Below are 61,396 nucleotides of genomic sequence, written 5' to 3'. Positions count from 1 at the left end.
AATACTAAGTGACCTCAGAAAGCATATAGATTTAGCTTCCTACCACCTATCGGAAAACAGTATTGAAGTTAAATTAAATCAAATTTCGCTACTTAGATAAACTGTAAGGAATAGTGGGATTGACCGCCACATTATAACGCCCCTACGGCTGGGAGGGCGAGCATGTTTGGTGCGACCGTGCTACTTAAATACGTTACAGTTAAAATTCTTTGTTCAACATGTTGCGACCGTGCTACTTAAATACGTTACAGTTAAAATTCTTTGTTCAACATGTTTTTTTGAGATATGAACCAACGATTTTTTTATTCAACTATTTGAATCTATAAATAAAGAAAACTTTATTCACATTTTTGAAGCCCTTCAAAATCACATTACCATGGCTCTGCTGTGCAATTTTCAGTCTATCTCTAGATAATGTCTTCATCAATGAAGACTTAGTGGTTAGGACACTTGACACGCCATCTGAAAATTCCAATTGTGTTCAAAACGTGCTTGCCAATTCGGACGAGGAAGCATCGTAATTTACAATCACTTTTACTATTAAGTGGTATGGAGTATCCATGTAGTGTGCGGTGGATGGTGCTAACTAGCTTCTTTCACTCTTGTTTATTACTTCAAAATTAGGAGCGGCTAATGCAAAATTTACAATAAACAGTCAATGAACTGCGTCAGCGTCTTCTATATAAATACTGAAGATACTCTGGCTTGTAAGACAGTTTGAAATATGAAAAGCTTGTTAATGAAACAGAGGCCCATTCTGCTTGCCTAAAATAAAACGTTAAATATAAGTTTGCATGTTTATTGTTTAACTGTAAAGTATTTAAAATAGATTGAATTGGCAGTCTAAACACAGAAGCACTTATCTATAGATTTTAGTACAGCTAATTTTGTGAGGCTCTATTTTAAAGCAATCGTAAATGAAAATTATAAAGATATGTTCGTTATTATTTTTATATTTACTTATTGACATGTTACTAAGGAATTAAATGTATTATTACAACTAGGCCTATATATATATATATATATATAAATCGTTGAACTTACGTATCGGTCCAATAGTTGGTTTGGTTTGCTTTGATTTCCATGTAAAGTTACACTAGAGCTATTTGCACAAGTCGTATTTAATTTAGCAGTGAAAGACTAAATGGAAGGCATCTAATCATCACCACCCAGTGTTGGGCTAATACTTCATCAACGAATAGTGCAGAGATGCCAACCATTACGATTTGAGCATAATCATTACGATTTTGGTGTACACATTACGACTATACGCTCATACAGACAAATATTACGACTTGTTACAACTCCCAAATTATTATATATTATATAGGCTTATACAATAAGTGATAAATTGTTCCCCCAGGTCTTGAAAGGGGTGAAAAAAAATTTCTAGAAAGATACAAATACATTTTGATAATAAATAAAAGACATAGTCCAAATGGCTACTTGCGATAATCATGTTTGTGCTTGAAATAATAAAAAATATTTGTATCTCTGACATCTAGCGATAGTTTGAGTGCGGTGCTTCTCCATACTGGGTACGTGGGGGAATCCATAGTTACTTCATCAGTGCTTGTCAGCCAATCAGCACTCGCGTAGATGGGTATTTCTTGTTTTCTAAGCGGCATAGAAACACCAATGCGATCGTTCACAAGATGGAAAAAAGAGGCCTCGTTCACCAGATTGTCTTGTTTCTGGCAAATTTAAAAGAACTAAAACTGTGAAAGGGCTCTGTCTACAAACATTACGCCCAGTCATTTGAAATAGTTTGCATCTCTGATAGTGGGATTAACTACACAAATAATGCCTCAAAACTGAAAGGGCGAGTATGTTTAGTGGATAGATGATTCGAATTCATGACCCACAGATTGCGAGGCAATTGCCCTAACCACCACTTAAATACTAAGTAGGCATATTTAAAAACTGTAAAAGCAGTTCGAATAAAATAGTCAAATTTTGAATTAGTTAAGACTTTAAAACTGCGGATTCAATAAATTTTCCCGATGGTAGTGATAAGTAATAATGAATTACAGTATAAACATAGCTTTGCTTAATTAAACACATTTGAAAAGAACAAGAAACTTTGAAAGATAAATGAACTCGATTTCTCAATATGGACTACATATAATACGATAGTAAGTTATAAACAGGTTTTAACAAGGACAACCACTTTTTCCTAACAGAAGAAGAAAAAACAAACAGATTAGATGGCGCTAGCTGCATTCACGTTTCTAGGCTGAGAAGATTATCGGTAAAAGAAATAAAGACACGTCAGCTTGTTGCCATGCAACTTACATTACTTCGTGACGCATACGACCCACCTTATATTAAACTATTTTTATATTATTTGTAATAATTTTATATAATGCATAAAATCCTTAGTTACAAATTAGGTCAATTATGAACCATATTTTTATTATTTGTCTCTTCTTTAACTCTTGCTCATAATAATACTAAGTTATGTATTTGTTACTGTGTTAAAACTACTCGCTTTCAAAAACGTTTTACTTCAGATAAGCAGATACATAAAAACTACATACGTGTATTGAATTTTAGGTTGACATGAATTCAACTGAATGATCATTGTAGCAGTAGGGAGAATTCCGATGACGAATTTGAGGGACGTGTCTCCTTATTAATCTAACATTCTATTGAATATATTACTTCCTGTAAATTCTGTTTGTTTTTGAATTTCGCGCAAAGCTACATCCCCAATTTAGCAATGTATGACTAGATGGAAAGCAGCTAGTCACCACCACCCACCGCCAACTCTTGGGTTACTCTTTTACCAACGAATAGTGGGTTTGATCCTCACATTATAACGCCCCTCGGCTGAAAGGGCGAGCATGCTTGGTGTGACTTGGATTCAAACCCGCGACTCTCAGATTAGGGGTCGAGTGCTTTAACCACTCAGTCATACCGGGCCTGTAAATTCTGAAAGTCCTGAATAGTCAGTTTATCTCTGACCAGTTAAACATGTAATATTTAAAAAAGGATAGTTATCGAATGTTTGGATTTAGACAGTTTCTCTTTCTCTTTGCGGCACCTTTAGGAAAAGTCAGTAAACGATATACAATTGATTTCGTTTTAATAACAGGAAACAAAGATTTTACAATATTTTATGAATGCTTGGTTGGTCAATTTTTTGTTATATCTAATTTTATTGTAGCGATATACTTCCTCGTACTAAAATACTATAAAGAGCAAATGTCATGAAACGGAGCAAAGTATTGTGATTTGTTTTTAATTTCGCGCAAAGTTACACGAGGGCTATCTGCGTTAACCGTCCTTAATTTAGCAGTTTGACACTAGATGTAAGGCAGCTAGTCACCACCACGCACCGCCAACTCTTGGGCTACTCTTTTACCAACGAATAGCGGGTTTGATCGTCACATTATAACGCTCCCACGGCTGAAAGGGCGAGCATGTTTAGTGTGACAGGGATTCGAATCCGCGACCCTCAGTTTACGAGTCGAACGACTTAACCCACCTGGCCATGTCGGGCCAAGCAAAGTAGTTAAACTAGAATTTATACTAATCAGATACGGACGTTATAGGGCTAAACCTTCAATAAAACGATTTGTAACCAGTGTATACTACAACAAAACAAAACAAAAAATTGAGAGCTTTAAAATTTTATTGCAAGTAAAGAGAAAATTATACGCCTAACAACATTACATTTGTATTACGTTATTTTTGAACTAAGAAATATCGTATCAAGAAACAAAATAATAAGACACTGATTTTTCTTTATATTACCATCAATTTTAAAAATATCTCTCCATATTGTAAGAATAACATCAAGAAGGTTACAAACCCATCGTCATGTTTCACTGCTTTACTTAGAAGTTTTATTCAAACTTTACGTGTTCACATTTCACATAAAATCCTAGAACGTGAAAAAACACCTCAGGAGAAACATTTTGTTCATTCTCACACTTTAATGTGTTCCTTCCCAAAGGTAAATATCTTACCACGTATGTAAGTTTTCCATACAAACTACTGGAAGTGGTAAACTGAATGTAAATTGTTTCGTATTTTGAAAATATTTTAAAGTTTATAAACTATTGGAAATTATTTCGAGATTTCACGTGCTATTTCACGAGGTGAATTTTATATCAGTGAAGATAAGATACCTTTCTCCTCATCTTGTATTCAACTTCGAGGTTTAGTTATTGATGTATTGTTTAGACTACTCTAGATTAGAATCTTAATACTGGTGTAGCACCATATGCGTGCTACTCCCTAATATGAACATTTTTTTGAAATTCCTATTTTTCGCTCAGTTCAGGTCTAACTTTTCATTATTCTAGATTAGCCTCAGACCTGAATTCATTAATTGACGGTTATCTGCATTTTCTTGCAGAAAATACAACTCGTAATGTTCTGAAATAGAAGGCTGTCTTCTCCGTCGGTTAATCATTGCACTTGATTCTAAATGGATGAAGTCATGTAGTTGAGAAGTGGCGTGTGCAACTTGGCTTTGTATGTAATTATTATGTTTTGTATTAAAAGCCAAATTCTGTTGTTTAGTCAATTTTTCCAAATTACTTTCAGCAGACTTAAGATATTTTGCTAATGTTGAGATTTTTCTTTATCTAGATTATTTTTTTGCCAAGATTTAAATATTCCAGAGTTTTAATCTAGATTTCAGTAACCTTTCTTTTTTTGATTTGTTGTAGTTACAGGGAAAGAGACAAAAAATGAACTATTGAGAGGAAATTCACAGAGATGTAGTTTCCCTTCCCTCTCTGTTTATATATATAAAAACAACACATTGACTACAGATACATTTGCCTTGGTCTTGTGTCAGTAACTATCCTTGTTTATTAATAAAGATAATTGCAGTGAACCATCTGTGTTCTACTCTTTATTCGCAACAATCCCAGACAGAAATTGGAGGATTATACAAATACATACAGTTAAGTATACATAAACAAGGCTACTCCATAAACAACACCACACTGACACATAGATTCTCTTTTTACTTTGTGTGGACAGTCAGATACCTGTTTATAAGTTTCTAAAATAATCTTTGTTTTCTGCTTGTAGTTCTCTTAGTGGTAAGCAAATTCAGCGTACATTTGTTTACTGATATTTAATAATCCAGGTTGGGTGTAGCCTAGTAGCAGCATTTTCGATGGTGAATCGGATGATTCTTAGTTTACAGGTTGCAACTTAAAATATGTTTTGTACTTTGTGACTATCGATGTACTAAAAAAGAAACAGTCAATTTTCACTATTTAATGAGAGTAGCCCAGTAACTGAGAATAAGTGCTATTGGCTAGATGATTTTCCTCCAACATATGAATATAACCCTAACACCTATATGTTTACACCATACGCAAAGCAGGCGCCTGGAAGTAGTAATATTAAACTACAGTAATAGCCAAGTATGTACAGATTTTTTCACTAGTTACAGTGTGTTATAGAAATCTCATTTCTGAGTTAAGTGTTCGTGATTGTGACTCTCTTTAACTGTAGGTATGTGACAAGAGATATTCTTGAAATTTTATAGCCTTTCGATTGTTCGTATGAAGTTTAATCCAACATATCTTCAACAATTTACCCCCCCCCCTACTATCACACACCGGAAATGGTTGTTCAGCCTATTTTACCTTACCTTCTCTACTTTTTCGTGTTAAGGCACTCGACTCGTAATCTGAGGGTCACGAGTTCGAATCCCCGTCACATCAAACTTGCTCGTCCTTTCAGCCGTGGGGACATTATAATGTGTCGGTCAATCCCGCTATTCGTTGGTAAAAGAGTAACCCAAGAATTGGCGGTAGGTGGTGATGACTAGCTGCTCTCCCTCTCCTCTTACACAGTTAAATTAGGGGCGGCTAGCGCAGATAGCCCTCGCGCAGGTTTGCACCAAATTTAAACAAATAAACAAACCAACATCATGCCTTTTGCACTCTTGCTGTTGGATCTCTGGATATATGCAAGAAGCTGATTGTTTGTCTGGATGATGTACTTTTTCCTGTAGAGGTAGCTCTGACAAATATGATGGTCAACACTTTTGTTCACAGAGTAGCTGATATCACTATACAACAGCTTTCTACTGATGTAGATAACGAGAAATAGTCCATTTTCATGTTCTTGAATAAGTGCTGCTCCAATTAAACTGTCTAATTTTTCAGCTACAACAATGAATACTTTCTTGAAGTCTGGCATTCTAACGATTAGCCAGCTTCATAACATGTTATTTAACTTCCAGAATTGCATCTGCTGTAGTTGGTCTCACTTCGTTTTTCTTTAGTTTTATTAATCAGGTCAGTCAGTGATATGGTGACTTCAGCGTAATTCTGCTAACCCAAGAGAGAACCTAACTTGCTGCTTGGTCGTTTCAGCTGATGCATCTTGTAAGCATGTTAAGTCTTCCTCTTCAATGGCTATTTGAAGGTCACTCACTTTGTGTCCAATAAAGTTCAACACAGAATAATTGATGAAAAGCTCAGATGGTGTGATGGTCCTACCTTCCAAACATCTATCTGAGTTTTTTCTGGTGATTTTCCCATGTGACTGTGTCGGAATTTCATCCCCATAATGCCTGATGTTGGTAATTGTGTGCATTATTTTCATCATTATTTGGTCAAATGTCACTACTGAAATAGCTAATTAAAATGCCATCCTCTTGAAATGGTAGTACTCCTCTGAATAAGCCAACAACATTTACGGAGGTCATTCTTGTTAAAGAGCTTGGTTCCGTCTAGTTTCACCATGATAGTTTCTGAGTTGTCCACAAGTTCGAAATCGAACTTTGTTAGGAGGTCCAGCTTCCAGAAACCTATACAGAAGTAGTATGAGCCATTCCTATTCTTCATAGCTACCACTAATGAGCACAAGACTGAATTAAAAGACTCAATAACTACAGCTTCTAACATTAGCTCGACTTTCTGTTTGATCAGATTTCCACTGCATAAGGCATCTAGTAGGATTTCACTTTGATGGAATCTCTGGTCGAGATCCCAATCTTGTGTTGCACAAGATCTGTCTTGCCTGATGTATATGTGAAGACACCTGCATAGCAGCACAATAGATTTTTTTAAATCTTTCTTCTGCTTGCCAATCAGTTCTTCACTGATGTTGAAATGTCCATCTGTGCCTGAATAGTTGCAAATGTTAGGTCCTCTTTCTCAAAGTACCTTTTCAACAGACTGGCATGGCAGATCTTGATTTGGCATTCTCTTCTACTTTAACCTTACAATTCATTCTGTTGACCACTTCCTGCACTTTAAATGGTCATTTCTACCTCTAGGTGAGTTTGTTGTTGTCTCTGGGTAGAAGAACCATGAATTTCTATCCAACCTTGAAACTTTTAACTTTGACACTCTTTTCCAACTGCCTTCAGCTGTAGACAAACTTTCTCAAGTAAATTGACAGGTTTCATTTAGTCGGTTTCTGAGGTCCAACACGTATTAGTATGTGTTCCTCACTTCTGATTCATCTTCTCTGTTCTCAGTTATTTGAATATCTGCATTGAACCTCGTACTGTTCTTCTATACAGTGACTTAAGGGACGAAAATTTTGTACTCGCTTGCAGAACTTCTTGGTAAGCAAATAATACTGACTCCAGGTACCTGACTCAGCCATATTGTCTCTTCTAGCACATATTCAGTACGCTATTTAAAACTCCGTTGACTGTACACTCTTTGTGGCTAAGTTTTCAAGTACACAGTCTATCTGTATCTAATCCATTTACTCAAACTATCTTTCTGACACATATGTAAAGTATGACATTTAAAGTCTAACTGAGGTTTAGAATGTTGTACATTTTATGAGGTATTATGATGCAATAATACTCAATTAAAATAACGAGAAAACTTAGAAGGTTCTAGTAACGTGACATAATGATACAACAATGCACAATTCACAGCAACTGAACTACATAACATATGATTCTCAAAAAGTTACCGAAACAAATCTGCGATAAATTATCGTTTCTAAATCATTTAAATCATAAAACAACACTTGCATGAACTTAAACAGCCGTGTATATCTAAAATTGAATTACTTAAAAACTATATGCTAATGGTTTATTTTGAATTTCGCTCAAAGCTACACGAAGGCTATCTGCGCTAGCCGTCCCTAATTTAGCAGTGTCAGACAAGTAGGAAGGCAGCTAGACATCACCACCCACCGCCAACTCTTGGGCTACTCTTTTACCAACGAATGGTGGGATTGACCGTAACATCATAACGCCCTCACGACTGGTGTGGTTAAAGAAAATAGTTTGGTCTATAATAGAAGAGAATTAAAATGGTCTCCAAAAATGGAAGTTACGTTCAGTTAAGACAGCAATAATTTTCTAAGAAGGTTATTAGCCATTGAAATGAGTTGTCTTCAGACGTGGTGGATGCAGTTAACTTAATGAAGTTTAATGGAAAGCTTAGTAAGCACGTGAAAGATAAGGGCTAGTTTTGAAAGTTTTATTTTTATAATAAAGTCTAGTTTAGTGAATATGACTCTTTAGATCAAACATGTGCAACGTATTGTCCTTGGGCTTCATACGGTCCGTAAAATGCTTTTATCAGACCGGCGATGAGTTTTTAAATTTTATTATATTAATCATTATATTTTAAAAGCTCATCGTTGCACATGTCTGGCTTAGACTGACTAATGACTCCTTTCAGAGGCAATTTTAAGCACTTAAAAAATCTGGAATTCGCCTGTAGGCGAGGGAATTTTCGGCATTTCAGTATGATATCGGTCATAGCTTTCTATTCTGATTTTTCAAGATACAAATTGGGAAGTCGACGCACTATTAAGTTAAGGAGAATCTAGACACAAGCCCCACATAACAGTGTCTAGTAATGCCTCTTGGCCTCTTGTCTTATTTAAATAATGTCCTTCCCTGGGAGAGCAGAAGTTTACAGATTTCCAACTCCAAAATCCGATGTTCAATTCCACGTGGTGGACACAGAAGGTAACCCAGTTTGACTTTGCTTCGAAACAAACAAAAAATTTAAATTATACGTAATATGTAAATATACATATATTTGCTGAGACCAGTTACCCAGTATAAATAAAATAATTTTAATACTATTATTTCTACTACTATTACAGTATTGAAACAAACACACCTTCATTCTCAAGAAGTTTGGTCAGTGTATTATCCATATTAATCTCAACTAGCTTTTATATGAGCCTCTGCACAATTGTTGTATATCAATTATTTTTGTGATCAATGGCACGCCACCTTTCACCGACGTCTGTCAGTACAAACTGAAACGTGAACCATCCCTTATGTGCGACATTTTATTGTCCACTGTTTGACTGACAGATAAATATACCACTGTACATTGGTGTGTGTTGTCAAAACAAGTGGCCCCTTCAGGCAGCATTTTGGGGAAACAATATAACTTTTTTGTGAAGTGCAAAAGACTGATAGAGTGAATATATTTTGTATAGTCTAGCAATAATTTTTTCCAAATATTTATAACATGTATACAAGGGTTATTAAAATTATACTGGCATGCTGTATAAAACACTATTCGTTTTTTCTTTTCGATAGTTGTCGTTAATTAAATCAAAAGCGCAAAGCTACACGATACTCTGTTTATCACGGGTATCGAAACTCGGTTTCCTGTGTTGTAAGTCCACAGAGATATCACTGTGCCACTGAGGAACATTCCTTATCCTTACCAAGATAACTTTCCCAATATTTTTTTTTAATTAGGGGCCTGCGTGCCACAAAAAATAAATAATCTCTCGGGAAAAAATTGGCCCACGTATTGGTAATTGGAACATTTTGGATAAAACCATCAGGAAATTGCCTTTTTTAAAAGAAATTTTGAAATAATTTTATTTATTTATGAGAAACAAAGAAAGATAACCAGAAAATAATTAACCAAAAAAACAAAAATGTCCACTGAAAATTTCCATGGCATTATTAATAAAAATATCTGTCAAATATGGAATTTATTTTATTTCTTTGTTTACTTTTGCATCAAAATGTTTAGAAAGTTATTTTAAGAAACAATAGATTTGAGCACCCACACTATTCAAATATTGCTCACACTATAATTTAAAATATGACTTTACAAAAATATAAACAAGAAGAAATGCTAATAACAGTTGCAACTCCAGTTACACCGATTAACAAAACTGTTTTACAACATTCAGTGAATGTCTTGAGACTTTTGGATATATATTCGAAGTGTTATCGCCAATAAAGTAAAAGGGTAGTAACACGTTGTTAAGTAGTCTAGAGATGTTCACATTTTTACATGCTGTCTCTATATCTTTCCTTAAAGGCTTCTAGTGCTTAATACTGGAGTTCGATTCCTGTCGTAGGCACAATTCTGCGCTTAATAATAAACGTATATAGCTTTATTAAATGTAGCTGCTAACTCTTTCATTAGACAACACCACTTCTCCAATATAGATTTTTAATATATAAATGTTTGGACAGTCTTTTAAACTGAAGGTTAAGATTTGCAATAATTTCAGGATGACATTTTCATCTAAAGTTCTATAGTGAAAAAAGGAAACAAAAGCACCAAAAACATGCAACATAACAAATGCTGTAATTAAAAAAATGACAAAGTTGTTTAAAGAAGTTATGAGACGAAGAGGATTTAGTTTGAGTTTAAAAGAATAAAACGAAAAAGACCGTCTTCTTATTTCACGGTAAAATATTATTAAAAGTTATACCTTTACATTGGTTTGATTTGTTTGTTTTTCAATTTCGCGAAAAGCTACACGAGGGCTATTTGCACTAACCGTCGTTAACTTAGCAGTGTGAGACTAGATGTAAGGCAACTAGTCATCACCACCAACCGCCAACTCTTGGGCTACTCTTTTACCAATGGATAGTAGTATTGACCATCACATTATAATGCCCCCAAGGCTGAAAGGGCGAGCATGTTTGGTATGGCTAGGGCTCGAACATGTGATCCTCAGATTAAGAGCCAAGCGCCTTAACTACTTGGCTAAAAACGCATGAACGATAATGTAATCAGTTAATTTCGAAACGTAATTATAAGAAAAACAAACATAAGAGTTCATTAATAATTTAGAGAATTGAGTTATTTTATGGAATACATTCGTAACGACGAGAGGTTCCTTTTTATAGAATACTGGTTTTTCATAATTCGTTTAGGCAAAATCTGATAACGTTCTTACACCCTTTAAACATAACCATCAATGAGAAAAAGATAACTACAACATTTCACAAACTAATAACTTTCATAAGATGTTATAATGCAAGAATACTATAAAATATGTATTCAATTGCAATACTAAAAGTTTCAAGTATATGTGCTAATTAAAATTCAGTATATGTTAATTAAAAATGGACATATCAATATTTGTTCTTATAAAGACTTAAAACCGCTTCAACTTCTTAAATCAAACGAAGACATTTTTCGGGCCCGGCATGGCCAGGTGGTTAAGGCACTCGACTCGAAATCTGAGGGGCGAGGGTTCGAATCCCCGTTGCACCAAACATGCTTCCCCTTTCAGCCGTGGGAGCGTTATAATGTTACAGTCAATCCCACTATTCGTTGGTAAAAGAGTAGCCCAAGAGTTGTCGGTAGGTGGTGACGACTAGCTACCTTCCCTTTAGTGTTAAACTGCTCGATTAGGGACGGCTAGCGCAGATAGTCCTTGTGTAGCTTTGCGCGAAATTCAAACAGACATAATTTATATATATTTTATTTTGGATATTAAATCGTTGGTCATAATAGAGTTAATTTCAGCAACAATATCCTAGATGACTACAATAAAGTAATTTATTTAAAAACCTTAAAATCAACTGAAATTACAAAAACTACCACTTACACGGATACTTATTTAAAACCTAAAATATAAATTGAAACCACTATGTGAGTTAATATGAAAAAAATGTAAAACACAAGACGTTCTGTCAATATTTATTATGCGTAGATAACTAATTTGGTTTTAATACTTGTCCAGAATATTAACATCACTCGACGTAATTTCCTCAATTTCAAGTTTGTCGCAACTGCCAAATCACATACATCACAATTAGTTTTTTTTTATTGGGCTTTACTCTGATTAAGTAATGTTTAGTATTTATAAAATTCAAGGTTTGTTGATGTTATCAGAACTACCAGTATGTAACATTAAATTACTGGTTTCGACTTAAAACTCCTCTTAAAACATAAAAGTGGTCGTTTGATTCTTCAAGCTGTCCTTGTGTACCCACCCGCGAAAAAAAACAACAAAAATTTAAACATGACCTTGTACGAAGTTACGACCCTCACTGCAACTGATGGCAGCTCATTTAATAAGCCAACCACTCATTAAAAAATAAATAAAATCTTCACTGGAGCCAAGAATGTCATTTTCCAAATCTTAGTTGCGCAATCAGAGGCTTTTATCTACCCGAAATAAACTTAAGCTTTAATAAGATCACCTCTAAGCCTTACTTTCTCAAGAAAAATTAAAATATTTAAACTATCCCTATAACATTTCCTTCTTTGTAATCATCTTCTTAATAACTCTTTTCAATAATTCAATATTCTTCCTGAGATAAGAAGACCAAAACTGTTCACAGATTTCCAGTTGGTGCTCAACTTGTGAATAATAGAGGTAATTACTTTTTAACTTATAATAAATATATTTATAAATAATCTTGACTTGAGAAACCTATCCAGCACTATGCATGGTCCTTATCTTCAATCATGCTGTTGAGTAGGTTTCAGTCTATATTCTAGGTTTGAGTCAAAATAAGATAACCCAAACGCACTACCGTAATCACAAGTGATGTGAAAAATACTTTTCGAATCACGGAATGATCCAAGTCGTTCTTTACTACCTCAATATCTTTAGTTTAGCTAGAAATATCAAAGAGTTTAATTTCATACTTAAATTTTATTACTATCATTAGTATAAACAATAAACAAAGATCCCAGTACTGACTCTATAAAGAAACCCTACTTATTAAATGTTCCAGTAGAGTAGTTTTGCGCTTCCAAACCCAAGTTATAAAATGCATTTTGCAGTCCTGTGGCTTTTCTGCCTTTAGTGACATTCACTTAACTAGCGTCCGCAAGGAGTAATAACCACTGCAAGCGACAACGGAAAAATGGTCAGAAAATATAATGATTTCTTAAAATGGATTTTTACTTTTTTTCATTTTACGTTCCATTAAGTCACAATAAGAAAAATTAAAATGGTATACCAGTGCGATATCTATTAAAGAAAAACTAAAAGAAAAATTCCTACAAAGCACAGTCATGCACCTTCTAGAAGGATTTGTTTGTTTTTTGAATTTCGCACAAAGCTACTCAAGGGCTATCTGTGCTAGCCGTCCCTAATTTAGTAGTGTAAGACTAGAAGGAAGGCAGCTAGTCATCCCCACACACTGCCAACTCTTGGGCTATTCTTTTACCAACGAATAGTGCGATTGACCGTCACATTATAACGCCCCCACGGCTGAAAGGGCGAGCATGTTTGTCGCGACGGGAATGCGAACCCGCGACACTCAGATTACGAGTCGCACGCCTTCTAGAAGGAATTGGCTCAGTTGAGAAAAACATCAACAGAGAAAATACTGGTGAACCTTGCGATGGTCAATACAACCTCAATGATCCAAACCAAAATCAAGCTGAAAATGAAAAATATTCAAGTCCAGTTATAAACTACTCAGAGGATATTGCTTTATGGTAAGGTATAATTACCGTCAAATTTATTGAGGATATTGCTTTATGGTAAGGTATAATTACCGTCAAATTTATTGAGGATATTGCTTTATGGTAAGGTATAATTACCGTCAAAGTTATTGAGGATATTGCTTTATGGTAAGGTATAATTACCGTCAAAGTTATTGAGAATATTGCTTTATGGTAAGGTATGATTACCATCAAAGTTATTGAGGATATTGCTTTATGGTAAGGTATAATTACCATCAAAGTTATTGAGGATATTGCTTTATGGTAAGGTATAATTACCGTCAAAGTTATTGAGAATATTGCTTTATGGTAAGGTATAATTACCATCAAAGTTATTGAGGATATTGCTTTATGGTAAGGTATAATTACCGTGAAAGGTATTGAGGATATTGCTTTATGGTAAGGTATAATTACCGTCACAGTGATTGAGGATATTGCTTTATTACATACTCAATAAAACCTACAATACTGGAGACACAAGCGAATTAAAATGTATCAAGATGGCAACAGAACTTATGCTATTCCTGAAGACGAGAAACCAACTTGAACTAAAAATGTACGAGGTCTGTTCAAAAAATACGCGGACTGACGTCATAAAACAAAATGTACTTTATTTAGAAGTTACAGGTCTGAGACCCCTTCAAAGTACTCTCCTCCCCAACGCACACACTTATCCCAACGGTGTTTCCACTTGTTGAAACAGTCCTGGTACGCTTCTTTTGTAATGTCCTCCAGCTCCTTCGTTGCATTTGCCTTAATCTCGGGAATCGTCTCAAATCTTCTTCCTTTCAAGGGTCTTTTGAGTTTGGAGAACAAGAAAAAAATCGCAAGGAGCAAGGTCAGGTGAGTATGGGGGGTGGGGGTGGGTGGGGAAGAACAGTGGCCAAAGAGTGTTTGGCCAAAAACTCACGAGTTCTGAGGCACACATTTTGCAGCAACGCGGTGCATCTTCAATTTTTCGGTCAAAATCTCGTAACAAGATCCAACTGATATCCCACACTCTTCAGCAAGCTCCCTGACAGTCAGACGTCGATTTGCCCGCACCAGGGTGTTGATTTTGTCGACGTGTGGGTCGTCAGTTGACGTGGAAGGACGTCCAGGACGCTCATCATCTTTAATGGACTGTCGACCATCCTTAAAACGTTCATACCACTTGAAACATGCCGTACGCTTCATAGCAACATCACCGTAAGCCGTGTTAAGCATAACAAAAGTTTCAGTCGCAGATTTTCCAAGTTTAACACAAAATTTCACAGCAAGTCGTTGCTCCTTTAGGTCATTCATTCTGAAATCCGCCAAACGAAAAACTCGCACTTCACTCAAAACCGCGTAGCTAATACACAAATGAAGATATCTGCAATCGGGAAATGGTGTCGTAATCTGCTGATCTGTACGAACCTAGCGACACCAAGCGGATTCCCCTGGAACCAACTGGAGCCGCGCAATTCAAACAGTCCGCGTATTTTTTGAACACTCCTCGTAACTCGTAACTGAGTAATATGCCTCTGTCGGACCTAAATTTAGGTTATGCATCACAGTTCGCTGACGATGTAGCAGTCTGGAAAAGTGCCCCCACTCCGTCAATAGCAGCAACGAACCTACAACCAGTCCTAAATAACATCGAAGAATACTGCCAGAAATACAGAATCAAAATCAATATTCCAAAACCCAAGTCATATTATTCAGCAGACTGAATAAGCTGAAAAAAGATCCACCAAAACTCTATATGAATGGTTCACGTTTACTGACTGCTACTTCTGCTAAATTTCTAGGTCTAACCTATGATTCAAAATTAACGTGGTTACCACATATTAAAAATATACTGATACGAATCTGGAAAAGAGCAAACTATGTAAGAAGTCTTTCAGGTAAAATCCAAGGAACATCACCAGACAACATACTTAAAATCTACAAAACGTACATTAGACCAACAATAGAATATGCATCACCTGCCTGGATTAACATAGCACCCACACATGTACAGAAACTTCAACGTATACAAAATTCAGTACTAACTTCAGCATATAAAGTACCACGTAGCACCTCAACCACATTCATGAACAAGTATGCAAACATAGATACAATATCTGAAAGACTCTTGCATAATTCTCTAAAATATTTCAATAAGAATTGGCATAAAAATTACTTGATGTGTGATCTCGACAGATATCACGTACATGATGTAAATGGTCCTAAATACCTCTCCCCTTTTAACATATATTTAAGAAATGTAACACAAGCTGGCCACTATGCACTAGACACTTAGTCCTTGTTTCTTTTTATTATTATAATTATTATTTTCTTTTTTTAATCATTATTTTTTTCTCTCTTTTTGAATTATTATTACTTTTTTTTGTGCGTGTGTGTGTTACTACAGGTAGTAGTAGCATTCTCTCTATCGAGAAAAAGGAGAAAAATACAAAAAAAAATATATATATGAAAATACAAAAAAATAAAAAAATTAAACGAAGAAAAAAAACACAAGAGAAATAATAAAAGGAAGAAAAAAAAAACAAAAAAAAAAAACCCTAAAGACAGACGCTATAATCGTTCGGGAGGGAAGAAGAGGTCAAATGTACCTGACCCTCCTGGGTATTTAACATCAATACCCAAATACCGACACAGTGAAACAGCCCTCGTATCTCAGAACGGCTGGTGTGGGTATTAACATTAATGGGTATTCTCTGGTTATCAATAAAAGTGTTAATACTCACTACATCCGTTGTGAGATAGAGAAGTTATATTAAAAGCTCGCTAAAATATAGTTTTCATCATTTAAAGTCGAATGATAAACAGAAAATCGTGAAGGACTTGTCTAACTCACTACAACAAAATGTGTGTATTGTTGGGTTTGCAAATTATTCCCAAATAAGAAAGTAAATCTTGTAAGTAAACTGATTTGTGACTGGAAAATGTGTTTTTTTTTATAGCAAAGCCACATCACACTGTCTGCTGAGTCCACCGAAAGGAATTGAACCCCTGATTTTAGCGTTCTAAATCCGTAGACTTACCGTTGTACTAGCGGAGGACGTGACTGGAAAAAAACATACGACAACAAACTTATTAAACATGGAATGTCTTAAGACCACATAATTTCTACGTGCAAATTCTCAAGGACTTGTAGTTGTTTGTTTGTAATTAAACACAAAGTTACTCAAAGGGCTATCTGTGCTCTGCCCACCACGGATATCGAAACCCGACTTTAAACGTTATAACTCCGCAGACATGCCCTTTACCACTGGGGGTATCGAGGTCAACAAATGTCAAGTTATTTGTTACATCAAACTCATAACCATTTCATAAAATGGATGAAAAGTCAGGTCCAACTCAAATTCACAAATGAAGTTAAAATGTATTTAGTTTTCCATAATTATTCATATTTTACAACAGATGTAACTCATACTGATCAACTTACTCTTATAATAAAATATACCGGAAAAGACGGGCAAATAATATAATTTTTTTTTTCTTATTTGAATAAAATCTCACTTCTAAATTTTGGAAGTTGTGTTAAAATATTAAATATAAATATTGAAAAATGTAGAGGGCAAATCATATGATTATACTTTGAATATAGCTGTAAAATATTCAGGACATCAAGCAAGAATTTAAAAGCAAGCTGTGCATCAACCTTATGTACACCTTCTGTCAGCCATTCGTTGAGTCTAGTCGGCAATTATGCTGCAGAATTATGTTCTAAAGCGGCATGATATCTTTTAATGTTGTGCAAAAGATATTATTATCATTTTCTACTTCTACACAAATAGGGAAGAAAACAACATTACAAAAATATCCAAGACCAGATACTGTTTGTTATCTTAAAAACAAGCTTGCAATATTAAGTAGCTGCGTGTTTGGAAACTCCTGCACTAAAAGTAGAGTCAAATATGCATCTTTAATGAACGTTTAGTGGCTACGAAACAAAACTGTTGATGTCATGTTAGTCCAAAACATTACAACAAATACATGCGGGAAATCTGTCAATACGAAACCCATAGCTAAATATTTTGAAGGAAGAAACAATATTAAAACCATTGAAAGAATTCGTCTTCGATTTAATAAATGATTTTGAATTGACTGAAGATGAAGTAAATAATCCGCCATTGATAACAAAAGATTTTATGAAGAAAGAAGCAGCCATTGTAGTAACTTGCATTTGTATTATCAATTTAATGAAGAATCATATTTCAGACACTTGTTTCAGTGTTTACAGTCTACTCACCTTATTCTAATGGTCATTATTCTATTGATACAATAAACATTCAAGAACTTTATATTTTGTAAGATTACACTCGTTTTTGATCTCCAGATTTATTATTTTTAGGTTTCCCAATCTACAATTTCTCTGTACAATATTATACAATTCTATAATGCTTTGATTAATTGTTTCAAACTTAGCTTTATTTTTAATTTGTTCGTTTTTTTAGTTTCGCGCAAAGCTACACGAGTGCTATTTGCGCTAGCCGTCCCTAGTTAGTCATCACCACCCACCTCCAACTGTTGGGCTACTCTTTTACCAACGAATAGTGGGGTTGACCGTCATATTATAATGCCCCCATGGCTGAAAGAACGAGCATGTTTGGTGCGACTGGGATTCGAACCCGCAACCTTCAGATTATGAGTCGAATGCCTTAACCCACCTGGACATGCTGTGCCTATATTTAATTGATCTAACAAATGATTGTAAAGTATATCTAATCATTAGAAAAGAAACTGACATCTAATTCACTAGAATCTCTTCATATCATTAAACTGTTTGAATATACTTTCTCATAAAAGCCATACCTGTGATGTTCTGCTCCTTCATGTCTGTAATCCTTGCATCATGTTTACAGACATACTTTCAGTAACAATGTTGACTTCTTGGCTGGAACCTTATCACAACGCACAGCCAAATCTCTATTTTACCTGTAAAAGCAATCTTCATACCAAGACATCTGACTGAAACACAAGTGTCAATTCAGTGCTGTTCTTAGATTTTATAGTTTAAGAGATTTGGATCAAAATTAAGATGCAATAGAAAATTTAAAGAACATTCTTGAGGCATAGATTTTATTGTGAAAAGTACTGCTAAACACGAACAGTTATATATGATTGTAAAAATATTGTGATAACACAGTTTTGCAAAATATTCAAATTAAACAAGTTATTGTTACATTTCTACAACATCTTGTAAGTTTCCAAAGAACAATCTTAAGTAACCTGCTGGATGTAACACCTTAACCCTTTCGTCGCTGAATAACAACTTTTAATGTTTGGCATGGCGCTGAATATATAAGTTTGATACTTCAACTAATTATGGTATGAGTACTAAAACCATGATATCTCGGCAATAACTCAACAAAAGTCCCTGAAATATTCAGTGAAATATATATAGTATTGAAATACTCAATAATGTATATGTTAAGTTTAATACATAAGAGTAACAGGAATAAAGGAAGGTCACCTGTCGCGCTGAGCCTACAAGTCTACTGTGGTCGCCAACTGCGTTGAAAGGGTTAAACACATATAGATGGGTTGTGTTGAACCCAGGGTGCCAAAGGTGAGCACATCACTAGTCTACTGATAGTAACAGTTTGGGGTTCTCTTTGGTTCTATTCAATTAATATAGTAATTTGATGACTATTTTTTTACAACTCAGTATTATAAATATAAACAATGCTGCAATTTCTTTTATCCTTTACTTACTTTCTTGTATGTACAGACTTAGAATAATGAACTGTAAACACAAATGTTAAAATAGTCATGTGCCAGGCTAGTGTGGATGGTCATAGAGTTACTTATCAATAAAACAGTTACAATTTTCAGCCTCATGTAATTCAGTGCTAGTTGCCTTCTCACTGGTCAAAAGAGAAATTTATGTATTCATGTTTATTACTTAAAACATGTTAGAATGACTCTTTTGGTAAAATATACGCCTACTCATGGAAATATGCATTCGATAGGTCAAACTGGAAGCTACGCCACAGGGTCCTAACGGTACTACTTCCACAGAAACACACTTAAAAACCCAGTATTCCTGCACTTTTAGTGAAGCTTGTAATCTTATGAGTATACACCATTGGCCCTTTCTCTATGGTAACTGTTGTAATGATTCCACCAACTTCAGCATTTATTCTGAGTTGACTACCAGGAACTTTGATGGACTTAAGTTACACAGCAAGTTGAACATCTTTTCTCAAAATAATACGTAATTTGACTAATAAACTATTTCTTCAACTTAAATGACTCAACATACCAGTCACATGCCAAATTAATCCAGCTCTTTAGCCATAAATGACTAGGTCAGTTGATTAAGGTATTCCACTTCCTTAAAAAGCTTGGAAAGTTTATTTCCACTCTACTATATCTTTAATTGTGGGTTGTGACACTTCCTTCTGACGAGATCTCCCAAAACAAGTAGAAAGAACAAAAATTGTTCACCAGTAATTATTTCGATTGTTCTATAGTAATTCTTTTAATTTTTTATAAAGGCTGGTTTTTCCAACAGTCCACCAAGTCCCTTGAAACAGAATCTGAAACTGTGTCCTATAGCTCTCATGCTACTCTGTCATCATAATCATAAAGCTTTCATGTGGGTGAAAACTGGAGAAGTAATTCTATAAATGTGTGGCTCCTGAAAAGGTTAAAGTTACAAAGGATAATGTTAGATATATTAGAGATGATTGCTATTCTAGAAATCATGAACAAGGTAAATAAGGAGCTCCTGGTTAAATTTCATGGAAATCAAATGAAAAAGAGATATAAGGGTCTGAGTGATAATTTTCTAGTTAGTCCAGCAAGTTGATTACTAAATGTTTTTAGTTAATCTTTTCTAGCAAAACTAAACTGTTTGTTCATGTCTGTGGTGCAGATGTATATATATCCACATCTCTTTTCCATATACAGTAATACCTCTAATAACAAAGTAGATTTATTTCATGACTGCTGTCAGAAACTTCATTACAAGAGGTAGATACAACATGGGGTGAGTTTTAAGACTAAGGAAAAGAAGGTTAAATAGGAAAATATCATTAAATACAAACAAATTGCATTAAAATGTGCCTTAAAACACAAAATATGCAATAAAAATATATTAAATAAGATAATAAACCAATAAAATAACACTTATTACTGACTTCTCTCATAGCTGGCACTATGTCATCACTACTTACAATGTGCGTTTTAATTTCCAAACAGATGGATTTACAATGCATATGTTACCTAGTAAGATCATTAGTACTACATGATTGTTTAGATGACATAACTGGGCAAATAAAATTACTTTTTCATTACAAAAAACACTATTACATTACTAACACAAAAAGCTTTAACAATGGTGGGCAGGAGAGGATAAACTTGCAAAGCACACTGCTGACTGGGCCAGATGAAGGATACTTGCAAAGCACACTGCTGACTGGGCCAGATGAGGGATACTTGCAAAGCACACTGCTGACTGGGCCAGATGAGGGAGACTTGCAAACACACTGCTGACTGGGCCAGATGAAGGATACTTGCAAAGCACACTGCTGACTGGGCCAGATGAGGGATACTTGCAAAGCACACTGCTGACTGGGCCAGATGAGGGAGACTTGCAAACACACTGCTGACTGGGCCAGATGAGGGATACTTGCAAAGCACACTGCTGACTGGGCCAGATGAAGGATACTTGCAAAGCACACTGCTGACTGGGCCAGGTGAAGGATACTTGCAAAGCTCTTTGCTTATTGGTCGCTAATAATAAACTCCACTCTGTTACACTCACAGAGCATGTGTAATGTTTAAAATTGGACATATTTTATTGCTTTACATAATTTCTGAAGAATTTTTTTTATAAAATTAGGGGCTTGAAGGGGCCATATCCACAACCACCTTCATTAACAGAGGTATTACTGTATATGATAACTTTCTCTTGCTGCTTCAAGTTTTAAATATATATGTCATTTTCAACTGACACAATTCTAGTATCTTTATGTTTCTTCAGTAACTTTAAACCTTTTCTGTATTTAATACCAAAACAAAAGTATTTTAAATAAAAAAAATGTTTATGTTAAAAGTCTTTAAACTGTAAGCACAAAGCTGTATACGATCTTCTTTAATAAATATGTATTTCTGAAGGCTCACTAATAGAGTCACAGTGTAACACTTCATTAATATATTTACATGTGATAAATGTATTCACTATGTAGCATACCAAAAGTTCTTCCAAGCAACTAGAGGGTGAAATTCTGTATTGGATAGCTCAGAGCACAATTTTGCAACCTGATAATAAAAAGTCTAATTTGTTTAAAATAAGTAATAATTATTTTATCTGAAAAAGATGAATAAAAATCTATTATTAAAATACAAAAATGAGACTATAAAAATTTGTTAAAAACAAAACAAATATTTATTAAATCAAATGCAGGTATAGTACAGGCTGAGATACACACATACACACATTCAAACTTTTCTATAAGATAGAAAAAAAAACCAACAACAAATACCTGACAAATTAAAGATATCTTTCCACAAATCACAATGTCAGATTCTAACTATTTTAAATAAGTCACCACAGTTCACTGGTTCCAAAATTTATTATTTCCAATATGTTTCTTTGCATTGGACTCCTTTAGATAGGAAAGATCAAGTTTCTATAAAAAAATTATTACATTAACTTAAAGCAAAGTCATAACACTATAGGATGCTATGAGTGATAAGTATAACTGTGTGGTATAAAGTGTAGTTACTAAGAACCCTAGAAATATGGATAATACATTGAAAACAGATGATGTTCTTGTTAAGTATGTGTATGTGTGTTCTGCACACATGTTGAAATTATTTAAATAAGATATTACTCTGCAGGCTGGTATGAAATACATAGAGGGAAATCATAAGTACATGAAATACAACCACAAGCCTAAGGTCTGAATATTCAAGGTGGAAAAGTCAGCTGACATGCCTTAATGCATTCCTTTCTCACAACAGGGTTTTTCTGATGCAGGCAGTACAAAAACATGAGTATGAAACATTGGAATGAATTACGACTGAATACAACTCGTACAAAAAGAAAGATCTGCTACAGTAAATTTATCCCATTGCAAATGTCACTGACCAATGTTAAAGTACAAACCTGTCACCCCTGGACTGATCTTTTAAATAACTTCATTCTTAAGCCTTACAAAAAGTTGTCACCAGTTGCTTTAACCAGACTATAAAGCTTGAACACTTAATGATCCACAAATGACAAATTATAATAAAGAAGAGCTCAATCCTGAACAGCTTGAGGCTGTCAACATGTAGCTCATGAACCATAGCCCTACAATAATTATCACCCTTACTGCCTTTGAGGCCAAGAGCAATATTTCTTAGCCTTCTTTTTAACAGAGTCAGTCATTCAACCTAAATCTGTAACCTAATGGAGAGATATAAAGGCATCTGGCATATGATCCAATTTTGTGGACAATTCCCTTCAGCTTCTGGGTGCAACTACCATTCCTGCACCTAGTGACTGCATTATATAGTAACTTCAGTCATATTCATAGCAAAGAACAGACTGGATAACTAAAACCTTCAATGCTTGTTTATTAATGAATGCTGTAAGAAAAGTATGGTACTGATTACCAAGTTCTACATTGTTAGGATGTTATTCAATTGAACAAAACTTGTAGAAAAACAAATTCCATGACTAACTTGGTCATCAGGAAGTTAAATAAAGATTAATGCAGGCAATTACTTCACCAGCACAAAGTCTACTGAAGACCTAGGTCAAAAGTAAAGGACAAACTACAGTAACGAGTTGACCTGAATATTTTTACACTGTTACAGTATGAATAATTTTAAAATTCACTAAATTAACAGCTTTAATGAATAGGTAGGTATCCTTTTACTGTGTGTGTGTGTGTGTGATATACTTGTATGAAGAACAAACATAAAAACCAGAAAGCTCATCTGATATTTGAAACAAGACTTAGATAATCTTTTATTTAATTTTAGATTATTTATTTTAAATTTAATATATACTACTCAAATTAGTATTTCACATCTGAAAGGAGGTGCTCATCCACAGGAAAAAAATGAGACATCAGGATAGCTGGTAAGTAAAATATGTAAATTTGCAGAAAACAAATCTGTAGGATACTACAAAAATACAAAGTTAAGCAAAAAAAAAAGATAAATCCTGCTTAACATTATTAGTTACTTTATTTAAGAGTTAAGTATAAGAAACAAAGACAGAAGTGATGGTTTATGCCATGCAAATATTTTTTATTTTTTGCATTTACTGTAGCTACTGGGAAAATTCAGCAAACCTTAAATAGTATAGTTACGAAATCATCATTCCAAAGAATTTATTTCACACTAGTAATTTTGTATACTTTTACTTTTTTTCACACTTACAATTTCCAGGTTTTGTGAAGAGAGAAAGTGAAAGGTTTTAGTGATTTTGACTATGATGTTTATAATTTCACTTCTGCTTGAATTAAAAGTAGCAAAACACTGATATCACACATCTCTTTTAAAGTGAGACTCTGAGAAACCTCAATGTCACATTTGGTTCTAGAAAAGTTACTTAATGTCTCAGGTGTTGCTTGTATAATACACCTGACCCCATGCTGTTTTTAATATTATTATTCTGAGGTACTGGGTGATGGTGACTCAGACTCAATATTAACAATGTTTTATCTAACCAAAGAACTTATCACTCTGTTGTGGTGGTCCACTCTGACCAAGTGGTCCAATCATAGGCCGCTTCCATTTTTCTTGCTGATGAAATTCTGTCATGGGTCTCCCTCCAATTCCACATGTGCCCACTCCTACTCGACCATTGATGTTGTCTGGAGTAGCAAAAATACTCTTTTTGACCTGGCCTTTCTTGTTTTTGGAAAAAGCCTGTAAGGATAAGAGAATCAGTGTGCATCTCAATGATAAACTGTTACATAATTGATATAATTATTTTAGTTATCATAAACAATTACAACATATTTTGTAATAGTAAGTTAGTGATAATCTTGAACATGTTTGGATTCATCTCCCATATATAAAGGTCCAGCTTTAAACATGGGCTCACCCAATTTCACTGACCTTATGACCTCTTTGTACTTGTTTAGTCTTTATAGTTTTAATACTTCTACATTCAATATAGTATTATATTTAAAAAAAAAAAAAAGCAGAGAATTTTTAATAAACCAAAAAAAAAAAGATTCATCCATTATTATATTGAGTTTTGTGCAAAGTAATTTTCATGTTAAAATTAAAAATCCTTTTTCTCATCTCAAATTTCTTTTGTGTAATCCCTAAGGCCTCCTAAATACATCTCAAACGTTTTTTTCAGTAAAACTTTATATTTCATGTTACATTCTCTATGTAACTCAAAATGGAATCAGTCAATTTGATAACCTTGTAACTCTTTCTTCTTTCTAGAATAACTTTAATTTGTAACATGAAATTACTTTTCATTTACCCTAAGTAGCTCATAACACTATATATCTATTTATACTTACATTTTATTATTTTACTTCTTTTTACAACTGTGTCTACCTACTATCCACATCATTATAAGTTGTAAACAATTCAGGACACATACAGCTCCTGTTATACAATTGAATTACATTAACCACAAACTTGCCTTGTGAAACATTTTTATTATATTATTTATTTTACCTAATCTAATTTTAACTAACCTAAAATGATCCCTCTTTCTATGTTTCAGTTACTTTTATAATAATAAATAAACATGAAAAACAACGAATAAAGTACTCACCCTATCGTCGTCTTTTCTTCTTTATGTCAATTGTTGAAGACATTTAAGCCTTTTTTTTATATACAAAATGGTAATAATGCAGTAAATAATTTTTAGTTAAATAATGCACAAAAGAATATAGATTAATAACATACAGAAAGTAGACAATTTTCCCAACCTCTCACAAATTTTCTGGCTTTCTAACTTTGCAACAAGAGCCATTACAAATTCATCCAAGCTACAGTGGAACCCTTCTAAGCAGTCACCCCTTGAAAGCAGCCATTCAATCACAGTCCCTTTTATGTTTACATAATCCCTAATTACGTACAGTGGAGCCCCTCTAATCAGGCCAGTTTGTCTCAGTCCCGAAGGTGGCTGCTTTAGTAGGGTTCCACTGCAGTTGTTAGATTTTTCACTGGAATGTTGCTTGTACCCTGAGTGCAATTGACCATTATATGTTCAGAACTATGCAATATGTCATCTGATAAAAGAAAACCTTGACTGTCTATTGATTATATGTTATATGTAGTTAAATGTTGGAGAGAACAATGAATATATCATGAAAGAGAAAATATGACTGGTAGGTTTGATTATCTATTGCAACCAAACAAATCTTGAAGCCTTTAAAATTATGTCTTTTCTGGGCAAAATGATTCTATAGTGAGTCATTTGTGTTTAATGTCTTACTCTTTCAAAGAGTGGTAGAGTAAATAGAGAAGACAAGGTGCTTAGAGAAAATATGTCATGTGTATCACACTAGGAGAAATTCAGGATTTCTTTCACATTTCCCTGTAGAATTATGAACTTAAAACCATTAAAATATGGATTGTCAGCTAACATTTTATGCTACACTAATTGGTATAACACAAATAAAATGTAGTTTAATAAAATTTTGAATGTAAAACATTACAACTTTCTGTCATATGCAGAAAATGATACCAGAATTGAAAGAGTTAAAGAGCCTGAGTAATAGAATCCCACATCATTATACTGAAGGTAAGTGTAGGCTTTACTCTCATATACAAAAGTAGAAAATGATACCATTGTAGCATGAAACTTCTATAGAAACTGTTTATTTCTGAAGTGAATTACTATAATCAGTAAGATAAGATTGTCTTTTCTTTTCAATAAATAAAATGCAAAAATATTTTACAGATACTTAACTTTCTAATATTTCTAATGTTCATACAAGCAAATAAATATCTGTTAAGATCATAAGTGAGGCAATGAACAAACATTTGTTCAAAAATAGTTATATATGCTAAAACAAAGTCCTTTAAATGGCCATGTGCCCCATAAACTAAAACATTTTAATGTTAATCAGGCACATAAGAAAACTTAACACTCTTATTCATTGAAAAAAATAACAGTTATGCTTCTAGACTGAGTATTAACAAGATAACATCTATTTTCGAAAGACCTCATTGAACACACACAAAAAAAAAATCAGAAAATAAACAATAATGATAAAACATAATAATATTTTTATATTTTCAGAGTAAGAGGGTTACAGACCGGGACTATCTGTGTGTGTCTCACCTTAGAATTGAACTGCTGCCATTTGGACTTCTCTTTTTCTCTATCTTCTTCAATCTGCTTTAACCTCTGAGCTTTTTTCTGTGCTTTCTTTTTTTTATACTCTCTTTGAGCTTTAATTATCTGTTTCCTAGAAACCAAACATATATTACTGAAATTATAATACAGGAACAATTCAACAATAGTTTTATCAATAAACTTTACCAGTTACCAAAATGTAGAATGGTACAGCATACTGAACTTTTACATTACTTTATGTATGTCAAAACAACTTCCATATTAATTTAAACACTTTTAAGATTTTTTTACTGTTTGAACTAATTGCTTTCCTGATCTGCATGATAACATATTTTCAATTTTTCCAGTTTATACCAATATAAATGTCAAAATGTTATTACATAGTAAAAGCCCTCTACCAACAGGAGGGTGTTACACCTCCTTCTGTACTAACTCCCTCTATTCTTTTGCACTGATGAATCTTAATTATTTAAACAGGGAATAGTGAGGTGCACTGGAAGAGTGAGAAATGTGTAGCAAGGAAAAAGAAATGTACTCTTCTGTCTAAACACGACTTACAGACTGTAGTTGGGCAAATGGAAGCAAACAATACCAGAGGAGACAATACAGCTAGTTACAGGTCCTACATTGAGTTCTTCCTATGCAGTTGATATCGGAAAAACCAAGGAATTGTCTGAATCGATCATAATGAAATGATCCAGTAGGCAGGGTAAGAAATGGAAGGATGCCTAATGGACTCTAGAAAGTTTGAGTACATTGATATGGGTCCATGTGACACAAGTGAAAGTTCTGTTCATTGATGCTCTCCAACCAGAGAAAGAAGTACTGGTGAAAAAGGTACAGGTGTTTTGGTGATGGTAATGAAGAAATTGAGGCTAAGCTAATGGATGCACAATGTTGAAGGATATAGTTTGGGAAAGAGTGGAAACAAAGGATGAAAGCAAGGACTGATACTGATGACAGGCAATCTCAACCCATGATTCCATCAAATCAGGAATACCTCCACAACTTCAGAGTAAAGAAAATGGCCTAGATAAGGATCTTATTGAAGATGTCAACTTGGAACAAGAGGGTATCTCTACTCAAAAATTCCCAGCACCAAAGAAATAAATGAGCAGCACAGAAATGGTAGAAGTGGAACAAGACACAATTTAGAAATGGCAAGAATGAGAACTGCCCATACATTAACTCTTGGTATACAGAAGAATGTTTAAGGCTTGAGGTGTAGAGAGGAAAAGTAGAGGATTATAGTAAAAAAGATTGGGAAAGTCAGGAGTATTGGGCACTGGAGGGTAAAACTGATGCCATTCAGTTCCCCAAAAAATAAAATAAAGAAAGAAAACAGGCAAGGGAAATCCAAAAAATGGGAATAATAAAGGTGGATTCACATTGACTAACACTAAGGATATAAGAATCAGTTAGACAGGAAAGGTGAGACATGATGTTACATGAAAATAACTGGTCAAGGAAAAGGTAAACAAGATTAGTCAGGTAGGATTACAATTAAGGAGAATGAATTGTGCATACCTGTGAAATTAAGTCTGAATATTGTGAGAAAGTACAAGTTTCTCTTCAACAGGGAGAAAAGTTACCAAAAACAAGGAAAAGAAATAATGGAACCCACTTATTATGCACAAATTCTGTTGAGACTCAGCACAGCCTGGTGCTTAAGGTGCTCAGCTTGCACTCTGAGGGTCGTGGGTTTGAATCCCAGTCACACCAAACATGCCTGCCCTTTCAGCTGTCGGGGCATTATAGTTTTACAGTCAATCCCACAATTCATTGGTAAAAGAGTAGCCCAAGAGTTGACAGTGGGTGGTGATGATTAGCTGCCTTTTCCCCAGCCTTACACTGCTAAATCAGGGACAGCTGGGTGTAGATAGCCCTCATGTAGCTTTGCATGAAATTCAAAAACAAACAAACTGTTAAGTTGAAAAATGAAAAAAAAAGCACATTAGATGTGTTCAGCACCAAGGAAAAACATGAAGATTCATGAGTGCAAAAGCATGAAGGGAGTTGTTGTGAAAAGAGGTGTGTTGCACTCTTAGTAGTTGAACTTTTGCTTCATAATAGCATTACACAGTAGTGCAATTCACAAGAAATTTCATGGGATTACGTGGAAGTTGCCTAAAGTTAGTGGCATGCAAATATCTTATGCAGACACAATAAAAGAATTGTACGAAAGCATATGTAATGCTTCAGAAACAAAGAAAGATAAAAAAGGTAAAGGTAATATTTTGTTTAGTCCTAAAGCTACCAAAATAAGTGATTATTTTTTCTAAAAATAACTGAGGTAAAACATTGCCAGTTTTAGTACTTACTTGGACTTTGATAAGTGAGGTAAAATATTGCCAGTTTTAGTACTTACTTGGACTTTGATAAGTGAGGTAAAACATTGCCAGTTTTAGTACTTACTTGAACTTTGATAAGTCAGGTAAAACATTGCCAGTTTTAGTACTTACTTGGACTTTGATAAGTGAGGTAAAACATTGCCAGTTTTAGTACTTACTTGAACTTTGATAAGTCAGGTAAAACATTGCCAGTTTTAGTACTTACTTGGACTTTGAAGCAGATTCCCCACCACCTTCTCCATCAAGATTGCCAATAGTTGGCCTCAACTTTGATAACTGAAAAAGAAATACAAATATTAAGGAAGAAACTAGTTCCAAAATACTTTTATAAAACAAGATATGTTCTGTGTGTTTGTCAAATTTTTAAAACTTGATTCATATTAGTGAAATCTAAAAAATCAAAGATGTACACTTGCTGCATTAAAAAGCAAAAAGTACTTTAGGCAGACCAACAGAATAAAATGACAAATTGTGTATAAATAAATAAATGAATATAACTAATAGCCAAGTGTGAATTTTTTTATGAGAGATTTATAAGCTTTAACTTTCACACTACAGGATTAGCCTCAGAAAACAAACTCATAACCATTTTGTGCTTGTTATAATTTTCATACTAAAATACATTTAATATGATATGCATATCTTAATGCAATTTTGCAGGTTATCAGTAAATATTACAAGGCTTTCATACACAAAATATATAAAAGCTTGCAATTAAATCTTACGATCGTTTAAGCAATAATTTGCTTATGCATTTTTTTAGTTCAAATGTTTACTATTTAACATCCAAATAATAAGATTAATAATTTTATGCATCAGAAAATTTTCAAATTTCACATATGAAATCTCTATAGCCTCCAGATAAGTGTCAATCATTTTTTTTTCAGAAAAAAATGTTATATTTCATCTGTTATTTTCACAACTATATCTCTGTATAGGTTTGGTCAATTTGGCCAATCTTGTAATCACTATAAAAAAGTAGGAGACGAATATAAATTACACTCTTTCCATTGTACAATGTCTATAAATTATGATAAAAAACCACAAATGTGTAGTCAGAATAGCTCAAATTTCAAATGTTATCCATCTTTATATATATATTTATTATTTCTATACTACTGACCTTTCAGCCATGTTTTACTAACATTATAGAGGTTGCAATGATGTGGTACATATGCTTATGTTACCATATCCAGCAGTATAGATCTGGCCTTTATGAAGTGACTTGCCTTGGCTTTGTTCTAGTGGACCAGTACTTTGTAAAACAGTCACATTTAGGTAATAATACATTACATATACCTGTGTGTGTACATTATTACTACTTACATACAAGTTCTTACATTTCAGTTATTTTTACTTAAAATATAGACCAGTAAATAAGGAAATACAGAAATTGATGACCTCTTCTACTTAGTATTTGTACTTGTCTGCTGTAATTTGCTAAAAAATATTTTGTTTTTAGGTTTCACGTATGCATTTTGAGGTAATATAAAAACTTCATAAATTACTATATAATAACTGCAGAATTCCACTACAGTTTATCAGGTTTAATAACTAATGTTTTGAACACCATCATCTCTTATCTCTCTGATTTGATTCTACCATGAGAAACTAGACTATAAAATAAGAACTCCACATCTTTTTCTGTTTTCTTAGGTATTGTCATATTTAGTGAATCAAATAAGGTGTCCTTGTTCATGTCTTTCATTTTTGGAAATACTTGCTTACATACACCCACTTATCTCTATAACACGTGTATAATGAATCAAAATCTCAGAATGTCCCCTCCATGATTTTTTTCAGCCTTTCCATAGTGTTTAGGTGGGTAAATATTCCTTACACAGATAAAAACTTAAAAGAAACTATAGTCTTTGTATTTAAACATCATATAAACATCTAATTAAATCAAGGCAGCATGCAACACTGTGATTACATACAAATTTAAGTTTTTTTTTCATATTTACTTTTAAATTATGTAATTTACTAAAACATAATACTAAAGTTTGAATTATAATCTACACATTGATAGCAAACTTAATCAGTGATGTCGAGAAAACCCACTTTTGCATATATATGATAGCAAACTTGTTTACATACATTCTTAAAACAGTTCAATAAAAGTTTGAATGTAAGTTTAGAAACATGATTAATTACTCTCTGACTCCAATCCCACCCATAACAAAACCCACCAAGATAGAGTTAAGTCACTTGTATCAAGCTCATACAATTTGCTCATACAAAACTGATGAACAAGTTTTACTTGTAAAGCAATACAAGTGGTAACTCTTGAGATATTTTAACATATCTTCTTAATAACTGGTAAGATTTTGTTAAAGTCATAAATATCTTGTACACAAAGAATGTTATTATAATTAACCATTTTGACTAAAAATGTTATTTTTCTATTATAGTTACTTGCATTCAAATGATTTACAAATTGTGTGAAAGGTGATTTTCATTTTAAGTATAAAAACAATTTTCTACAAAATAAGGTTTTCATATTTCATTTGCATAATCTCCAGAACTCCCTAATCAGATATTACAGTTTCTAAGGTAAATTGGTTAAACAGTAGAACCTCAATTAATACACCATTAAGGGCAAACCTTTTTAGACTCCTTTTTTTTGTTTGTTTCTACTGTTTGTAACCCAAATAAATGTTGTAAAAATGGGCACCTTGATATTCTGGATTAAGGGCAAAATCTTTAATCTTGTTCTCTTTATGAACTTTTAATAAATTCCAAAAATCCCAGAAGGATGAGCAATATTTGTGATGTTTAATGAATCAGTTCCACACTATATATTGTAATAAATCTTTCCACACATTCAAAATGCAACTGTATTACTCTGGAAAAATCTCATTGCAAGAAATGCAGAATACATAAGCTGATAGTTCCACATGGTGTTTTTGGAGCAGGGGTCAAGTTGATGTATTTCTGCAGGCGTGCTTTGTTGCTTTCAGGGCTATTGTATTACAGTCATGTAAACAATCTAATGGCACAAATAGTGATTGGTTGTTTTATTTTCAGTAGATTTCTACTTCAGTTGTTGAGAGTAAAACACATTAAATAAATGTGTAATGTTCAAACTCTTATCACTTATTACTCATCATGACATAAAGAAAACAGTGCTCTTGAGGCATATTACAGTTTCTTTGAGAGACATGTGCAGCCCTTTTACAAAATTTCAATTCACCACATAATATTGTAAGCCTTGAAAACGGACACAAAACATGATATATGTTTAAAAACCTTTTAAACATGCATTTTAAAACACAACTAGTACATAATTAACTAAAATATAATAACTAAATAGAATATAAGCTGTATCCTTAACTACAGCATATTTTAGCAGGAAGCAATCACAAGTGTTATAGCCAATTAAGCAGTCAACATTATTGTGGTCATTTATATGCATTCAGTAATGACAACTGCATGCCAGTTTCAAAATAACTGCTGTCAGATTGTAATATAAAATGAGCTCTTCCTAATGACTATACACATGCGTATGTAACATCTACAAATAGACTATAAAGCATAAACAAATTTGTAGAAAATGGGCATGGCACCTGTAGGGATTGAAAATCTTTACTACTTATTTCAACTATATTCATTCAGAGATGTTCAAAATCTATGAGTCAAAAGGTTACGTAAGAATCTCATCATCTTCACGTACCTCTACTCAACTACCATTGTATTATTGAAGATACAGAGAACCAAAGTAGACAAAATTTTCATAGCTCATTGGTCATGTGACACCTGAAGTTTAAAGTAGCTGTTTTAAAAGTTCATTTTGAAATAAAGGACTTAAGACTTAGATAAAACTTCTGGTTAAAACACACATTAGGATATTAATTGTATTCACATACCTTAATAGTAAAGGTGTTTAATTAAATTTTGAATGCAACACAGTGATTTGCACAGAAAAGTATTTAAAGGGACACTCTTGCAAAAGAGTGAAATGGGATTTTAACATTTACTTCAGTTTGAAGTATTCTTGTTTTATATTATGGATTAACTTCCATTATTCTATAAAACCTATATTTATACATTTCATACGTCGTATTAACAAACACATGCACCTACAACAAACAGTATATTTTTAAAAGAGATTTATGAGCATTATACTCTCAAATATCCTTTCAGTGTGATGACAGCAATTAGGTATGAAGGTTTTGCTTGTGATGCTGAACAATTACTCAATGGGGCAGAGGATGCTGGAACTCTCAGGTGTGTTTGGGTGGTAGAGATGACACAATAGGAAAGTTTTTTTTTCTCATGGATCTTTCAATAATCTAGAGGGTTGCTTTCTTCAGAAATGCAAGGACACTGATGAAGGTGTTATATTACCTGAAGATGAGGTAACTGGTTTCTTGAAGAATTCAACAAGGATTCATAGACCACGACTCTCTCGTGAAACACCAGTAAATTTAAATCTGGGACCCAGTGCCACAACCACAATCTATATAGCTTCTTGATTACTTACAAAATCAATACAGCTTTTGAGAGCATTATACTAAAATAACTATCTATCTAAACTGTCAGGTTTGTCTTGATAGTTTTCGTTATGGACAGCTAATCTGAGATTAACTTCAGAATAAATTATTTTGTACCATATATGAGTATGTTTCACGTTTTTTTTAAGTTTGAAAACAGTTTCTCGCAAAATCCAAGAATAGAGATATTGTTACAAATGTTAAACTAGTTACTACTGTACACACCAACCTAGCAAAAGTAATCCCTTTATAATACAACTTTCACTAGTAGCAACTAACAAATACTTATTTCAACTTTAACTATAAACTAATTTTTAACTCCACAACAGCTATCTCAAATACAAAATTAAAAATAACAATTCAACATTTTATGCCAAATGTTACTACCAAACAATATATAACTATAAAATGAAGCAAAAAAAACAACAAACATTTAATTAAATATAATTATATTTCCATTAAAAAGGCAGTGCTAAATTAATTACTTACTAGAGTTACATCTGTGTTTCCATAACTGATGAAAGTTACAGTACACTGTCCATCCTCAGTGATGTCATCAATGACAGCATTATAATACCTTCAAGAAAACAATAACATAAAGTGAAAACTATTGTTATTACAGTATCAACAATATTCATGAATTAAAAATTAGATATTTAGATAAGGAGAATTTATCATGTTTAACTGTTTACTAGCATGCACCTCAAAACTACTGTACACAATGGATTAACATTTATGTTTCAATAAATCAGTAAGGAACAGCCTGAAATTTATCTCAGAATGACTATTACGGGTATTAACACTTTTACTATTAAAGCAGAAAACAATGTTTTGACCTTCCTAGGTCAAAATATTGTTCTTTGCTTTAATAGTAAAAGTGTTAATACCCATATCAGCCGCTCTGAGATACATTTTCATTTCAAGCAGGTTTCTCATCACTAAGAGTCTGAAACTTAATTGTTTTGAGCAGCTAAACAATACTCTGGCTAATAACTTGGATGAACTTTACTTCAGTGCTCAAATTAGGTTTGTTAGATCTCTAGTTAAAATCATGATAATGCTTAAAGTATAAGCCAGCAAGTACAGTGTCATGCTTATGAAATACAAGTTTGACAAAACATAGCTTTAATTATGTCTTAACTTATATGACTGAGGGGTTTGATTTCTGTTTCTTCAACATACAAAATAGGAGTAAAATGATAATTTATGACGAAATAATTCCCGATATGTTTTCTTTTATGTAGATACTGTGATTACTTTGTTTACAGTAAATGCATTCAAGTAAGTTCTTCAATCTGATTTTGTTCTATTCATGATTAAACATACTTTTGGTTTTTAGCAAAAGCTGTAAAAAGAAAACATAACTGAAATAAAGGATAATACATGTCACATTTCCAAATTTTGGTCTCCAAAGAAAACTTTTGTCATGCTGTACATGTGAAAGATATACTCTCTGAAAATGCATATTTCTTAAAATATATACTTTTGAATCTAATAGCTCACTAACTCTAATACAAACAAAAATCCTTAGTTATACATTTGCCTCACCATACAATTAAACTTTTCATGTACAATAAAAATTGTTTGTCTGACTCACCATGTTTCATTTATCTTTAAGAAATATGTCACATTTAGCCATATTTTCATAACACTTCATCAAAAATAAGAACTTGCCTTCACAAATTTCATCACTGAAGTATCTTTAAATACATATTTAATAAATAATTAAATGGTAGTTATTCAGTTATGTTGAGATGCCTCTTGTTCAGTATCATTCAAATGCTATAATTTATCAAATTCAATTACTTTAATTCAAATTCTCCATAAGCATTTTAGAATTTAACAAGGAAATATTAAATGGCTGAGTTACTATCTTCTGTATTCCTTATATGTACTATTTTTTCTCTCTGTTCTATTCATAACAGAATCTAGCATCACAGAAAGAACTTGCACTTAAATAACCCTAAAATAATCATAATATATCCTATTTATTTATTTCATAACATTTGCAGATGTCTTTTCATTGCAATATGTATTACCCAAACAGGACATTCATGTTCTGCAAATCAAATGCACATGGACAACTGTGAAAGGTTTGTTGCTGAAATGCAAGACAAATCTGTTCTAAGCAGTTTATTTTGTTCTTAAGAGAAACTATGAATCATATATTGAAATGACTCATTTACAACTGTCAGTTATTGTGTGGTTGTATGACTGATTCTGCAAAATGTTTAACAAGTTATCTTTGCAATGTTAGAAGAACACGTTCATGAAATCAATTTAAGACAAATAATTAACTAAATTAAATAAAAACTCAATAAATAATGTCAGATCACACAGCAAGCTAATATCTGTTTTTAATTTTTCTTGATACAGTATTAATGTTGATAAAACATTGATGTATGTTGGTATTGGCTGGTCACTTTTAACTTCTATACAACTTGATACAAACTACTTGTAAATTTCACATAATATTTGTTTGAGTGTATTCTGAATCTGTTGATACACATTTTTTTGCCACACATTATTGTGTGATTGTACGTTTGTTGTTTTTTTAAATGTTTAACAAATTATGTCTTCATTATGTCAGAAAAGCACAAATGTTTGAGAAGTCAATTTAACACAAAAATATGATACCCTAACACTCTTGAAAAGGTTAACCTATTTTCTTCAGAGGCAAACAGGGAAAGTTACATATTGAAATTCTATTATACCGAAGATAAGAAAAATTCCTATTTAAACAACGTTCTTTAAGAAATGTAACAATAAATAATTGAAATATTTTTTGCCTGTTTTTATTTCACTCACAAATTATTGACATGTTCTTGAACTACTTATTACTGGTGGGATTTATCTATTGCATCATACTGAGTAATTTTATCTGCCACACACTCAGTGGAAACTGAATACAAACTGGTTAAACCAGCCAGTTTCTATGCAAAATATATAAAAGTCTCCAGTAGCAATTCATGAGCTTGCTAAATGTATTGTTATAATTCTTATTTACATTTATTTGTATGAGTAATATATTATTAGGAACCAACAAAGCCACAGACCTACACCCCATTTTATAGACTCTTCAGAAGAACGTGTTTATAAAGCCAATGGTTCTATATAGAATCTCATGATTAATTCTGTAATTAACATTCTAGCAACTTACACCAACTCTATAGTTATCTTCCCCAAGTTTAAAGCTCCATTTTTTTGTTGATGTAAAAGCTCAGAATCTATCTTAGTAATACACATCTAGTGTGTTCCAATAAAATCAAACTTCTGTTATACAAAAACCCAACATAGTAGATATATGTAAAATATTCTTGCTTTGAAAAAGAAATATGCAAAACAGAATTATAAAAGGCAACATAATGTTGAAGATACTTTTCTGTACAATGTTTTGTAATAGACAAAAAAACAGCTGATCAAACTTAAAGAATTCACATGCTGTGTCACAGTTTTAAATCCAGAAAATAAATTCCCAGAATTAGAGGGTTATTCATACACATAATCACTTCTTGAACATATTATCATTCAATGAACATTTAAGTTTTATAGATCTACTTATTATAAAGATGATCCATTTATGTATGTGGGTATGTTTTATTTTTTCCTTTTTTGAGACACTAGAGTTTGTTGTACAGATGTACAAAAATAGTTTCATAACAATGTGAAAAAAAAAGTTGTGTGTAAGAAATGATTTGTTGTACATTGTATTTAGCAATTTAGATTTTAACAGCAATAGTAACATGTGTAAAATTATACTATTATACTAATACTAACTACGTTGATTACTCCAGAATAAAGTTTCTGTTTTTTTTTGTTTGCTTATATTTGTGCAAGTTACTATAATGTATGATCATATACACTTATCATTTATTAGTGGAAATTTTTAATCCAGTTCCATATGTTGCCACTTAAGTCCATTTACAATTCCATCTTTACACCAGTTATAGCTCTATATATGTATGTAAAACTGCAAAGGATTGAATTTCACTTCTCATGATGATAAGCCAGTACTATGCTGAACATGTGTTCTATAAGTCAATCTCAAAATCACAAATTCTTAAACTATATATATATGAACAAGACATTTCTAAAGTAAGTAACAGAGGTCATAGTACAGTGCATGTAGATTGGCAAGATAAAGCAATCCATGGCACATCTAAATATTTCCTAATTCTATTATGAATGCAAAACTCCAATGTTTGCCAGGCACATGTGGCTTTTCTACATCATAATGGACTGGTGATACATAACATAGCATTAATTACATACACTTACACTCTTTGGACAAATTCATTAAGTTGCAATAATTGTTGATGTTCCTTAATGTTTTACATGTAAACTGGATACTACGTACTATTAAAATTTCACAAATTGTTTCTCATTGGTACTTAAGACGAATGATATTATCAAATAATTTTAATGAACTATTTTATGAAATAAATTATTTTTTATTATCCAAAATGCATTATCAGTTTGGTTCATTAATCAGTAGTTGTACTAAGAAACATAGAAAAAATGACAAGCAACACCTCAACAAGTTGCATGCACAATTTATTGTGAAAATTCTGTAAAATGATCACAAAAATATGTTTCAGCTCAATCTATAACTGTAAAAGTAATTAATACCCTAACACAAATGCATGTATGAAGAAAGAAAATTTACATCCTTATGAAGTGAAGCATTCTCACTGAATAAAATGTAAAATGCAGAAACAAGTAAACTCATTTCAGTGTACAAGTACATTGTACCTTCAATTAGTGGACATAAAAATTCCAAGAATTTCTGGAAATGTGCATTTTACTTGAAGAATATGGATCCCATGATTCTGGCAAATTCATGACTCAACTTAGCAGAGCTTCTAAAGATCATCAAGAACAGGTGACTCGATGTGCCTGTTGTCACTCGCTCTTACATCACAGCAAAATGCTTTTCTCACCTGCATAAGTATGATGAATGTGTTATAAAACTCTGCAAAATGTATCAATGAAACATGTTTGAAAAAGTGTTTCTTTTATGATTATAATAAATAAGTTGATAGTAAGAGAGAGAATCTTATAAGAATCATAGTGTTCAGTGTATTTAATACAGTGAAGCGCTGTTAAGCCACGGTATATGGGGGGTCAACCTGCTTAACCGTGGCTTAAACCTTTGTGACTGAAAAGCCGAAGTCGCCAAAAGCTCTGCCGAGGAACCTCATCCGGGCCATTGTGTGATCATTATAATATTAATGTATAGACTATTCAGATACAATTGACAAGTGCCATTTTAACACAAACGACCAATGCATTGCGATGGTTGTGATTCGGTAACAATGGCGGCCTCCATACAGCTGACATAGAGAGTGGATAAGGTAGATTAACGGTCGATTTCTATTGTAATATATTTTATTTATTTCCCAAATTAAAGCAAATCCTTTTTAAATATCCCCTTGAAGTTATAAAGCCAGGATTAAATTCGTAAGCCGCGTTTTTACACGTTCTTAAATTAGCGGTGAGCCGCGATAATCCTCGCTCACAAGACTTGCTACAGCGGCTTAAGCGATTTCACGGTTTACTGGTCCGCGGCTTAATGGCGCTCCACTGTATTACATGAAATGGCTGAGAATTCACCTCAAAACATCTAGAACCATAGACCACATGGAGACTTGTGACACTCAGCTATTTATAGTACACAGCTAGCCCTATCAAGCTCACTGCTTGTGTTGTATAAAATTTCTTGGATCTCTTCTTTTCATATTCATGCTTTAAAGTTCCAGTCTAAGAACTGAAGCATCACTTGAAATATGAAACTGATGGAGTCCAGCAGTAACATAATGCAGCAGAGCACCAAAAGATTGTGAATTAATTGTATGCATTTAGGGGGCTTGCCATGCAAAAAAATAAAAAAATTATTGTCTAAATTATCTGCCAATTACTGAAAATCTGCTATCTGTAAAAAGAGTGAATTGTGCTGGAAGTTTAACTGGTAGAAAAAATATATATTTGCACAGACTGTTCTAAAGGTGGCTGGCAGTATTAATACTTTAATTAAAATAAAGTATAGAGCATTTCAACCTTCTTAGGTCATCTTCAGGTTAACAAAGAGAGCAACTGACCATTACCAGTCATGCCTTACAAATGAGATTATATGGGGTATTGATGCTAGATGTTAGTTTATTAATTGATATAGGTATAAAGATGTTCCTTTATATTGGTTCAATTTTGGTATGAGTTCTTGTAAAAGTAGGGCTTCTTTGATTTTGCATTTGCATATACTTAGTATTTTGGTGTTTCCTATAGTTATGTTGTGTTCATGTGATTTGCAGTGTTCAAAAACATTTGAAGACAATTGTTGCATTGAATTTTATAGATAATGTTGGTGTTATGTTTGTTAGTGTAATTTTTACATAGTATGGACTTTAGTTTTGTAACTGATCTGTGAATAAAATTTTATGTTTGCTGGAATGTTTTAATTTTTGTTTCAAAATATTGATTATATTTTTCCTAATATCAGGAATGTATGGTATGCAGCTGGGTAAGGTTTTATAGTTTCTTTGCATTTGTTATTGTTTGTTTGTTGTTAACTGTGTGTGTCTATAAATTTTTAACAATTTTTGAAGGAAATTTGTTGATGTCAAAGAAGTGTTGTTTTATTTGGTTGATTTTTATCATCAATGTTATCTGGTGAGTATAGTTTTGTAGCTGTGTTTATTTGGTTTCTAAATATGCTGATTGTTTGTTTCTTTTCTTGTGCTGAGTCCCAGGGAATTTGTAGTCCAGTATGGGTTATTTTTCTGTGGATTATCAGTTTTGAATTGTGTATTGGTTCTTGTGATCTTGAGGTTGAAAAATGTTATTTGGTTAACTTTCTCGTGTTTCCACATGAACTTAATGTTGGGCTGTATGGAGTTAATGTAGTTGAAAAAAACTACATGTGTGTTCTGTAGATGTGAATTCAACAACTATATCATGAACATATCTGTACCAGTATAGAGGTGGGTGTAAGGCTGAATTGACTGATTGAGATTCAGTGTGTGTCATGAAAGTGTTGGTGAGACTGGTTACAAAGAATTGCCCATACTTAAGCCATTTACTTGTAAGTAGTTTTGGTCATTGAACATAAAGTTAGTTTTGTTGGTAGTGAATTCTATGAAAGTTGCTAATTTATTGTTAGGTGTGTGTATTAATGGGTTGGGGTCCTGGATATAAAGTTCTAGAGCTATCTTACAGGATTCATTGAAGAAAGAGGTAACATCAAAACTGGCCATTAAGGCTTTATGGTTTAGTTGATAAAGAATAGGTTTAAAATTAATGGTTGATGTTACATATTCAGAAAATGCCTATGCTACGTATTTATCAAAGATGTAATTGAATGATTTATAGTTCGACATTATGGGCTGTAGTGGACAATTGGATTTGTCAGGTTTGGGGGTGCTATATAGTTGTGGTGTGTGGGAGTCAATCTTGCAAAAGTAGGAATAAAGGTTCTCTAAATTATGATTTTTTTTTTCATTTGTAGTAGCATTTTGTTTAGTTAATTTTCATGTGTTTTTGTTGGATTTGTGTAATCTGATGTTATTCATTTTTTGAATGTTCCAATTTGTGTTCATTATAACTATTGTATTGCCTTTATCTGCTTTTAAAATTGTGATGTTGTTGTCATGTTTTAGGTTGTTCATAGAATTAATATATTTATATGTTAGGTTGTTTTTTTGCTTTCCTTTCTGTGAAATTATGTTAATGGTTTTATGTGAAAATTATTTGAAAAAGTTGTTTACAATGTTTCAGGAAATAGAAACAGATGTTTTCAGTTCTACCTGAAAGGATGGGTTGTTGGATGTTGATGGAATTGCTGTCGAAATTGTCTTCTTTCTGGTGGCTGTTTTTCATTATTTTGTTGATTTTTTTCAGTTTCTGTAGAATGGATCACTAGTCTTTTGGCTAAGTCTCCCAGACAGGCTTTCATTTCAAAGGATGGAATACTGCTTGGTGTTACTGCAAAGTTGAGTCCTATGTTGAGCAAATGTATTTAGTTGTCGGTTGGATCTGTTACTTATGCAGTTGGTTAATGGTTTGTTGTGTTGGTGTCTTTTTTGTTGTAGCAGGTCTTCTTTCCCTTGTCCTTCTTGCTGTTGATTAGATTGATGTTGTGCTGTACGAATCCATAAATGTCTGGTTGAATGCAGCAGGCCAATTGATGGTCTAGATTCATTTTTTGTTTATGCAGCTAATTCAATTTATTGCATTTTGAGATTAAAATAGCTTTTAGCAGATTTTTTCTTTAAGTTATAGATAATGTTTGTATACTGATTAACATTCTTAGATATTTTGATTTTCAAAAAATTAGGGATTAGTTTTTTCATTTTGGCACTGTTGGATGAAATAAATGTCATTTCTTCTATTGACATTTTTTTTATTTTTAAGTTTCTTAGTTTTGTTAGGATCACCCGAGCATGAACAGTTAACAATAACAAAATATAAACAAGTTCAGGCATGATGAAGTATGAACAGATAACACATTACACAAAGAAATACTATAGACTTACATATCTTGAATAATCCCCATGGTTAAGCAATTCATGATGACAAAAAACTCACTTGAAGTAAAAATGTATCTCAAAATGGCTGGTATGGATATTAAAACTTTAATTAAAATAAAGTAGACACCAACATTTCAACTTTCTTAGGACATCTTCAGGTTAACAAAGAGAGTTAGAAATTGACTGTTGTCAGACACGTCTTAGGGAAAAAGAGTATAGATGAATACGATCAACTGAAACATCATGTCTTGATGGCTAGTTTTGATGTAATCTCCTTCTTCGCAGAAGTCCCAACTACTGAAGCTTGTAAGATAGCTTTAGAATTTTATATCCAAGATCCCAACCCATTAATACCCTAAGCAACAAATTAGCAACTCTTATAAAATTCACTACCACCAAAACTACTACAAATAAATGGATTAAGTATGGATAATCCCATGTCATTAGTTCCAGCCAACATTTTCATAACACAGATTGAATCCCAATCAATCATTACAGCCTTACACCAACCTCTATACTGGTGGAGATATGATGATGATACAATTGCTAGATTCACATCTACAGAACACACATGTAGCTTTTTTCAACTACATTAACTCCACACAGCCCAACATTAAGTTAACATGGAAATGAGAAAATTAACTAAATAGCATTTTTCAACCTCAGGATCACAAGAAACAATACACAATTAAAAACAGATATCCACAAAACCATCACCCATACTGGACTACACATTCACTGGGACTCAACACAAAAAACAAAAAGTCAACATATTAAGAAGCCAAATAAACACAGCTACAAAATTATGCTCATTCAATAAAATTAATGATGAAATAAACTAATAAGACAATGCTTCTTCAACATCAAATGGAAACCAGATAAAAAGAAAGAAAAAACAATGCAAATCAAATAAATACAACATAACCATGGGGAACACTAAAATACTAAATAGGGAAACAAATACAACATCAACAAATTTCCTTCAAAAATTGTAAAAAAATTATACACACAGTCAACAAACAAGCAATAAATTCAAAGAAACAACAATCTACAAAACCTCACACTGCTGTATACCATTCATTTCAGATATTAGCAAAAAAATAACCAACATTTGGAAACAAACTTAACACAAAAATTTCAGTAAACCTCTAAATTTATTCAAAAATTGGGTACAAAACTAAAGTCTATACTATGTAAAAACTACACTGACAAACATAACACCAACATTATTTATAAAATACAATGCAATGACTGCCATGACTTCTATACTGGAGAAACAAGTAGAAGAATGGAAACCAAATTCAAAGGAAAAAAAAAACCACCTTTGCATGTTTTAAAACACTGCAAATCAAATAAATACAATGGAAAACACCAAAATACTAAGTAGGGAAACAAATACAAAATCAAAGAAGTCCTACTTTTACAAGAACTTGAACAAAAGTGAACCAATATAAATTAATAATCTAACATCAAACCACAGCACCCCCTGCAGTCTCATACCCATTTACACTCCTGTCCCTAAGACATGTGCCTAACAACAGTTGGAGGCTAACTCTCTTTGTTAACCTTAAGATGACTTAAGAAAGTTCAAATGTTGTTCTGTATTTTAATTAAAGTTTTAGTACCCATAACAGCAATCTTTAGAACACATTTTTACTTTAAGTGGGTTTCTCATCATCATGAATTCTTAAATTTTGCAGAGTATTTGTAAGATTAGTTTATGAGCATGTCTGTCTTCCTTAGCTAAATGTAACAAAATTCAATGTTGAATATCTTAAACATTAAAATGCATATCTTATCTTGAAGTATGAAATTATCAACTTACTGTCCATCATCAGACCAGGGAGCAGAACACTTGTCTCCAGGATGCCAACTGTATTTGATTTGCTTTGGACCAGTTCCACTTTCTTCAGTTAATGTAGCTGCTCCAACTGTATCACTTGAACCAGCTTTAAGAAGCTCTTGGGTTAAGTTTAAGACTTCCTAGAATACAGTTTTCAATTATAAAAGTTTCCTTTAGTTCTCATTAACTAAATACTGACAAGAAATGTTATAAGCTCTAAACAAGTAGAAATTATAAAAAACACTGAAAACGTTTTGCACTGAAATATACAGTTTACATTACACAACTTACCAGTGCTCCATCTTTAGAGAGAAAATTATTTAATTAACTCTTATTTTGATTAACTGCTTTTAATCATTCTATCTTATGTGCTAAGATTAGTTCAAATATTCCTCTTCTGTAAATAAATCAGTTATTTTATTATGCAACTTTTGGCAAAAAACAAAGGTGCTGCTGTATGGTTTACATTCAGCTCAGAATGCACCTGGTTTATTCACAAGCTTTCTTTAATGTGGAGCATTTTTCTGTGGCTTCACTTCCCAAGATGTTAAAATCACTGGGTGCCATTCTATGTCACAATCTTCCAAACACCAATGAAGCATGTTTAACTGATTATGTAATATCTTATGTGCATGCTCTTTGATTTTTAAATTCAAACAATGAATTGTAGAGGGGACAATGGCCACACTTCGGACATGTAAATTTGTAGATAACATAAGAGCAGTGCATGTTAGGGATCATGTCTTTCTTAATTTGTGGATACATTTTGTTATTCAAAGTAATTTTTATGTTTTTATTCAATTTTATTGGATGTTTGCCAGTAAAAGGTAAAACATATTTTAGTTTTAACATATTTATTAGATATGTATAAAGCCTTTGAATAATTCTTAATAATAATGTGAATTAACTTTATATTAAAACTATTTTTTGCAAAAGAAAAAATTATATTTTGTGTTACCTCATGTACCAGAAAAAGGAAAACCAGAAAAGGAACTAACTATAATTTTTTTTTTAACTCAAAATCTATAAACTGTCAAAATGGAAACATTGATCAGAAAATGTTCATTTATGGTAAAACTTAAGTCAATAAACTTCTACCATACTTAAGCATCCTGGTATTTAAGAAAAAGTAAAGTATTAACAGTTTCTCTTCAGTTGTAAATTTAATATTGTTGTTTTGACTGTTCAACTAAATCTGAAATCCTTGTCATTATATCTAACAAACATTATTTTTGTCATAATTTTTCTTTCTTTAATAGCTACTCTAACGACTACAAGAACTTGTGTAATTAACTTAATTACCTATAAGCAATGATTAGTCTCATAAAATAGTTAATTAATCAAAATTATGATTTTTGTCATTACAAATAATCAACCAATGAAATTTGATATGCCTAATTATTACAGTTTTTGATTGTTCCAACTATCCAACAAACAATCACAATGTGTTTTCTCATTGTTATTTTTGACTTTTTCCAGTTTGTTCAACTTAATACACTAGTGTCAAAATCATGAATATAATCAACTAAGTAAAATATTATTGTGCTTAGCTTGTATGTCTAAATAAGATTATACCTTCATCTTAATGTACTGCTTACTCCTTAGTATGTACAAATAAAATGATTATTAATTATGATAAAATTGTTTTAATAAAAAATGTTTTGGTAAGTTAATATTCATTATATCAAAATATTTTTTATTGTTGCATAATTTGCTCACTTAATTGTGTCTGTGATAAAAAATGTAATACTATTAATTAGGGTTAGATTTCTTTAATAAAGAATTAAATAAAGTCAATATTATTCATTTCTTATTCACTCAAAAAAAGTTAAATGCTTCATAACTTGTTTCTTTAATTATGGCAGAAATGACTATACATGAATTAAATCAAATGAAAAGTATATAGCTCGAGCCAGTTGTAATTAAACAAGTAAATAGGTTAATGACTTAAAATGGTTATATACATTTAGTCATGTGCTGCTTCAACACTGCATAATACATATACACTAAACTGATTTTTCTCAGTTTGCACAGTCTTCCATGTGAACAGTTTCTTGCTTAAAAGCTTATACTATTTTTACATTTAAAAACCATTTAATAACCTTTTAAGCTTTTCTCATTGATAATGGAATTGAAATAAAAGATCTGTAAATCTATGTAATTAAAGATTTGTTATATTATGGAGGACTTTATATTTTTTTGATTTCCATCTTGTGAATAATTTTAACCTAAGCAAAAAGATCATCTGGTATCATCATATTTTCTTGCAATGTCAAAACTTGTTTTAATTGGCTTACATGCTACCTATCACAAATTATGATTATTCTTATCATATAAAATCTACAAACAATTATTTTAACAAATGCTTAATTTAGCTTTAGCAGTCTTGCAAACATTTACAAGAAACCCACAGAAAGACATTAAATATATTTTCAGGTTTTTTACAGATTCTGTTGTAGGTTACAGAATAAATTTCTATACAGATAAGTTTATGATAAAAAAAACTTTATCCTAAACTGTTGTATCTGAAGACATCTATATATTAGAAAAAATTAAAATAAAATGTTAAGACAATGTTATTAAGATCACATGGTGCATAAAAACACTAATGCATACATCCAAGAAATAAAAATCTGTGCACACTGCTACAACCAAAAGGATCACTTTGATTATTTCCTCACATCAAATTTTATTAAGCTTTAGGTAAACTTAAAAACAAAAAATATCTCCCAATATTGATAAGGAAGGAGAAACCGTCATTCTAGATTTACAAAACTAAAAATGATATTACGCTAAATGAGTTATTCTGATTCCACTGTTTATAAAAAAACAAAAAGAGAGAGAGAGAGAGAGAAAATCCACTCTTGACCTTGGAAAGAAAATGTGTTGGATATTGTTACACTTAACAAAAAAATATTTTCAGACATTCTTTATTTCCATCAAAAATTAACAAATGGCATCACCCACACCTGTATAACCTTCTAAAAATCCATGCAAAACAACCTACTATTTCATCACATTCATCCATGTATAATCTTTCAAAATACCATAGATCTATTTTACCCCTTAGTTAGTAATGATCAATATTAAAAAATAATAATAATTTGAATTTGCAAATTAATTTCAAACAATACCCATTAATGAAAATAAGAAAACTGCATTGTTTGTTCTCATCAGCTTGCTCATCCCTGTAACCATTAAACTGGCTTTTGAGCTTGACAGAAAGAATACAGTCAAGACTAACTACATGAATGACATTTTTCCCAGATGGAATTTGTAGATTATTAAAAGTATGTTTTGATTCCAACCCATTTTGGTACAATAAGAAGTACTATTAACAAATCCATGGTACAGTTTAATCAATTGTAGCAGACTTAGTTATGGAACTTTAGAAGTCAAATTTCCCCAGAAAGTGGTGACAATTCCACCACTCTGGATAAAACAAATGAAAATTTTCAGAACACCTCAAAACTATTAATAATCACATTTAATTCAGAGTTGAAAAAACTACCTTGCTTAGAAAGTTTGGTTCAAAGAAAAGAAAATGTAACTTTTAACTACTACTCTATATAGAAAGTCTTAAAATGTACAAAAATAACTTGATTTTAATTCCAGTGTTCTTGTACATTTAACTTGTAACTGCTTGATGTGTGGTATAAAGGTCAGCTTACGGTCGTAGATAAGCCCCAAGAACTTTGCCTCAGGGATCATGGGAAGTACAACTTCATGGAGTTCAGGATCATGGTGAATATCCAGTTGGCAGCAAAAGTGTATGCAAATGGTTTTAGAGAGAGGAATGTTAAAACTGTTTGCTGTGGTTTACTTCAGTAACAATTGAGAGCAGTCTGTAGCTGCCACTCAATATACCTCACATCTGATAACTGACATGAGATGTGGAAGTCATTGACAAAAAGACCACTTGCAACTGTAGTGGGTAGTTGTCCACTGATGCTATTAATTTCTATAATGAGAAGTGTGACACTAAAGACAGAGCCCTGAGGGACTTCAAGTTCCTGGGAGAAAGAATGGGAAAGTGTCAAACCCATGTGGACCTGGAATTGCTATTTCATTAAAAAATGTTTAATAAAAATTGGTAAATTGCCATACAACCCATACAAGAGGAGGTCTCTCAAGATACCATACCTTCACATTGTATCATAAGCTTTCTCAAGGTCAAAAAATAAAGAAACAAGATGTTGTCCTTTGAGAAAGGTTTCCCTGATTGATGTTTCAAGTTGAATCAGGTGGTCTACGGTGGAGCACTGTCTTTGAAACCCATACCAAGTGGATGAGAAGAGGTTGTTTGGTTCCTCGAACCAAAAAAATGAGCATTAACCATCCTCTCTAAGGTTTCACAGAAACAGCTTGTCAAAGCAAGTTGACAGTAGTTGAATCTTGAGATCTTACCCAGGCTTACAGAAAGGTAAGACAATAACCTGGCACCACAAATCAGGAAAAACACACTTCTGCCAAATCCAGTTAAAAACAACCAGAAGAATAGTGAGAGAAACAGGAGAAAGATGGAGCAGCATGTCATAGTGTATATCATCAGGCCCGAACAATGTATTGCCAGACTGATGAAGAGCCAGCTTGATTTACACCAATGTAAAGGGGTGATTATAGTCACAGAGACAATCAGCCCAAAAGGAAAGAGGTAATTGCTATGCCCGAGTCTCGTAGGCTAGGAAGGTCGAGTTTCAAGCAGTAGTGCTAGATACCTGGCAAAAGCTTGCTTTTACTGAGAGTATTGGTAATGCTCTGGGCATCTGCAACTTCCTTGCCATCAGAGAGCAAGCCTGAAAGGGGAAACAGAATTATACTGCCCACTGACCTTCCAAATTTTATCCCATATGACTTTGGAACCGGTGATAGAAGAGATGCTGGTTGTAAATTTAATCCAAGATTCCTTCTGGCTATGACGTCTTACCTGTTGAACATGTGCACAGGCCTGCTGAAAAGTGATGCAGTTTGACAGTGTTGGGTACCTATGAAAGGTATCCTAGACCCATTTTTGAGCCTTCTGTATGTACCATGTGACAGGCAGGATTCCACCATGGACGAGGATACTGTGGAAATTTGTCAAGGTTTTAGAAATACGTTGAGAATCTGCCTGGATAATACAGTCAGTCATTGCTGTCACACAGTCATCTATCAATTGTTTACAGACGACAACAGGATCAAGTTCCTTGAGAGCAGTGAGAGCCAGTTGGCTTGATACAGCTTCCACTCAGGCACGTGAGTTGGGTGGTATCAACCATGGCCAGTCTCTCTCAAAATGATAGGAAAATGATCACCACCCCCCATAGATTACTCTCAACCCTCCATGAAAAATGGGAGAATAGTGAAGGGAAGCAGACTGAGAGATCAATAGCAGTAAAAAACCGACTAGGTGCATGAAAATAAGTATAATAACCAGCATTGAAGAGAGAAAGGTTGTGATTTGAGTGTATATGCTCTACAGAGCATCCCCTTCCATCAATATCAGCACCTTCCCAGAGGGGATTATGTCCACTAAAGTCCCCTAGGATTAAAATGGGAGATGGCAACTGTTTCAAGGAGAGCAGAGATGTCTGATTGATCATAGATCTCTCTAGGAGACAGCTGAAGAGAACAAACAGTGATGGTACGACCCAAGGAAACAGAGATGGCTATAGCCTCCAAGGGTGTGTCGAGTGGCAAAGACAGGGTGGGCATATGCTGATTGGCCACCAGTGCCACTTCTCCATGCACTGGTCCATCATGCAACCTGGCATTTCTGTACAAAGAAAACTGCTAAAAGGTAACTGTTGGCAGCTTTAAGAAATGTTTCCTATAAGGAAAAACACACAGGATGGTAAAAATCAATTAGTGCTTTGATGTCATCCAGATTAGAATGTAAACCTTGACAGTTCCACTGTATCAAAGTGGTCATTTTCATTTATGTATAGGTGAACTGTTTTTGACATCTTTTTTCTTTATTTGAAGGAGGTCTATAGACCTTTATAGATCCTGCCCTGAATCAATTGGAAAGGTATCTGTTGTTGGAAGAAGATTCTAGTGACTGAGGGCATGAATAAATGATCAATCTGCATCTCTGGCCTGGAGATGATGAACCCAAGGAAATGCCCAAACCCGGAACTAAAGGAAGTGTATGCGGAGATCTGCTGGAAAGAGTGGTTGGTTCATCAACTTAGCAGTGAAATGAAGTGAAGCAACATATGACCAAGATGGAGCAGTGAACAGTAACTTTCAAGCCTTGTGGTAAGAAATGTTGTGAATCATTTTCAAATGCTGTACCTCTTTTTCTTCCACCCACATAGTGCATGAATGAAAGTAAGATGGGTTAAGAGTCACAACAATTAATGCAATGAAGGTCTCTTTCACACTCAAAGGCATCATGGTCCTTACCACCACAACGAGCACACATCAAGGAACCATGACATGATGCCATTGAGTGACCAAACTGCTAACATTGGAAACATCTGAAAGGGTTCAGAATATATAGCCATACCTTGCAATTAAGATAACCTGCCTCTATGGTGACAGGTTAATGTGGTGATGTAAACGTCAAAATTAAGGCATTGATTGGCATCACAATTACACCTTTGCAATTGGAGATACACCTCACTGCAAAAACTTGTTGAGTGAAGAAACCAGTAAGGATCTCAGACTCTGAGATGTTCTTCAAATTCCTGTCAACAATAACTCCTTGTGACAAATTTAAAGAAACATGGAGAGTAACCTCAATAGGTATATCCCCAATGGCCTTTGAATGCAAGAAGAGTTCACTGTGTTTAGAGAAGTGGATGTTTCCACCAATATTTCACCAGAATGAAGCTTTCTGACTGACTTAGGAAAGTCAACAAGCCCCTCGTTCCTTCTGAATAAAAAAGTGGAGGCATTTTTCCCTAAAGATCTGTCTGATAAAGAGTGCAATATCAGAAAATGAGGTACAGGTGTTGAAGAAGTTGTGATTGCTGTTCACTATCTTCAAGACATGGTTGTTTAACAACAGTTAATTTTTCACTATTTTTTTTATTTGATTAGGTGGATTTATAATGAAGAGAATGTTTCAGTGCCCACTGACTCCACCCATCAAGGAGCCCTAAGAGGAGACACACTACAATGTCAAACTAGAACACTGCAGCAATGCAAGAGTTTTGTGAGCACTATACCCAAACACCAGCATCACATGCAATGTCTGCAATGTCCATTGAGAATATCCAACAATGGTACTTGGTTAACCCTAGCTCAAATGAACCAGCCAATTGACCCTGGGGAACCACCCCAAGGATGCTTGTCTACAGGATTTCAAGGCCAAAGTTGTGTGTTAGTGTTGGACCCCTCAACCATCAGGATCCTCTCCTCCCCCTTCACAGGTCGCCATGCCCAGCAGACACAAGTGAATATTTAGATCCCAGAGAAGGTAAACTAAAAAACAGAACCTTCACTGGGAGTTCTCCTCACCACATACAGGAATCCACACTTTGGAAGGAATTCAATTGAAGGAATGCAGTAAAAGATGAAAACACAACACAGTATCAGGAAAAAATGGAAGGTGTTGGACACACAAAGACAATCAACATCTCACAAGGAACTGGAGATATGCTAGATATGATAAAGAAAATAAAAGATGAGTGATCAAGGTTGACAGATGAGGTAACAGGGGATGCATTGAAGCCATATAAGAAGAGAAAAGCAAGGTTGTCCGTGATGAAAAGAAACCCACTTGCAGAGAAAAAAAAAAGTAAAATGGCTGGTATGGGTAGCGAAAAGCAAGGTTATGCTGGCCAGTAAGAAGCAATCAAATGGACTTAAGGACATGACACAGAGTTGAAGGATTGACTCATTGGTGAACAGATGCAAACATGGTGGAGGAGAAGGAAGCAGTACCCTCACCATAGTGTTGTCCTCATTCAACCACTAATGGAGATAGTTAAGAAAAAAAGAAGGAAGAGTAACTTGGGAATCCAAGATATTCCAAGCAATATTCCATTGATTGTGTAACATCCACTGAAGAAAATGCATAGGTGCATGAGCCAAAAGTGATAGAAACTAACATACAGAAAGAGTAGGAGAAGAATGGGAATGGAAAACTGAGAGCCCCATGGAATGCAGAAAAAGTGGAGATGATTGGCCCCAACAAAGGTAAGTGTGGAGTGTGTGTTTCCCTTATAGCAAAGCCACATTGAGCTATCTGCTGAGTTCACCAATGGAAATCAAACCCCTGATTTTAGTGTTGTAAATCTGTAGACTTACCACTGTACCAACAGGGAGATGGTAAGGGTAAGTGTGGAAAAACACTTAAGCGGACAAGATATTAAGTAGGAATCAGGAAAGACTTATTCAACTTGAGAATCCAAATAGTATAAGAAAACATAATTTACAAAATTGTGTAACAGTTATTCAGCTTTTTACATTGGTGAAAGAGGATGTAACTTGAAGATCAGGTTAAAAAAAACACTAAATCCTTGGGCATACGAGTAAAAACAAAATTTCACTGAACAGAACATCACATTACTAAAAACATGAGTGTAAAACAAACAGAAAAAAATTCAGAGAAGCTTTATTAATAATAACCAAACAATTCCACAATTAACAAATATCCAGGCACATCTCTACATATCTTTCATTGTTAATTCCCTACAAATTCCTATGTTTATGCAAATATTCAATAAAAACTTGTGTACTTGATAATGATCAAAGGGTGATCAAAAGTTCTACTTCTTCTAAAAACTAATCTTACTGTAAAAGCTGTAAACTGTAGTAAACTATACATTATCAGTAAGTAAACTCAAAACAAAGCTAAAGAAAATGTCTGACTGACCAAATCCTTATCACTAAAGGGTTGAGACTGAACTCTCATCACAGATGAACAAAATCAAACATGCATTTAGAAGGGACAAACATTACTGAACAGTCACTAGAAGTGGTGGTTAGTGAAGAGTACAACTGAGAGTATAAACAACAGGCCAACTAACCCTTGGAGCAAGGAAAAGGCAAAAATTGGGGATAAAGGATGAGAATCAAGCTAAGAGAAAGGTATGGAAGCAAGTTGACACAAAAGAGCAACCAAGGAAGAAAAGAGTGAGTATTGCTTTGCAGGTACCATACATTCCATCACAAAATTACAAAAAGATATCTGTGAAGGAAAATGGCTATCCATAGTTGAAGACAAAAGTAGGAAAACTGGGCTTGGGATAAATGTATAGGATTCACAGCATCTGCTCCTCACAAGGGCAAAAATGACTCCAGTTGCTGGAAGTCAAGAAGGTATTAAAAGCCTGAAAGTATGTCAAAGCATAATTAACAGAAGCCCCTGGTGAATGAAAAGGAATGCTGGTCCCAGTTCTCAACTGAGAAATGAAATGCACAGCATGCACTCTAAACTGAAAAGAATGGAAGACAAGGTAATTGGGTGGTATGCAACTTTTCAGGGTCAAGACCACGCAAAACTAGTAATAGAAAAAAGTATAACATACCTGAGAAAACATATTTGTAATGACTGAGGTAGACTGAATAAGTTACACAGGAGAGGTACAGATGTTGAAAAAAGGTGTCAAAATCATCCTAATCATGAACAGGCACAACAAGGACAGGAGGATCACAGACAATGTTAGGAAAAGAACAAGACAACACATAAGATCAAACTACCTGAAAATGGTAGCCAAAAAAATCCTCAACCCAAACCTGAAGCCTGTGTCACAGCATTCACTGAAGCCCTGATATAAAATTTTGAGTTTATAATTGACTGAGTGAGAAAAAAACAAGAGAACAATTTTAAAAATAAAGTTTTCTTGGCTATAAATACAGTGAAGAAACTGCATAATACAAATTAGTAAAACTTTCAAGCATATTTCAAAAAAAAAGTTAAATGTAATATCTTCACAGGACCATTGACTAACGAGAAGAGATTGTTACGCAAATTTGAAAAGATGAATCCATGTGCATCAGAAGGGTGTTGCACTCCTACTGTTGGAGGGTTGTCACACAATAATTTACGAGAAAATGCAATAAATCACAATGGTTCTGGGGTAGGCAGGAGTTAAGGTTAGTTGCATATGAAAACGTTTTGCATACACAGGGCCACACTGAATGGGAACAGCTGTTATGTGTGGGAGGTAAGGTATTTCATTGGAATATATCATAAAATGAATTTTGAACTTCAAAATTTATTAGTGACAACAAACTACAGAAACCTGAAGTAAAATTTTCTAAACAAAACTAATCTTTATCTTTAAGACACAAACCTGAAGAAATGAAAAACATCAAAACAATTTACAAGAAATTCTTACCTCCAAGTCTTTCTTTAACTTCAACAGTTCTTCATTCTCTGGGTCAGATGTAAGGGCAAACTCTACCTAAATGTTAAATAAATAGTTGCAAGTTACTGTACCTTTGTATACAAATCCACATGTAGTTCATTAACTTTACTGCAAACTATTTAAACTTGCAAGTTAAACTTTTGTGAACAACAACACAAATTAAACAATATAAGACTACATAAACAATTTTCAAGCAAAAGTGCACGTGTTAAAAACCTGAAAACTATTTTTCCATTAATGTGCAACAAATTTGACAGTACACATTTTCCTAATGAAAACAGTGTCAAAATTATAATGTCTTTCCACAAAATTGCTTTTGAGTAAATTTAAATTTGTAAACACTCATGTACATTTCCGAAATACCATTTTAAATGCTACATTTCATTTTTTATGTGATGTATTTTTAATGGTGTAAAGAGGCATTTGCTCCAAAGAATGTATTTATCATTAAGAATGTTGTTTTGGACACTGAGTGACATATGGCTGAGATTATTGTAACCAGTGATGCTACTGAGCTTGATTTTTATTTTGGTGGAAGATAATGCTCATTTCCACCACATATTATCATTGGCTAACCTCAAGAGAAAATCATAAGGCAAATGTATTGGCATTTTTAAGTTTTCTTTCCATACCTTAATGAAATAAAACCTATTTGGGAGTAATTTCAATTGTAAAAGTTCAATATACCTACTACATAAGATGTACTGGATCAGTTACGAAACAGCCTTGTGAAGGAATGAGGAAACATTTCCTCTCTTCATCAGTTTAATCAGACTGTCTGAACAAAGGTTATGAATTCAAACAATGTGTATGAAAAGTAAAAATTACAAAACTTTATTTCAAAAGTAGTTATATAATTATTATGATATTATGATTTAAATAGATGCTATAAACTTAAACAGTACAGCAGTTGACTTGAAGAAAGATAAAATTTGCATTTCTTAACCCTTTCCCCACTGATATCCTTTACTACATGATGAAGTTTTAATGTCTTACAATCAAACTTTTATTAAAATTGGTAAGTTTTAATACCCATACCAGTTGTTCTGAGATACATTTTTACTTCAAGTGGGTTCCTCGTCATCATGAAAGCAGAAATTCATTCATATTGTTACCTAAGTCACTCTCATATTGCTGGGAACATAATTTCATACACAGTTGCATTCCATTACTTTTTAAACTTTTCCTCAATTTACTCTTGCATTCAATCTGAAAACAACTTTTTTCAAAGGACTGAAAACTTGCAACTCAATAAAACCTCTATATTTGAAGATAATGTTCAATTTGTTAGTTTTTTGTATGGTAACACATTTAAATAATAATTGTTCTGAATAAGTTTTTAACTATCACATGTATATGTTATTACGTTATGTTAGTTACAAGTTTGTGGTTAACCACAAAGATTACAATGTATTATCTGTTTGCATTTGCCATGCTCAGCCTTACAACTGGTTCACCAGGAGGAAGGTGAGATGCCGTGGAGGATATAATGATAAATAAAATCACTAACCATTTATTTTCTTAAGAATTTGACTCATTTTTTACATGAAAGAAAAACTAAGAAAAATATGCAAAATAATATCAATAACATACATCTCAATAGTGATTGTCTTTTAAAAGCTGATTTTCTCCAAATTATTTAGAAATGAGACCCAAAATTTCACTCAAATGTATTGTTTAAATAACAAGTGATCTGATTACACTTGAACTGACAGGCTGCCTTCAGTTACAAATATTTGATTATTTCATGTATTGGTAGGTATATAACCCTAATTTTTTTATACTGCTGTCAGAATTTGCACATTTTTCTCCTATTTTCTATTTAGATTTAATTAAAACCTTTTGGTCAATGATTGATGTAAGATTTACGCTAAATATATGGTTAATTAGTCTTGAAGTGTTTATGCTGAAGATGGAATTTTTAAAAAACCTTAAATATCAATATTTTTTATCCTACCAAAATGCGTATTTTCCTGTCAAAAGGATGTTAACTCCTGGTCCTATTTTATCAACATCATTCCACAATAGTCACATCATACCTGTTAACTTGCAGACAGGGGCACATATTTCACACCTTGAACTCTGTTGTCAAGTCACCTGTGTATATTTTAATTTTAAAACCATAATACAAGTCACATTTTCCAAAGATCGTTTTTGGAGAAACAGAGATAAACAGTCGTACATTTTTAAATTCGTAGTCAGTAATATTAGTAAAACCAGGAATATGGGACATTGAGAATGATGTAGTTAAGCTATCAATGAGTTTTACAAGAACCTCTTGCACAAACCTACGTTTTCTAAAAGTTCCAGTTCTGAAATTGTTTTTATAAAACTTCCTAACCTTTCTACTTTTAGAATTATTACTACCTAAATATTCCACTACTACAGTATTACTATTAATATCACTAATACCTTTGTGAACCCTAAATTTCTTAAGTTATATACTCGAATTGTAAAATGGAGACATTTCATCTTTATGAAACGCTCAAAATGCCTATATTACATATCTTTAATTTATCATAATTATACTTGTGAAAATTTGGACTACATACCTGCTGTAATTGAATTTGATAATTTTGTAAATTTCCAGTCAAATCTTCTGACGCCATTTTACAGACGAGATCATGTAAGTCTTACTTTTGCGCCGCCTTGCGGAATCAGAAGTTAAAAATGTATCTCAGGATGGCTGGTATAGGTTTCTTGTCATAACGGAATCAGAAGTTATTAATTGTAATTTTACTTATAGTCTTTTGAATTATTTTAGTTTACTATACTGGTAAGCTTTTTGCTCTAGGCCCATGTTTTACGTTGTATTTAATGCAGGTGGAGATTAAATTAGTGTTAATCTTCATTATTTCGAAAATTTTATAGTATTTCAAACTAAATATGTATGTTGATATTGTAATTTATTTATTTATTTTTCGCGAATTTCGCGCAAAGACACACGAGGGCTATCTGCGCTAGCCGTCCCTATTTTAGCAGTGTAAAAAGACGAGAGGGAAGGCAGTTGGTCATCACAACCCACCGCTAACTCTTGGGCTACTCTTTTTACCAACGAATAATAGGACTGACCGTAACATTATAACGCCCCCTCGGCTATTTATCTGTTTTTATGTTTGTGTTTGTTCGCTTGTTAGTTTACGTTAAACACATAGCTATAATATAAGCTATGTTTTTTTCACAGCGGGTATTGAAGTTTGTGTTATAACATTATAACTCTCAGACATACCTCTGAGCACCTATTCATGGGTATTGTATTTGTAAGTTTATCATTATAATATTTATTTATACTCACAAAAAGTGATTTTAATAGTTAAGAATAACAAAATAGTATTATAAAATTTGACCATGAAATTAATTTTTTTTTTGATTACTAAAATTACCTAGTCATTTTCGAGAAACCTTTTAAACAACCTACGTGCAAAATTGTAGGAGAAAATAGTGAAAAAACGTATAATGTACTCAAAATAGAATCAAACATAGAATGTACTCATGATCTGAATCTACAAGTAACTAATCACAAAAAAATTGAAATAAAAGTAGTGAGAAATGGTATTAATTGAGATTTATTAGGCTAAACTGTTTGCAAATGTTTGCTAGTTCTGAAAGGTAGCTCGTTTTATGTGGTTCTTGTATAGAAATCCTCAAATTCATTACATCAAAATTCGTCTAATACCTTTTGACACACTAAAGTCAAACTTTCTCTTGAAGTCGAATTATATTTAAAAGTTGTTGAAATCAACTTGCTTATTTATTTAGGCACTATGACTGTCTGTGCTCTATATACCGTGAGTATCGAAACTCTATTTCTGGAGTTATAAGCCATTAAATTTATTTCTAAGCTAGGGAGCGAAATTAACTTATATTAAAATATTGATCTGTTCATCAAATTATTTTCATTGGCCATTACATGGAACGATATTTTAATCGTGAAATTATAGTTTTACAACAAAAGTAATGAGGTGTTTAAAATACTCATTATGTCTTATTGTTAATATTAAGTTATATTGAGCTTTTATTTTAGTTTGTTTTTTTAATTTCGCGCAAAGATACACGAGGGCTATCTGCGCTTGCCGTCCCTAATTTAGCTGTGTAAGACTAGAGGGAAGGAAGCTAATCATCCCCACCCACTGCCAACTCTTGGGCTACTCTTTTACTGAAAGGGCGAGCATGTTTGGTGCGACCAAGATTCGAATCCGCGACTCTAGGATTACGAGTCGAATGCCTTAACACACTTGGTCATGTCGAGCCCCACAGGAGACGTATCCCTTTGGCGTTATCATTATTGTAAATACCGTTAGAGTCATTCGGGCGTTCGAAGGAAAGAAAGGTAAGGAAGTATAGAAGTGCATGCATAATTAACATAGTTTAAGTAAGTAATTATTACCCAGATTCTAGTGATAGTCTGTTTTAAATATTTTGTAGACTTGTACATTATCCTATTACTAGCTTGCTTTTGCTTCTGTTTTCACAGTAAACTTTGACATGGCAGGAAGAGCAATTTTAAAGTATCATTAAAATAAATCACATAATACGTACATTTTCTGGCAGTTTTAGGAGGAAGTATATTTGGACAGTTGCTAATTTTGCAAGTGTTGATTACCTGTAAAAATGACTTGACTTATTATTTTGGCCTGGCATGGCCTAGCGTGTAAGGCGTGCGACTCGTAATCCGAGGGTCGCGGGTTCGCGCCCGCGTCGCGCTAAACATGCTCTCCCTCCCAGCCGTGGGAGTGTATAATGTGACGGTCAATCCCACTATTCGTTGGTAAAAGAGTAGCCCAAGAGTTGGCGGCGGGTGGTGATGACTAGCTGCCTTCCCTCTAGTCTTACACTGCTAAATTAGGGACGGCTAGCACAGATAGCCCTCGAGTAGCTTTGTGCGAAATTCCAAAAAAAAAAAAAACTTATTATTTTTATTATGATAAAGGAAGACGGAACGTGTTACATTATTGCAATTTGCCAAAATGACGTACAGACTAAAGAGTTTAGCCTCATTGTACTTCCACTTAGAATTATAGCAAAAATAATTTTAGAAATTAACATAGTATATCAAAACACACCAAGAGAAAAAACTGTTCCTTCGGAAACACTTGCTGGCTACATGACGGAAGAAACAAAACCATTTAATGTGTATCCAGCTTGGATTTGGAGTAAAACGAGAAATCTTATATTAATTCTAGATAATCTTGGTCCATTGGTGTTCTGTACCGAAATGTAGGAAGACTCAGACGCCAAAGACACTACATCCCTGGTCCATATTTCATGTGGCACGTTGACTCTTACAATAAATTAAAAACTGCATAAATTGATGCATGGACGAATTTCCATGCAATGTAATCTGGCTTTATGTGTACTGTACTAATAGCGATCCAAACGTAACAAGTGCTTATTTCATAGAGACTGTTAAAGCAAGAGCAGGGTGTCCAGAAAAGGGTGCGAGCAGAACATGAAGTTTCTCAGACGAGACGCCATCATTCATCTTGCTAGTCGTGCCAGTTTTGGGCATGGTTCATGTAATCATAACCAGAAAACTGAAAGCTTTTGGAGGCCTTCTTAGGAAGGACAATGTACAATTCGTGATAAACCTTTTACAAAGATTAAAGGAAGAAGATCATTTCTCAGGAGATTTTTACTTTATGAAATTACTGCAGTTTGGTTATTTAAACCTGACGTAGTAGCACCCTAATGATTTCAGTTCCGAGTAAATAACAGTCTTAAAAAGAAAAACATGTTAATAATAGATGCAATGTCCTGTAAGCTTACTTGTTTGTTTTTTGAATTTCGCCCAAAGCTACTCGAGGGCTATCTGTGCCAGCCGTCCCCAATTTAGCACTGTAAGACTAGAGGGAAGGCAGCTAGTCATCACCACCCACCGCCAACCCTTGGGCTACTCTTTTACCAACGAATAGTGGGATTGACCGTACCTCATAACGCCTCCTCAGCTCAAAGGGCGAGCATGTTTGGTGCGACCGGAATTATGAACCCGCCACCATCATATTACGAGTCGAACGTCTTAACCCACCTGGCCATGCCGGATCATCCTGTAAGTTTTGTTTATGTGTGTATGTATTGTAAGACATGAATCTAGTGACATAAAATCCACTTCATATTAAACCAATATTTCAAAATGGTCTGTTCGTGTAGTTGAGGAGGAAATTCTTTCTTTTCCTGCATATTTTTCTGAAGAATTAATGTATTTATTCATTTAGAGAGATTGTACCCAAATGTCTGTCATATAATAAATTATTTTATTTGTTTGTTTAGAATTAAACACAAAGCTACACAATGGGGTATCTGTGCTCTCTCCACCACGTGTGTCAAAACCCGGTTTTTAGTGTGCAAATCCGCAGACAAACGGGGGGCGAAATTATTTTATTCAAGGGTGTGTAGTAGTTTCGATTTAAATATGTAAATTTAATAATAATTGTGTTTAGTGTTAGGGAATATTTTATAGATAACAATTAGTTGGCGTACTCATTTCATAAATCGATTCATATCAGTTTATTTGCCACTGCTTGATCGTCAATTTGAAGTTAAGGCGTGCGACTCGTAATCTGAAGGTCGCGGGTTCGCATTCCCGTCGCGCCAAACATGCTCGCCCTTTCAGCCGTGGGGGCGTTATAATGTGACGGCCAATCCCACTATTCGTTGGTAAAAGAGTAGCCCAAGAGTTGGCGGTAGGTGGTGATGACTAGCTGCCTTCCCTCTAGTTTTACACTGCAAAATTAGGGACAGCTAGCACAGATAGCCCTCGAGTAGCTTTGTGCGAAATTAAAAAAACAAACAAACAATTTGAAGTTTCGTACTAAACACCAAGATGCTATTCTATCTTGAATACTACATCTCCTTAATAACAAGGTACTTTATAATAAAATGAACTTCTTATAAATCAGAATTTAAAGTTTATTGGCCCATATTTTCAATACATTACCTCTAATAATTAACTAACTCTAATTTTCTGAAAAAAAAAGTAAAATATTTCCTA

General features: G+C 33.4%; 1 protein-coding gene across 1 annotated transcript; it reads right to left on the bottom strand.

Annotated features, from left to right (window-relative positions):
- Window positions 1-21,988: 21,988 nt before the first annotated feature.
- Spf30 (survival of motor neuron-related-splicing factor 30) lies at window positions 21,989-57,097 on the bottom strand. The gene is made up of 7 exons (XM_076471150.1): window positions 56,961-57,097; window positions 54,379-54,444; window positions 44,087-44,244; window positions 34,229-34,316; window positions 29,452-29,522; window positions 26,881-27,007; window positions 21,989-24,491 (listed from the first exon to the last, which is right to left on the bottom strand). Exons 1-7 carry the CDS (start codon window positions 57,015-57,017, stop codon window positions 24,285-24,287), a joined length of 774 nt encoding a protein of 257 aa, XP_076327265.1. The 5' UTR covers window positions 57,018-57,097; the 3' UTR covers window positions 21,989-24,284.
- Between the last annotated feature and the right edge of the window lie 4,299 nt (window positions 57,098-61,396).

Source organism: Tachypleus tridentatus, chromosome 12, assembly GCF_004210375.1.
Source record: "Tachypleus tridentatus isolate NWPU-2018 chromosome 12, ASM421037v1, whole genome shotgun sequence".
NCBI lineage: Eukaryota > Metazoa > Arthropoda > Merostomata > Xiphosura > Limulidae > Tachypleus > Tachypleus tridentatus.
The sequence above is the reverse complement of the archived record's forward strand: the minus strand, read 5'-3'. Positions and strand labels throughout refer to the sequence as shown.

What these genes read in the sequence shown, in the direction of transcription:
- Spf30 (XM_076471150.1), bottom strand. Translation starts at nt 57,017, where the DNA reads ATGGCGTCAGAAGATTTGACTGGAAATTTACAAAATTATCAAATTCAA. An exon ending in AGTTAAAGAAAGACTTGGAG is followed by an intron (nt 44,245 to 54,378) that starts GTAAGAATTTCT and finishes ACTGTATTCTAG; the next exon opens with GAAGTCTTAAACTTAACCCA. An exon ending in GGCAGCAGTTCAATTCTAAG is followed by an intron (nt 24,492 to 26,880) that starts GTGAGACACACA and finishes TTATCCTTACAG; the next exon opens with GCTTTTTCCAAAAACAAGAA.